Source organism: Eptesicus fuscus, chromosome 1 (assembly GCF_027574615.1).
Source record: "Eptesicus fuscus isolate TK198812 chromosome 1, DD_ASM_mEF_20220401, whole genome shotgun sequence".
In the NCBI taxonomy this organism is placed as follows: Eukaryota; Metazoa; Chordata; class Mammalia; order Chiroptera; family Vespertilionidae; genus Eptesicus; species Eptesicus fuscus.
This window is the reverse complement of record NC_072473.1, coordinates 72,690,441-72,762,529: the sequence shown is the minus strand read 5'-3', so window position 1 is coordinate 72,762,529 and position 72,089 is coordinate 72,690,441. Positions and strand designations below refer to the sequence as shown.

The 72,089-nt window shown below is 38.7% G+C and overlaps 1 protein-coding gene across 1 annotated transcript; it reads right to left on the bottom strand.

Moving 5' to 3' along the window:
• Nucleotides 1-17,131: 17,131 nt before the first annotated feature.
• On the bottom strand, nt 17,132-62,907 carry FAM199X (family with sequence similarity 199, X-linked). Its single transcript, XM_008159182.3, has 6 exons — nt 62,455-62,907; nt 51,100-51,319; nt 21,287-21,436; nt 20,876-21,037; nt 18,950-19,210; nt 17,132-17,533 (listed from the first exon to the last, which is right to left on the bottom strand). The coding sequence occupies exons 1-6, from the start codon at nt 62,649-62,651 to the stop codon at nt 17,363-17,365; spliced, it is 1,161 nt and encodes a 386-aa protein (XP_008157404.1). The 5' UTR covers nt 62,652-62,907; the 3' UTR covers nt 17,132-17,362.
• Nucleotides 62,908-72,089: the final 9,182 nt, after the last annotated feature.

Below are 72,089 nucleotides of genomic sequence, written 5' to 3'. Positions count from 1 at the left end.
CCTTATAAATTTTTAATACATTATATTAGAGGTAGTGGTGGTACTGTTTTACCCACAGCATCTACAGGAATTGCTGCAAATTTACTTCTGGGGGAAGAACCTTTCATTCCCAACATAAATTACCAATTCCATTAAATTAAACTTCAATTTTTAGAATCGATATAAACAGTGAAGTTGCTAAAACCATTAAAAAGGCCCAACTTCTTATTATTGATGAATGCACCATGGCATCCAGTCATGCTATAAATGCCATAGAGAGATTACTAAGAGAAATTATGAATTTGAATGTTGCATTTGGTGGGAAAGTTCTCCTTCTTGGAGGGGATTTTCTACAATGTCTCAGTATTGTGCCGCATGCTATGCAATCAGCCATAGTACAAACGAGTTTAAAGTACTGTGATGTTTGGGGATGTTTCAGAAAGTTGTCTCTTAAACATGAGATCAAAGAATTCTGCTTTTAGTGAATGGTTAGTAAAACTTGGAGATGGCAAAGTTGATAGCAGTTTTCATTTAGGAATGGATATTATTGAAATCCCCTGTGAAATGATTTGTAATGGATCTATTATTGAAGCTACCTTTGGAAATACTATATCTATAGATAATATTAAAAATATATCTAAACATGCAATTATTTTTCCAAAAAATGAGCATGTTCAAAAATTAAATGAAGAAATTTTGGATATACTTGGAGATTTTCACACATACTGTATTTGAGTGATGATTCCATTGACTCAACAGATGATGCTGAAAAGGAAAATTTTCCTATTGAATTTCTTAATACTATTACTCCTTTGGAAATGCCGTGTCATAAATTAAAATTGAAAGTGGGTGCAATCATCATGCTACTGAGAAATCTTAATAATAAATGGGGTTTTTGTAATGGTACTAGATTTATTATCAAAAGATTGCGACCTAACATTATCGAAGCTGAAGTATTAATAGGATCTGCAGAGGGAGAGGTTGTTCTGATTCCAAGAATTGATTTGTCCCCATCTGACACTGGCCTTCCATTTAAATTAATTCGAAGACAGCCAGCATTTGCGATGACTATTAATAAATCACAAGGAAAAACTATAGACAGAGTAGGAATATTCCTACCTGAACCTGTTTTCGCACATGGTCAGTTATATATTGCTTTCTCTCAAGTTCAAAGAGCATGTGATGTTAAAGTTGTAAATACTTCATCACAAGGGAAATTAGTCAAGCACTCTGAAAGTGTTTTCACTCTTAATGTGGTGTACAGGGAGATATTAGAATTAGTTTAATCAATATATTAGTCACTGTTTTTTATCAATGTTGTTTTTATATCATGTTTTTGTTGTTTTCATATCATGTTTTTGTTGTTTTTATATCATGTCTTTGTTGTTATATCATGTTGTTATTGTTTATTTATTAATAAATTTATATATTATTTTCATATACATTTTACTAATTTTCTTTCATCTCTGACACTTCTATTATAGAGAAAGGACAAATAGCAATATTAAAATATTTCCTCTAATTAATTCCCTTTCAATGTGCACAAATTTTGTGCACCAGGCCATTAGTAATGAATATTACTACTATGAACATCTATGTAAAAGATTTTGTATGTTTAAGTCTCGGGTATACATCTTGAGTGAAATTGCTGGGTCATATGGTAACTGCCCATTTAACCATTTGAGGAACTGTGAAACTATTTTTTAAAGTGGATATATCATTTTACATTCCCACTAGCAGTGCACCACTTTTCACATCTTCACCAACACTTTTTTATTATGACAATCCTAGTGTGTGTGAGCTAGTATCTCATTGTGGATTTGATTTGCATTTCCCTAATGAATAATACTGTTGATTAACTTTTTATGTCCTTATTGAGGATTTATAGATCATCTTTGTAGAAATGTTTATACAGATCCTTTGTCCACTTACCTCTTGTGCCTATACCATGGCCAGGAGAACAGCTTACCCTGGGTAGCCAGTGCATCTTTATCCTGAGCCCCAGAATGAACATACCTGGAGCAGATCAGAACTAATCATCAGCGATAAGCCAACCCCCATCAGACTCATAGCTTGAAGCATAGCTTCCCAATCCACCTTTCTAGATCAGACAACCCCTAATCTTTTTATATAAAAGTCAAGCCACCAGAATGACCAGAATGACTGGAACAACTGGAATGACTGGTTGCTATGACATGCACTGCGGCCGGCCAACTGGCCTGAACAGGGGTGGGGCCAGCCGGCCAACCTCCTGCGGCCCCTCCCATGGCTAGGCCGGCCCCCGATTGGCCTCCCCACCCCCATCAGGGGCAGGGCCATACAACCTCCTGTGTGCCCCCCCTGCTGGCCTGGCTCCGATCAGGCTGGCCAAACCCCACCAATGCATGAATTAGTGCACCAGGCTACTAGTTGACATATAAAAATAAATACTTATTATTGTGTCCCAATGATATTTTGTGCTTGGTTGTTATTCATTAATACTTGACTGATACTGGAGGGAAGGAAAACAGGTGACATTCTTAATTGCAAATGGCAACATCTATATAGAACTGGTGATAGCAATTTTTGCCTCCTACCTCCCCTCTGCTTCTTAAAATAAAACAAGAATATACTCTCTACCCCTAGAGACACCTCTAACAGATACCTAGGTACCTTTTGAATGATCTCATCTCAAACTTATTATTACACTGCTATTATGTCCTTTTAAGAAGTACCTGAAAATTAAAAGTAATTCTATAATAGATATTTTAAGTCATCTGAATATATAATAGTAATTTATTTTACTTTTTATAATCCTATCACTATTAGTACTTAATTATGTTTTCCTTCTGTCCATCCGCCCTTATGACTTACTACTCCCACTCTTACCACTAAGAGCTCTGGGACATTTCTACCAATCAAGAAAAATACAAAACTATTAAAGAATTTTAAAGTTTTTTTTTATTATTATTATTAGACTAGAGGCCCAGTGCATGAAATTCATGCATGGGTGCAGTCCCTAGGCCTGGCCAGCAATTGAAGTGTGAGCTTCTGATGTGGAAGGGCAGCACCTGGGCCCCTGGGCCCCTGTGTGCCCCCCTCCACCTGAGTCACAGTGCCCAAGTCCCCATGCGGAGATGCGGTGAGCGCGGCTAGATGCCGTGGGCCAGGGTGCAGCGTGGGCCTCTGAGCTGCCCAGTGGTGCCACACATAAGCCGGGCGGCAGTGTGCTCTCTTCCAGCTGGCCTCACAGACCGGCTCCTGCGTGAACAGACCTCAGGAGCCCGACCGGCCCCTGCAGTCCCAGCGGCTGTGGCCAGGCTCACCAGGAAGAGGCTGCATGGGTGTGGGGCAGGCTCTTTGCAGGCTCCTGGCACCTGAGTGTGGGGGCTTCCCCATCATGCAAGCCCTGGCATCCCGGGGGAGGGTAGCAGGGGGAGTGAGACTGAGCTCAGCAGACACCCCACATTCTCACTGCACCTCTGTCCCTATCACCCCCATCCCCAGGTAGCCGGCGAGAGGTTGCAGCATGTCACCAATGCCTGCCATGTTCCGCGCTGCCCCCTGGTGGTCAGCACACATCACAGTGAGTGGTCAAACTATGGGTCGAACGACCGCCCAAGGGGACAATTTGCATATTAGGCTTTTATTATATAGGATAATACTGGGTATTTACAGCAACACATTGCCAAATATCGTCCCCTTGCCAATGCATTAAATACATGGGAAACCTTAGGAGAGGAATGGAAAATAGTAAGACAAGCAAGCCTGGTAATTTAAAAAAATAAATTCACCAATGGAGTCTTTTTCAGTGGGAGGAGCTACTCTAAAACTCTCCTCACTGGTAGCTTTACTCATTAGTCTAAAATTAAAGTCCAATCAACCATGGAAAAGAAGAGCCATTTAACAGAGTGAGCAAACTGACATTGGCTACTGTATAGCAGGACACATACTACATAATTAAGTACACTTTCCATGAGCAGCTGATCTGGTATGTCTAACACTTTATCACTTGGCTAAGAGCTGGATGTCACCTACAAGCAAAGGATAAATGAAATAAATTGTGATATTATCTCCCTAAATACTTAGATGGTAAATGGGCATGGTACCTGGAATTCAGTAACAGTTAGGAGGAATTTACTGAGATAATTTCTTTTGGTCTGAAGATCACCTGTCTCCTGTAGCACAGACAAGTAAAGCTGAGTCTAACAGAAAATAGGCATGACAATCTCACTCTTTACATAGAGTTAACAAAATGGAAATACAATAAACACATATTATAAGACTTATAGCAAACAGTTCCCCAAAACACTTGCTTTTATACTGTCCCAAATCAGTTTAGTTTTCCAGTCTCTATTAGTACCAAAAATAGTTTTTAAAAATAAAAAACAATAAAACAAATATTAAAATATTTAACTTTTGAGATAATCTCAACAAATAAATGAGGACCAAAGCTAGGCCATTATCTCTGGTTGAGACTATCCAGTGCAAACTTTTGGGTTCCTCCATGAGTTGCTGAAACACAAAGTTTAAGCATTCAAAAATCAGTGTAATCACCATATTATCATCTAAATAAGAAAAACCATTTCATCATTTCAATCAATGCAGAAAAGGTATTTGACAAAATCCAACCTCCATTTCTAACTTACAAAAAAACCCTCTTAGCAATAGACATAAATTTACTTAATCTGTTAAAGGAAAACTATGAAAAATATACAGGTAATATTGTAATGGTAATACAGTGAATGTCTTCCACTTTAGAATGAGAACAAGGCAAGGAGGAAGTTGAGAGACTTGAAACTACATCTCAATTTTCTCTGTGAAGGAGGTAATAGTCTCCACCTATGTATGCCCAGTTTTCTCAGTCTATCACTCTCATATTATTCATAGATTTTGCAATAATCCACTAAGCATCACTGTGCCAAGCACTATAAGGATTTCTGCTCTGGTGAGGCAATAGTTTTCAAACTTTTGTATGCATCCAAATTACCTGGGAGTCTGTTGAAATGCATATTCCTAGGCCCTACCTCCAAAAAAAATTCTAATTCAGTAGGTCTGCAGTGAGGCCTGGGAGTTGGGGAATCCATTTAAAAAATACACTTTCCCTTAGTCCATGATACTGATGCAGGTGGTTTATGGATTCCATTGGATAAATACTGTAGAAAGGGTTATAAGACATTGTGAATATGGCAGCCTAATTTTGTTCTAAGGTCATTAAATAATAACCCTGTTTCCTAGTGCTCCAGCTACAGGGTCATCTGTTTATAGCATCCTAGGCCACAAAGACACATTCTTCTTCAAACTTTCTCTGCACCTGCCTCCCATGACACCATTCTATTCTAGGCTTCCTCTCTTTTCTCAGGCTGCCCACTTGACAGTTTGGATAAGGACTGGCTCTGTACTGAGACATGTGGAATTCCCAAATGAAGAGGTATTTTGTGGGCCACTCCCTGCTGAAATCATATTTGCTTGTGCTTCTCCACCTTCCTGGCCTGTGCCTTCTCTGAAGGAGCCAGATAAAGCAGTGCCTGCTATTCGGATCATCTTTCTTTTTTAGCAGGGCTATCTATGTAGAAAACCATGGATTGCATGGTTTTCTGTATATGTTATATGTAATGAAGACCATTTAAGTCAAAGACAATTGTATGCAGTGAAAAGATACACTAGTAAACTGGACTAAATTATACCTGTTTTCTATCCACATTGATTTGCTTTGTACATACCAAGTGCAGTTGAAAGAGCAGCATGGTGTCTGATAGGTCCTGAAAAGTAGCACTTGCTGTAATTAAAATTGAGCACTATTATCATTTACAGATTTATTCTGTTGAGAATAAATAAGAAGAAAAAGGCTAAAAGCTTTAAGCTGATACTGATCACTTTTGGTTTAATAATTCCATGTAGTCAAGTTATATTTTTCCCTTTGTATCTTACTCATTGTATCTTCTTGGGCAGCAAAATACAGGGTGAGGAAAAAGTAGGTTTACAGTTGTGAGTACATGAAACAGTTTATTGTTGTATTAATCATTCTGGAAACCAAGTCATTTCATGACACCTCTGCTTTAAACCTGTCAATGGATCCTTATAATAGACAACCAAGAGTCCCAACTTCCAGGCCTGTTATTCAAGGCCTGCTAGGAATTTGTTCTCACTTATTTATTCAGGCTTATCTTCTATTCTCCTTGCGTATCAGATGTCCCAAATTAGACCACTAGCCTTTTTCCAAATGAATTCACATTTTTACTTATCCTCACCTTCACTATTAATATTTCTCAGGACCAGTTTAAAGTTCCCCTGCCACATAACACACTAGAAAGTCTTCTCCTTTCTCTTTCATAGCACTTAATTATAATACAATTTTAGAAAGAAATGTTTTATTTGTATATCCTTTCTACTCAAATTTTAAGCTTCTTTATAGTGTGAACTATCTGCTTAATCTGTGATTTAAGCAAAAGTTGAGATTTAGCATGAAGCCACTGGAATAGATCTGTGCAGTGAAAATACAATGTGATCCACATATGTGATTTTAAATTCTCTGGTAGTCATATTAAAAAGTAAAAAGACACAGATAAAATAAATTGTAATCATATACTTTAACTCATATCAAAACATTAGCATTTCTACATGAATAATATAAAAATACTAGTGGCCCGGTGCATGAAATTCGTGCACGGGGGGGGGGGGGGTCCCTCAGCCCAGCCTGCACCCTCTCCAATCTCAGACCCCCTGGGGAATGTCCAACTGTCGGACATCCCTCTTACAATCTGGGACCGCTGGCTCCTAACCGCTCACCTGCCTACCTGCCTGCCTGTTTGCCCCTAACCGCTTCTGCCTGCCAGCCTGATCACCCCCTAACTGCTCCACTGCCAACCTGATCATGCCCAAGGTTTTTATTAGTATAGATATGACCCTTCACAGAAAATTTCACTAACCCTGCTTTACAATAAGGGCTTGACAATTGAATCATGGGGCCAGACACCAAGATTTCCTTTCTTTAAATAGTGGAGGGAATAATTATCTTGTCTTTAAGTTGCCCTGAACATCAAATGAGATAATGACTTAGAAAAGTATAAAAGCACCATTTAAAGACAATAAAGTGGTCCAATGAAAAACACTATTTTTATTCTCCCCCTTCCTTCCTTTGCAGTTTTTATTTAAACTTTGAAATTTATAAAAATTTCACTCCAATTTTCATTTCTTTACATTCAATATTATTTTGTATTGGTTTCAGGTTTTATATTAGTTACAGAATAGTGGTTAGACAATCATATACTTTACAAAGTGTTCCCTGATATTTCTAGTACCCACCTGGCATCATACCATCATTACAATACTACTGACTATATTCCCTATTTAAGTGACAATGGGTTTACAGGCTCCTTTCAGTCTTTCTTTTGTGTTGCTCATCCTTCCTTTTCTTTCTCACTTCTTCCCTCATTTTCTTTATATAGTATCTCAATTGGCCATCAAAGCTCAGTGAAGGCACTGGGACACGCTTCATCCATTTTACAGACCAGGAAACTGAGGCCAATTCCAGTTGGCTGTGGAACTTGACTCAGCACACAGGAAGCCCTCAGAGCCATGCTCTTTGCGCTTCCTAAGGGGCAGCGGCCCAGCAAACAGAACAAACCTTCCAGTCAGGCTTCCGAGCCTCTTTCTCAAGCACCTCTTCATTGCTGATGCTCCACATTCTTTCCTCTCCCCCCATTCTTTACTGCCCCCCTCTTCTCCGAAGCAGGTGGAAGGCTTCCCACTCACTGCCTAGGCATGCTCTGCCATGGGGCAGGGTGTAGCGAGCTTGCTTTTGGGTCAAGGCAGGAGCAGTAGTCACTGCCTCTGAAGTGTGAAGGCCGCCTGAGCGAGGCCCATTAGCCCGGGGAGCTTCTCTGAATCACATCAGTCAGTCCAGTATCCTGCAGTGCAGCACCCCTCCACTGAGGTGGCACCACCCCTCAACCCCCGCCTCAGGGGTGAGGGTCCTGGCCCTCTGCCAGGAGTCCTTCCATGCCCCTTGATCCCTGGCTGGGCCCACCCACGTCTTGGGGGCACTGCAGAACCTCTGTCTCTCTGCAGATGAGGCAGATCCCTGCCCTAGGTCTCCGCAAAGCTATGAATCTGTGGCCAGAGGCCTGGTCTGGGTCTCAGCAACCACATGCCTGCAATGTTCCCAGGGACCCTGGGAGCAGCTGGGCGAGTCCCGCCTCACCTCCCCGGGGTGCCGATCTCCCCAGGGACCCCTGGGAGAGGCTGGATGGGCCCGGCCACGCCCCCCTGGGTTGCCGATCTCCCCAGGGACCCCCGGGGGAGGCTGGATGGGCCCGGCCACGCCCCCCTGGGTTGCCGATCTCCCCAGGGACCCCCGGGAGAGGCGGCATGGGCCCGGCCACGCCCCCCCGCCAGGGTGCCCATCGCCCCAGGGACCCCCAGAACTAAGAGGACTGGGCGCCGCCATCTTGATCTTCTCAACGGCTGGATAGGCCACCTGGAGTCCCGCCCCCCAGCCTCCCACCGGCCCAATCATGGGCGTAGAGGAGGTGCGGTCAATTTGCATGTTTCTCTATTATAAGGTAGGATTATATAGGATTATTGAGATGTTTTTATTCTTTCATGCTGTTTTTGAAACCAGGTGTTTTTAAATTTACAGAACATCTCACTTTGGACTAACTACATTTCAAGTGCTCAATAGGCCCACGTGGCTAGTGGCTACCACATTGTACATGGAAGTTCAAGAATCTTACTGCAGGGCCTCAAATCCCCATTCTGTGGCTGTTAGCTATGTGTTCTGAACTAATTGCTTAACCTCTTTGTGCCTCTATGCAAGCATCTGTAAAATGGGAACAATATAGTACTTACCTCATAGGGTTGCAGTGAAAATAGATGAGAAAATATGAGTAATGAGCTTTACATGCAGCTTAGCACACAAGAAACAGCGCCATTACTAGTGGCATCTTTGTAGTTACTGCAGGGTCCAGAGAGCATCCAGGGTTGCCAAGTAATGCATGTTTATTGAATTTATCTAAATTCTGCTCAGAGTTCCTCAAATAGTGGAAGAATTCAAAGGTATTGCTTAAAAAAAAGTAACATGCAAGTATAAAGTGTGTTAAAGTGAAAAATCACAATGAAATATATTTGTATTTTTAATGTATTTAGTTTTCAGCCTCTCAGATTCTCGCCACTTCTCCCTGGCCCCAGGAAAAGGACTTCCTGTTATTCAGATAACTGGCTCTCAACCCTGGCTGCATATTGGAATAATATGGGGAGTTTTAAACTCTGCTTCCTGGGTTCACTCCCCAACAATTCTGATTTTTTTGATCCTGGGTGGGGCTTGTCCATTGTTAGTTTTAGAAGTGTCTAGATGACATGTAGCCAAAGTGATCCAGATCATCTTACTTTGAGCCATATTTCTGAGTGCTCCATAGACCACCTACATCAGAAATATTTGAGGCACTTGTTTAACCCTTTGCACTCGCTTGCTTTTTTCTCGATTCCTTTATTCTAATGCAAACAGTCGAGTCACACTCGACATCCGAGTGCAAAAGGTTAAAGGGCAGATTCCTAGACTCCACTGCAAGTGTCAGTCAACAATATCTGGGACTGTGAACCACCAGCTTACCTTTGTAACACGTTTCTCAGATGACTTTGCCTTTCTGGCATTCTTGCCACTTTCCCTCTACACACTGCTCCCCAGCCATTGTGTCATGGAACACTTCCAACTGCACATGCTCAGTTGGAGGATGGCCTATTGTCCTTAGTTTTTGGATAGAAAAGACCCTTTTCCTATTCAGTGAGGTGTCCCCATGTCCACACAACCCCCTTCCTCCCAAATGTGGTTTCTATGTGTTTAAAATTTGAATTCACTGCTCTGACCCCTCAGAGGCCTGGTTCTTCCTTATCTCCAATCTCATAGCAACAGGAGGGCTGACATCTGTTAGACATGGAGAGCATGAAATCAGGGAAGGCGTCACAAAGGAGGCTGCATTTGAAATGGGCTTTGAGAGATAGGACAGGATTTCCTCAGGCAGAGATTGAATAAAAAGGCAACAGTATGAGCAAAAATGTAACTTACTATGAGAGGTTCAAAGTGTGGGCTTTGGAATGAGAGGGACATAGGCAGGTTTACTCTCCAGTCCTGCCCCTTTTTAGCTCCATCCATGACTCCACGCCTCTCGCCCAGCACCCCTCTAGTCTTTTCTGCTGTATAATACTACTGTACTTTAACAGTTATACCTGCTCAGGTAGGTGGAAAGGCTTTTCATATATTACTTTGTTACTTTTTTCTTACTTTCTTGGCATTAAAAATAGCTCTCCTTTAATGAAACACATCTTGGTTCCCTCTTTTGTGAAACGCTGAAAACCAATGCCAAAGAATGTAAGCTGTGTGATGGCAAAGACTGTGCCTGTTTATTTACTGTGTATCCCCTCGTACTTAACAGTGTGCCTCGCATAAAGTAGGCATCCAGCAAATAATGTTGAATGAAGAAGCAGCATCTCAGTTTTCCTTGATGAGAATGATATAACAGGAAGTCATTTCATGGTATATTTTGTAAATAATGTATCACTTCTATTGTTGCATGACAATTTATGCCAAACTTTAGCAGCTTAAAACAATACACATTGATTATCTCAGTTTCTGTGGTTCAGGAGTCTGTACAAGACTTAGATGGGTGCTTGAGCTCAAGATCTCTCACCAGGTTGCAGTCATCTACAGGCTCCACTTTCTGGCTCACTTAGAATTAAAGGCAGGATTTAATTCCTCATGGGCTGTCATACCATGTCAGTTCCTTGCCAAGTGGGCCTCCACAGAGAATGTCACAGAATGGCAGCTTATTTTGTCAGAGTAACCGAGAAGACGAGAGTACAAGCAAGACAGCTGTCACAGTTTTTTGTAATTTAATGACAGAAGTGACATCCCATCACGTTTGCTATATTCTAACAGAAGTAAATCACTAGGTCCAGCCTATGCCCAAAGGAAGAGGACTAAACAAAGGCTTGAATCACCACAATCCTTGAGGGTCACATCAGAAGGTAAGTACTATAAATATAGTATTGAGTTGGTTTGAGTGTGGGGTAAAAAAAGAAATTCATAGAAGATGAAAGTAGGAAGTAGACTGGGGCCCATCAGAGCATCGAGGCTCTTGTGTTATAGATTGTCTGGACTTTGTTCTGACCCTCACTACTCAAAATGTCGTTCATGGATTAGCAGCATTCATAACACTTGAATAGCTGCTAAAACTACAGAATATTTTACTGTGACCCCTGACCTACTGAATAAAAATCTGCATTATAACAAGGTCACTATATAAACCATCTTTGATGATGGCGGTATAATGATGTGTCTCTATAGTAGTAGCCTCTTGCTGTATGTGGCTATTTGGTACTTGAAGTGCTGTTAACAGGACCAAAAAACTAAATTTTAAATTTTAATTTATTTAAATAGCCACATGTAGCTAGTAATTACCATAATGGACAACAGAGCTTTAAAATACCTTAAAAAAAAAACAAAAAAAAAAAACCCCACACACGTTTCAAGTAATATCTAACATTTATTAAACACTGAAGATTATGGAAAAGCATGAAAGCATGAATAAGACTGGCTTTATTACACAAGCTTAATTAACTCACCTTGGACTAATAAATGAAAGAATTTAATATCACAAAAGGAGTTTTGAGATTAAGGTTGATTTCAACCTCTAAAATTAAAAACAAAAGAAAAGCAGCTAAGACATTTTCTGAAGGAGCGAGCAACCAGACCTCCCTCTAGTGGCAAGAGAGAAAGTTGCTGCTGAAAAGCTGAATTGCTTGTGTATCTATAAATAAAACTGCTCACAGCCATTTCTTTTATATAATTATAACTTTCAAAGATTCTAGATCAATATATAAGTAAAATAGACCTGATTTTTTGTAAATAAAAGTTAGACCTAATTTTCACTTACTATGAATGCTAATCTCTATAGAAATCTGATCTCTCCAGAAGAAAATAATTTGCCAATGAAATTTGAGAAATTGAGGCTTTTACAAAACAAAAGTTTATGAAGCCTTAACCAAACTGTGAGCAAAAGAAATTGAGAGCAATTCTTCTCTCTTGGTAAGTGTTCTGGGATGGAATATGACAAGGAGTGGATTCAGCAGCACTGGGATTTGTAAAAACTCATGGTACATTAAAAATTAACATATTACAAGAGTTCTTAATAACCAAAACAACTCTTTTCATTCTGATATTGTTTCAAAAGACAATTCTGTCACATTGCCAGTTTTAATTACAACCATACATACTCATTGAGATTTAAATACTGAACTACTACTTTCAAGTACAAGAAGGAACTCAAAATTGAAATGACTTGTGTTACACCTATTGTTTTTCCCTCACAGCTTCAGGGGAAAAATTATGTCCACTGTAATAAGTACAGAATGTACAGAAGACAGTTATATACAAAAGTGCATGAATATAATAATAAATTTAGCAGAAACACAGGAAAAAATCCTGGATAACAATCTGATATATTACAGCATTTAGGACTACTTGAAGAGTCTCCAAACGAGTCAACTTCCTACTTGCTTTGGTTATGATATTGATGCTTTAGAACTAACCTTTGAAACCAAAAAAGGGAAAATTTTAACTATCTGTGAAATGCTTTACATATACTTGTGTTTATCCTTAATAGCTTTTGACAACAGTCTTATTAAACTCCCAACACAAAGATTCAGAATGCATAATACCTATATCTAAATTAGAGTACTTAAAAAGGAAATTAAATTGATCCACTACAGGAACAGACCTGGTCTGCTCTATTTCCTAAAGCCTGAGCTAGATAACGTACCCCCAAAGTTTCAACTTAAATCCAACTGGTCAACTACCATTAAAGAGAAGCAGCTCCACAAAACAAGCCATGGTTTCAGGCCACTGTTCCTTAGAACAATTCAGAATATGTAAATATTGACTTGTCATTTATACAGATTAAGTCTACAACTACCTTTATATAGTCAAAATGCCTATGTATAATTAAAGCAATTCTCCTCTTTTCCACTCGCATCCCTTACCACAAAAAAAGAACACATATTTCCATAGATTCCATTGACGAAAGATGCAACATCGAAACTTGACAATAAAGAAAACGTACTAAAATCTGAGAAGACCAAACCAGTTTTTCTGAGTTCAATATGAATGTTAATTAAAAATTAATTTACCATAATGTGAACTAGGTTAAAACAATAATAACCTTAATTTAAAATATAATTGTGAGGGGGGCTGAAAATAATTTTAATATTAGAAAAAATAAGAAAATGTTAGTGAATCAACTCAGATCTTCAGCTATACCATGCAACTTCCTTACTCTTAATACCCAGCTAATTAGAGGAATCTGAGTTCCTTCTATGCCTTTTGGAATAAGTAAATTATGCTCCAGATACTATGCTGACAGAGATGCCTATGTCTAAATACCTCTCAGATGCTTCTTACCCATTTAACATAATTTCATTATAAAGACAAAATTTATCTTACTTTGTCAGACTTAAATCCAAAATTACCAAAGTCCATGTATATACAAATACTTATTTTCTAACTAATAGTCCTTTTAAGGATTATTACCTCTAAGTTTAGATATGTTGAATGTCAGTGTGCTTACCATTGATACTATTATTTGAATGCAACTTAGAATTTTCCTAATAACCCTCTAAAACTATAAACTAACTTTAAGTAACTCCCAATTCCAAACAAATATTTTTCTTAGAGACAGGAGTGCTAAAAGGTGATTTGTTAAAGGGGAGAGGAGTGTTCCGGCTATTACACAAATAAATGCAAAGAATCCCTAAAGTTAACAAAAGAATAAACTTGCTATATAATCTCAGTTCTAGAAGTACTTTTGCATTAAAATTTATCTTTCCAGATACTAAAGAATTATCTGGTTTTAAAAAGTATTCTGGCTTATGACATTCTCCAGGGGGTGGGGTGGGGGGGGGGGAATAAAAGAATATATTAAGCTATGCTTTAGATAACTTTCAATGTTCTTCAATGACCTAGATGGGCCAAAACAAAGTTAGGCAAATTAAATTTAAAATCTGAAGTTTTTTATACACATTATTACCAATTGATTGGTTCAATTTAATGGCTTTGCTTGCTGATATCCAACAGCATGGGCATTTTATAAAGTTAATTACAACATTTAGATTATTTCTTAGTTTGGAAAAGCTTGATATTGACAAAAAAGTAGAGTTCACCTTTAAGGCACATGAGGCTATATAGAGTGAGCCATGAACAAAAATCTCTGCTAGAGAATCTGGAAACAAGACTCCCATATTTGTTAGTTACTAATAACTAACACTTTTAGCCTAAATATTAACACATTTGATAAATTTCACAATTTTTAAAGCTCATCAGAATCTGAATACCTTTATACTATAGGTTCTTTGAATTTTTCCTTTATGAGGGGATTTAGCACTTTTAAAAACTATAAAATGAGATGTCCACCAAATCCATAAATGATGTCAGTTTCTGTGATTAATTCATCAGCAATATTAACTTAATTAATAATAAGGACTGAGGAAATGGACAAAACCACCACAGCTTAACAAAAAATGAGACAAGTCTTATGAAAGCAAAAAGGTATTATTTTAATCTAAGTTCTTGTTGGGACAGAATGAACTAGCCCTTTACACTCTGCTATGTCTTAAACTACACCACCTTACTTTAATTCCGTTGAAAAACTGTAGAAAATGACATGACATTTAGTTTAACTCAAGATTCATACTTTAAAAAGCTGTGGTGGGAACTGACAGACTTCTATGATAACTCTTTTTTCCATTTTATTGAGATATAATTGACATACTTACAAGATCTCTAATAAAATGTTTCTGGGAAATCTGAGGGGATTTTATCATGTTCTCCGTTAACAAGGCTTAGTTAGGGCTTACAAAGAAAAAAAAAAAGAGTTGCGTTTCTTTTGAGTTGAACTTAGAGATATACCAGACTGAATAAATTGTTACTTAGTCCAAGAAAGAAGTATTTCAAACTCATATTATCTACATAAGGCATTAAAACAGAACAAGAATATAGCATGTTAACAAAGACTTTTTGTCTTATTCTCCTGGGTTTTTTTGAAGCGGGATGGAGAACACTGTAATCTCCCTCTTTAATCATAAAGCAAACCCAAGTTGTACTTTTTTCCTTTATTCACAGGAAGTATTTCAATCTCCTCCAAACCAACTTTATGAATTATCTTTAATTTATATTACTGCAAAGAGATTTCATCCAGATTTACACAAAATTTCATGGCACACTTTACCATAAACTCTCAAACCTTTATATACTTTTAAAATTGGCTTTGTGGTGCTTTGGTAAACTTATTTAATAGTGACCTACGTTAAATATGAGGTAATAAGACTATGTGATTGTTGGGAGAGTAGAGGAATTGGTCTTATTACATCACAACCCTATTTAGGATTTTCTTTTACTGGTCACTGTCAAGTAAACTGTTTCGAAGTATTTAACAGATAAATTCTGCTCTGTGGTCTCCAAAAAGAGCCGGTTTTCCTTGAAGAGTAGATAAAGAGAACAATCATTCTCTGGAATTTGCTTTTGCTAAGAGCAAATGGAGAATTCAGCTGTATTTATTCTTCTTTCCTTACTCTCCCTATACTTGAAAAGGAAAACACAAGGAGGTTGACCCTTCCACCTTCCTCAGAGTATTGGGTCTATCCCCAAGCTCTCGTTGGGCCCTCTAAGCTGATTAGGAGCACCAAAGAGGAGGTAAGAGGAAAGTCAGAAAGACTATTCCAACTGATAAAAATATATACATATACACTTTTTAAATTTTAGTAACATTTTAAAGTATGAATTTAATGGTCTTCAAAATATTACAGGCCTCAGCAAAGCTGCAATATATCAATTTTTACCCTCAGTTTCAATTCTTTAACCTTCAAGGAACCAAAATGAAATCAAATTTTCAAAATACATGACTGTAAGCAAAGGTTATGCCTTTATATTTAGATTAAAGAATTTTAAATTAAAAATTTAAGTCATTAATCTTTATCTTAACAAGTTACTTGGTATAATTAATAAGTTAAAAAAAGTAGAAATTCCCATCAACCTCTGACTCTAGTTTTACAGATATTGACTGCAACTCCTATAGTATCATGATTACCTTTCAAGTTATCTACAACAAAATAAAAATTATGAAGGTCAGAAAGCAGCTTGATTGTCAGTAGTATCAGTTTCCAACTTCTTTAATCCATATGAATGATTAAAGATGTGTGGTAGAAGAAAAGGAGTCACACTACTGCGAATGTTCATAACAAACTCTCCATAAAAGCATTAAAGAAACTCTATGATTTCATATTTAAAATTAGTTCTATTTTAACCACCAACAAGCTAAGGTTGTGTTTTTTTTTTCTATTATCTCACTGCTCTATGCATTTTAAAGATTTATAGGGAAGGTTAGCAGAACTGTAAGGGTTTCCTTTAGTTAATTTTGAACATTAACCTGTTCACATGCCAGAAGCTGTTGTACCAAATATTTAAAAATCAGAGCTGTGCTGGGGAAAAAAAAAAAGACCCACAAAAAGAACTTAAGAGATATTTTCTGCCTCTAAGACAGTTTCACAGCCTAAAACTTTAGAAAGCAGTAAAAGAGTAGAATGGGTTATTTTGTTCAATTGCTTTCTCATTTGAATATTAATGAACACAGCATCAAGTCTAAAATTCAGATGTTAGTAACACTATTTCCTCAGTAGTCATCACTTACAAAAAGGATTCTAAATGTACATAAAGTGAAAAGAAAAAAACAAACCTAACAGGAAAGATAGTAGGGCCTGGTTTTACACTTTTGAGTCAACAATGAATGAAAACAGATAGAAGTAAACCTAATGAAGGCACTATTGTATATAACAATCCACACTCCATCCCCAAAATCTCAAAGAAAGACTTCCACAAGAAATTGAGAATTATGCTATGGCCCTTTAGAAAAAGTATAAGGAAACTGAATTATGATCTCTACAATATACAGACATAATAAACTACTTGTCAGCAGTACCTTGAAATCTTCTAACCTTTAAAATTACTAATATTTGAACAAGCCTACTTAACCATCCTAAAGTTTAAATAGTCAAAACAACATTTACTAAATCAGTGGTTCTTAAAACTAGCATGCAGGATAGAATAACCTGGTGCCTGTTACAATACAATGCTGGGCCTCTCCCCCAGTGTTTCTGATTTGCTAGGTCTGGGGTGGGGCCCCATAGTATGCATTTCTAACAACTTCTCAAGTGATGCTGAAGACGATGATCCAGGGACCACCTGCTGAGAACCACTGGCCTAAATTATTAATGGTACATCAGCACAGCCCTAACCAAAAGCTTGGTCAAGATGCATGTAAACAAATATTGCTTAGAAAGAATGTTGATAACTTCACCCTTATTACATCAAAACATCTACATCTGCTTCGTGGTCTTCCTCAGTCACTTTCAAGGACAGCACTTCTTCATTAAGAAAGAGCCCACTGAGCCGCTCCTTCCGAGCCTGCCTCTGCTCTTTCAGCTGCCTCTTGCGTAAGGCCTTCTGCTGCAACTTCCGCTGCTTGGATCGCTTCTGTCAAAATAAAATTTTCTAAATCAGTAAAGTTTAGTTCTGGCATATCCACTTCAAAGTATTTTATGCATCAAATTCTTTATTCTCAGAATTTCTATAGATGTTCAAATTCCTCTGCAGTATGATCCTGGTTCCAGTAAGTGAGCCACTGGCTTAAACTTGAAAAATGCTTCTTCAAGAGTCTATTTTTATGTATTTGACCAGTGAACCTTCTGATAAGAAGGGGATGAAACTTGATCATTTTAACTAGTTATGGATAACCAATCATTTCAAAGATTTAGAAATCTAATTAAGGTACACTGGTGTCAGTGCAGAGTGAACACATAGTGAACAATACTGAACACATGTAGAGATGTAGAGAACATCTGTAATGCTTATGCTTTTAAGGTGTCTTTCATCCAAAAGCACTAGCAATTTTACTGTGACTGGAAAAGAATCATGTATTTTCCGTATTAGGCAAATGCCATCTTAAAAGTCCATTAGAAACCCATTGGATACTCTATTCCTTGTCACTGGAGAACTAATGCTAAAAAGGAATGACCACATATCCAGAGGAATCCCTTGGCAACCAACAAATCTGGCTGTTTCTGTTACTTTGGTAAAAGTCAGAGAAGGAATAACTGTGTATCTTCTAGTCACCATTGGGTTCCCAAAGAGTTATAAAGATTCCCTTATCATCCTTAAGGTGGCTCCAGACTGTCACCACTGTAAGAGCTGAACTCCCCTGCTAAGCATCACAGAACCACACATATATCTCCTATTTTGTATATGCCCAATAATATTACACAGATTTTTTTAACTGTAAAAACAGTAGAAAGAAATTAGAGAAAGCATTATTACATTTTTATAAAAGGGCTACGATGAAACATTTAAGACTAAAACATTAAAAAAACATTTAACATACACAAAAGACAGAATATTCTTGGGAGCTAATAGACAGTAACATCAGTGATATAGGGAGACCCACTCAGTAGTGAGTTATAGTCAATATTGCAATCCTGAGATTCACTCCTTGTTTCCACCAATTTATCTTACTTAAAAGAGACATAAAAATCAGATAAATCTGAGTGTTATGGCTGCGCGTCACAACAGTATTTCAAAGGACTCAACCTAGAGGGCTTTGTTCAATTGAACCAGCTGCTTGCCAATCCCACCTCCTCATGCAATCACTGCAGATTTTGGGGAAACATACAAACAGAAAGCCTTGGTATGATTATTTGATAGAACCTAATATTGTAAAAAAAAAAATAGATCTGCATATGCATAATAAACAAAAGAATGTAAGACAAAAAAATTGAAACCACAACCCCCAGGCATCAAGATAGCAGGATACATTTAACTCTTCAAGAAATTTATATGAGAGAGTACTAATGTTGATATTGAAAGATAAAGTTTTGTATTGATTAGATGTTTTACTTTTGAATCCCGAATCCGCTCTGCTGCACTTGCAGACAAGTTGCTGTCACTGTGTGCTCGACTCATGTTGGCACTGGAGTTTGAAGCAGAGTTTCCAACACTGGACCCGCTGCTGCTTGCAGAACTGACCATGCTGGCACTGCTGCTGCTGGCACTGGCACCGCTCACTCCACTGGTGCTTGCACAACTAAAGTTGCTTCTCTTCCAGGCCTCTCTTCCAGGCCGCTGGCGAGGGCTATGTTCCTTGATATAGTTTCTGACCTTGGAATACACAGATAAAAACTAGTTAGTGTAGTTACTTGACGTTCTACCCTCAAAACACTCGAGAAAAGAATGGAGTACTTAAGTTAAAAGACTGTCAAAAGTGTTATATATATACATAGGTAGAATATAAGGACAAAAAGAAACCTCTTGGCAATGTTCAAAATTTTAGAATACATATTATGGAGTTAGATTTTCAAAGCACATAAAATAAAGGGTGTCCCCAAAAACATGTATACACACTTTGAATGATTATAAAGTCCATGTTTATTAACATAGTTAATTTTCAAAATTTAAAAGAATCTACAGTAAAGTCTGTATACATTTTTGGGACATCCTATACATGTAATCAATAAATGGAAGGCTACTGGCATCCAGAATTTAGGATCATAACACTCAAGAGACAGAAACTAACAGTAAAATAAAATAGATGATATTTTTAAAATGTTATTATTAATTTTTTTTTGAGAGAGGGAGGAAGTGATAGAGATGGAAAAATGGAAACATCGATGAGAGAGTAACATCATTGATAGTCTGCCTCCTGCATGCCCCCTACTGGGGATAGAGCCCATAACCAGGGCATGTGGTCTGACCTGGAATCTACCTGGTGACGTGGTTCCTGGGTCAACGCTCAACCACTGAGCAACACCAGCAGGGCAGATGAAATTTTTAAAAAAGATTTCCACTAAAGATGATTTAAGTAAATTGCTGAGTATATATAATATTAGGGTGCTTCATAAATCTTAGCTAGGGGCACACAGTAGGTGCCTTCAAATGCAAGGCATCAATTTACGATACTAATGAAAAAGGGGATTGAATATAGAAAATTATAATGTTTGTTGAGAGAAATACTGAAATGAGAGAAATGTTTCATAAATAATGATAAATGTGAAAAAAGTAGAACATAAGTATTCATTTAGCTATGTGCCAGCGAAAAAGAGCAGTAAAGACTGTACTTGGAGATATCAGAAATGTGTATTTCAAAATAGCATAAGGAAAAATTAATTATGTTTTACCCTAGCCAAGCTCAATCACTCCATAAGACTCCTCAAATCCTTCAGTTCAGATGTTCATTCATGTATATCTCTTCATAATCATTATTTTCATTCTATCAATCAGTCATTTGTAAGCTGAATTAGAATAAATCTATAGTGTAACCACCCCTCATGTGGTGAAATTAAGTTTCAAAGCCTACACTATTAAAAAGCAGGTTCTAGATCCACACGATCCCAGAAAGGTCCTGCCAGGTGAGATGCACCTAAAACCTCTTAAAACCACCTGTTCTCACCCTGGCCAGTATAGCTCAGTTGGTTGGGTGTTGTCCTATACACCAAAAGGTTGCTGGTTTGATTCCCAGTCAAGGCACATGCCGGAGTTGTGGGCTTGAACCCTAGCAGGGGCTATACAGGAGATAGCTGATCGATGTTTCACTTTCACATCAATATTTCTCTCCATCTCCCTTCCTCTCTCTCTGAAAACCAATAAAAAAAATCTTTAAAAAAAACACGTGTTCTCAAATATTACCATAATTTTTATAATATTACATTTCACAGGAGTGATTTTTTACCTTAATTATCTATGCATTTACATATGATTATTCAAGTATACATGTTACAAAACAATGGTATTTTCAATAGCTGAACAATCTTTATTTTCTTTACATACCTGCTTCAGTTTTTCATCTGTGAGACAGTTAAGTTCAATAATAAACTCACTGTCTGTAGGGGAGATTTGAGCAGAAGGATCAATTATTTTAATAATATCAAGTTGCTCCCGAAGACCCATCTCAGTACTGACTTTACGACTCAGATACTCAATATATTCCACCTATGTAATGAAAAATTATAATAAACAAGATCAATGTCAAAACCTGATTGTCTAGTATGTCATTTATTATGTGTTTTAAATATCAAAGCACTTAATGTTATATTTGTTCCCTAGAAAACAATTAGTTATAGCTCAAATTCAGATTTACTATGCAATCCATATTTACCCTGTGACTTTAAACAGTCAATAAATTGATCTTCACATAGTCTCCACATACATGCTTTTAATTAAAAATGCCAAGATCTCTACCTGCTCATCATTTGTCATTGCACTCCAAGGAAGTTCATCTAAATTCCTGTGCTTGTTTTTCTTTTTAGGAAGCAGGCAAGGTGAACTTGGAATACTGGGTATGACATCAGAAAGTACATCACTCCCACTGGCAATGTCACTGCCCGGTAACTTTATAAAAATAAGAAGGGGGTAGGGAAAGCAAAATATTTTTAAAATGCATTTTAAATACCACAACATATTTTATCTTTATTGAAAATTACTTTAATCAAAGAGTCATGACAAATACAGAATCAGAAGACATTAATTCTGATTCACTCCTATTTTAGACAGTGCAGCAACATCAATATACTCTTTGTATATACTAGTAGTCACTTACTCAATGAGAGATATTTTCCAAAAGTTTAAAATCATAATCAAGACCTGTTAAAGTGCTAACTGAAGAGTCAATCATCATTAAGGTTTTTAATTCAGAATGTGAATGTAGGCTAGGGTCCACACAGCATAATGAAAAAGGAGCACTGGTCTCCATATCTCAGGATACCTGAGTGATCTGCCATTAAATAGCTCTTTGCCAGACACTGTGCTAGACATAGTGCCTATATAAAGACAAATAAATCATGGTCCTTGTCCTCAAGTCTGTATTAACAACCTCAAAACAATTAAAACGATTTAAAACATGCCCTTAATATAAAGCAAAACACTTTAAAAACCAGAAGTATTATAAAAGAAAAATTAGAGGGGGGAGGGAAAGGTCAGAGATAATGTGTAGGTAAAGGAAAAATGTGAGCAAGCCTAATACACAGAAAATCAAATCAATTTAAAGTGAGATGAACAGCAAAGTAAGTGCTATAATTTTGTATTGCCTATTAAAAGCCAGTTAAAATGACTTTTAAAAGGTTTATCCTATATAGTAAAGAGTTAATGTGCAAATTAACCCGCATGCTGTCACAAGATGGCTGCACCCACAGCAGAGGCAGGGTTCCCGTAATGAGCGATCAGCAGGGACCTGAGGCTGCGTGGCGCCAGGGCAGGAGACCTGAGGCTGCGCCCCCTGCCCAGCGGGGCTTGACTGGGGACCTCAGGCTGCGCCCAGTGACACCGCGCCCCCAACCCGGTGGGGCTTGACGGAGTCCTCAGGCCGCGCACCATGCCAGGCGGGGCTTGACGGGGTACCTCAGGCCACGCACCCCGCCCAATGGGGCTTGACGGGGGACCTCAAGTCATGCCCCCTGCCTTGGCGCCAGGCTGGGGGACCTCTAGCAGCACCTCCCGCCCCGCCACCAGGCCAGGGAACGTGAAGCCATGTCCACCGCCCCAGCGCCGGGGGACATGAGGCTGTGCTCCCCGCCCTGCGGGTCTTGACTCGGGTGGGGCCAGCCGGGTCTGGGTCTCCTGTGATTTCGAGGCATGCGCAGTGGGTGGGGACTTGACTCTGAGTCCTGCGGCATGCCCCAGACTCTGACAGGAGGGAGATTTTCATATACTATTTTACTAATTTTCTTTCATCTCTGACACTTCTATTATGGAGAAAGGGCAAATAGCAATATTAAAATATTTCCTCTAATTAATTCCCTTTTAATGTGCACGAATTTCATGCACCAGGCCACTAATTGATTTATAACTAATATACAAAGAACTGTAACATATTTAATGTATACAATTGATGAGTTTGGACATATGCATATATCCTGAAACCATCACACAATCAAGGTAATAAACATATATCCATTACCTCCAAAACTAAGCAAGGATTTAATTTTAAATAAATGTGTTTAAGTCATTCATCAAAAAGATAAAATATTTTTTTCTACAAGGAGTACATAACTTTCGAAGATAATGCTCCTGTTTTTACAAGATACAAACAGAACCTTCTTGTTATTGTCTGGTTCTATAGACTTTGCAATTATATCTGAACTCTGGATGAATACCAACCAGGTTTTTGAAGTTACCAAAAGAAAAATGCTATTCTTGACATGAAATTACTGTAATCGCATGCATTTGGTTTCCTATTGTACCCAAATCACTGTAATAGGTACAGGGGATTCAAATGAATGTAAGCCATGATCCTCACACAAGAACCTTATGTTTGTGAACATAATGCAATAACATAAACACACAATTATACACACAATTATACAACATAGCAAATTATGAATGTTAGGTTTGAGATGACATGTCACCAATGGAAAGATCTAGGAGTGAGTTGAAGTTGCAGGATTAAAGAGAGCTACAAGGGGGTTAAGCACTGGGGAATCAATCACATAGAAGAGGGGAATGAAGCCACAGAAATAGGGTTGATCACTATGCACAGTGACCTCGATTTTTATAAGGAAACTGTGGCTACTACTCTTAAAAAAACCACATTTTCACTTTGACAGTCATTGATAATCCAAGTGCATAAGTAACTTCCAACAATTAGTATGAAGTCCTTTAAAATCTCATTAACACTGCTTGAATTGCTCAGTCTTAGCCCTAATGATATCTATTCACTATCATACACACAAAGGCCATCACTTTTTCAGCCTTTAATGTAAAAAAAAAAATGTTTTACTATTATCCCTTTGAAAGACTTCATTAAAGATCTCCCCAGGGTTCCAAAACAAAAATGAGACACTCAGCAGATGAAAGGCTTCCCTACTTCAAGCTCCTTGGAACTCTCAAACTTTAAGAAAAATGTCCATCTAAATCTTTAGCAAATACATGCTAGATGCCAGATTATGTTAAGCACTTAAATCTGTGTCATTAACTCTGTTTATGTGTGTGCTGGGGTTCTTTGGCCATTTTTTAAGGAGAAGTAAAAAGATCCCAAACAAAATTCAAATCCCAGTTCCACGGCTCACTAGTCTCAGAATATTCCGTATAAGTTATGGTTAATGCCATCTATCTCAAGGACTGTTGAAAGTTTACACAAACCCTCAGAGAATACCATATACTACTGAAGTGGTCAAATTAAGTTTCACAAGCTAATCTCTCAGAATGGCAGAAGGGGTTAAAGGAAAAGGCATTAAGGTAAGGAGAGTAATTTAGTAAAAACAGATGGAAAAAACATAGGATGAGGTTAAGGACACCAATATGATTAAAACAGAAAATTGTGCTAGGGATCTGAAAGTTACTAGAAGAAACAGGAACTTGTATGATATGTAGAAGTAAGCAAACAACACTTTCTAAGTATAAGTAACTTGATGATGGAGGAGGTCAATGGGGGAAAAAGAGGGACATATGTAATACTTTCAACAATAAAGATTTATTTAAAAAAAGAAGTAACTTGGATGAAACTGCTCTAGAGGGAAGATGAGTCATAAAGCAATATGGAGATAAAATAAAGTGAGGAAAGACTGGAAATAAGAAGCTCTTATTTGACCTAGGCCTGGACTAAGATTAGCAAAAATGGAAAGAAAAATGAGAAAAGAAAATTTCAAATAAAAAATGACTTACAAGACTGTTTACAACTAAATGGACAAGGGTAATAGTCAGATGACCAATGTGAGACCAGAAGAGAATTGGCATATAACCCCTACAGGGTGATGTACTTAAACACCTCAATTTTTGGAGTGATAAACCTGAAGCAATGTTATAGATCTTCTAGTTTAACACCCTCATTTTACAAATAAGAAAAAGTGATGTTCAGAGTAGGACACAAGTCCATTGCTTTCAAATATGCAAGGATGTCTTGCCTTGCAGGTTTTTAGGATGAGAGAATGCAATTTGAGATATGAAGAGTGTGCAGTGATAATGAGAGAAGCAAGTACAAGTGTCCTTTGAAATGATAATAGTAATTTTCCACTACACTCTAAAACAGGTCACAAAGCAGTCTATTTTTGTCCACAGAAATGCTACAATTGAAAGTTTCATTACTGATCAAGGGCTCAGTATCAGGTAATAGGTGAGCATTAAATAATGTCATCCAAGTGGAAATGTGAAGTAATCAATTAGAGATATGAAAGCAGCAGATGTACCTGACAATGAATTGTATGAGCTACTATATATTTATTAGATTAGAAATTTTCCATTTTATACCTGGTAGTACGTTTCAGAATAAAAATGCTTAGTAATTCTCATCCTATATTTTCCATGGACAACAATATCTGATATATTTATATTATAATCAGAAATTGTGACACATAAGAAATCAAACTTCTGCCATTATTTATTGCAGTATGCAGCAAATTTTTTTCAGTAAGCTCATTTCTGTAATAACTGATACGTAATTTCAAATTGCACCTCTAGGTTTCAAGTGTGACAGCTTAATCACTCACTCTTTAAATTTTCTATTTTATTGCTCAACAACAAAATATTTTCTCAAGCTCTAAGACTAATCACATATGTCTTTAATAATGAAAGGACTGCAAGCAAACAATCAGCAAAGCAGAATGCTTTGAGGTTATTTCAAATGCTAAGATGCTACTTCATTCTAAGGTTAAAATCATGCCTTATTAAGTAGTTAGCATTATCTTCCCAGAATCTATGAATCATTTATATTTACTTTAGTAGTAACTAAAACATCTGTTAAAAGAAAGATTTAAACAGAGGCAGTTTTTAATCACAACAGAGGTAACACGAATTTATAAACTACAGTCAACAATTTTTAGTCTATATTAATCCTAACACATAATTTTTAATTATCTTACTGGATAATTTACTGCTCATAATTATGAAGTCCTACAAAAACAAGAGAACATTTTAAACCTTTCAGCATATTTAAATAGGAAAGATCCATGGCAACAGAGTACCCACACTCCAATTTTGTTAAGTGGAAAACACATTACTAAGGCAGGCCTGATTTTTGTTCCAGCGTTCTAGTCAGTCATGTACATTAACAGTGAGTGATTGAGGATAGTTCTCCACTCTAACTAACAAATTGAATAAAGAAGTTAGCAATTTAAAAATGCTTACCACTTTGCAACAATATAGGAACTCTAAATAAAGTCACATGAAATAAACAGAAAAATGTTTCTCTGAATTATCAGGACTCTACCTGACTACATTTTATTTAGAATCCTTATAGTCTAATCTATACTAATAAAAGCCAAGGTGGCCCTCACACCCTCACATCATCACAAGATGGCCACCCCCATGTTGTCACAAGATGGCCGGCAGGGGAGGGCAGTTGTGGGCGATCGGGCTGGCAGGGGAGGGCAGTTGGGGGAGACCTGGCCGGCAGGGGAGAACATCCCCCGAGGGGTCCCTGATTGGAGAGGGTGCAGGCTGGGCTGAGGGACACCCCCCCCCCCAAGTGCACGAATTTAATGCACCAGGCCTCTAGTTTTAAATACAAAGTGTGAGCTAAAAAAATGAAGACTAAAAAGTTACCCACACAAAGATGCTCACTTCTATGTTACCTTAAGAAAAAAAAAAATTAAACACATGCACACAGGGTAATGGCACATCTAGTACCAGGAATATTATGTAGTCATTAAAAAAAGTCATTATTAAGATCATGAGAAAGTTTATATGTTAAATGAGAAAATCTTATTACAATATTTTATGCAGAAGAAAAGAGAACACTTCCTAACTCATTTTACAAGGCCAACACCATCACAAGAAAACTACAGACCATTATCCCTTAAATACAGATGTAAAAATCCTCAACAAAATACTAGCAAATAACATCCAGCAGCATGTTAAAAGGTTTATAATACCATGACCAATTAGGATTAATTCCAGGAATACAAGTGTGAGTCAACATATAAAAATCACTCAATGTTGTATATCAGATTAATAGAATGAAGGAGAGAAACTGCAAGATCATTTCAATAGATGCAAAAAAAAAAAAAGCATTTGACAAAAATCTAATACCCTTTCAGATAAAAACAGTGAACAGGAACAAAAGAGAAATCCCTCAATATGTTAAAGGATATTTATGAAAAATCTATAATTAACATTATACTCAATGGTGAAAAAATGACTGAAAGCTTTTCCTCTAGATTGGAAAAAAGAAAAGGATGCCAGATTTGCCACTTCTATTCAACACTATACTAGAGATCTAGCCAGGGCAATTAAGCAAGAGAAAAAAGCCTATCCAGATTGGAAAGGAAGAAGAAAAACTACCTCTATTCAAAGATGACATGATCTAAAACAGGCGTCCTCAAACTACGGCCCTCGGGCGACATGCGGGTGTTTTTGCAGTTTTGTTTTTTTACTTCAAAATAAGATATGTGCAGTGTGCATAGGAATTTGTTCATAGTTTTTTTTTTTTAAAACTATAGTCTGTCCCTCCAACGGTCTGAGGGACAGTGAACTGGCCCCCTGTTTAAAAAGTTTGAGGACCTCTGATCTAAAATATAGAAAACCCTAAAGAAATCACAGAGACAAAATAAACTATTAAAGCTAACAAATGAGTTCAGCAAAGTTGCAGGATATAAAATAAAAATACAAAAATCAGTTGTATTTCTATACACTAAAAATGAACAATCTCAAAATTAAATAGAAAAAAATTCCATTTACAACTGCATCAAAAGAATGAAATATTTAGGAATAAACTAAATCAAGGAAGTACAAGTTTTGGACATGGAAAACTACAAAACAGCATTGTAACAAACTAACGAAGACATAAATAAGACATTCCATCCCATGTCCATAGACAGGAATATTTAATACTATTAAAATGGCAATACTCCCCAAATTGATCTACAGATTCAATGCAATGCCTATCAAAATTCTAACTGCCCTTTTTGCAGAAATGGACAACATAACGCTAACATTGATGGGGAATTGCAAAAGGGACCTCCAATAGTCAAAACAATGTTGCTAAAAAAGAACAAAGTGGGAGAACTCACATTTCCTGATTTCAAACCTTATACAAAACCAGGGTGATTAAACACAGTGAGATCTTGAGAAAGAAGAAGACAGTTGGAGGTGTCACAATACGTAATATCAAACTATACTACAAGGCCTTATAATCAAAACAGCCTGGTACTGGCATAAGAACAGGCATATACTAGTAGATCAATGGAACAGAACAGAGAGCCCAAAAATAAATCCACACCTTTATAATCAATTAACATTTGACAAAGGTGACAAGAGCATACAATAGAGTAGACAGACTTTTCCATAAATGGTGTTGGGAAAATTAGACAGGTTACATGCAAAAAATGAAACTAGACCAACTTACACCATATATAATAATAAACTCAAAATGGATAACAGACTTAAATGTAAATCCAGAAACCATGAAAATCACAGGCAGCAAAATCTCAGACATCTGTTGTAGCAATATCTTTGCCAATACATCTCCAAGGGCAAGGTAACAAAGGAAAAAATAAACAAAAGGGACTACATCAAAATAAAAAGCTTCTGTAGAGCAAAAGAAACCATCAACAAAATAAAAAGGGAACTCACTGTATGGGAGGAACATAAAGAGTGTCCTGTGGGAAGCTACTGCAGGCCAATACTGTCATGAGCATGCACCAAGGAATGCAGGAGGCCGATGGACCTTGAGCGTTAGCAGGGCTTACGCTAGGCACCAATTGTTCGTGTTGAGACTGTGGTGGCTCGAAGCAATTTCCTGACCTGATAGACTCCAAATAAATGTTTACTGGACCTTACCGATCTTTATTGACCTTTGAAACTGTGTGTCTGCTACGTGCCTGTCTGAGGGCAAGATGTGTATCTAAAACTGAATAAAAGTGGATTAGGCCAGGACTCAGTGAGTCTCTTCAAGAAAGAGGCTCCTTCTGGCCCCCACCCCTTAATAAATGATATTTTTATTAGAATTTTCATTTGTGCATCGGCCCCTCCTTCAGATCCTGAACCTTAGCGTGCAGGTCATGGCAATTGGCACCTGAACAGGGACTGAAGGAGAAGATTCACCTGAGCAAAAAACAAAGTGAAAAAGGAAAAGTGGAAACTCACCAGCACACAAAACTTATGCCAGCTTTGGAGTCCCAGATCGTAAGTGGACGGGGATGTTTCTAGAATCAGCCAGGTTATAATGGGGAAGAATTCGAGTAAAGGGGAAAAACATTATTGTAGAGTTTTAGCTTGCATGCTCAAAGATAAAGGAGTTAAAGTATCAGAAAATATTCTCTTAACAGTTTTTGCATATTATCACAGAATATAATCCTTGGTTCCCTGATGCTAGAACATTAGACCTTGATCTCTGGAAACAAGTAGGTAGGAATTTAAGGAAAAATCAGGCTCAAGGGAAACTAGTGCCCTTGTCATCTTTAACTATGTGGGCTCTTGTTCAAGTTGTATATTGCCCACTTCATATTGAGGATCAAAAGCCTACAGAATGCCAGGAGGATTTGCCACCGCCTCCCCTCCTCCTGAAGTAGAGGCTGTAAAGCCTGTAATAACTAAGGCCCCTGATCCTCCACCTCTGGTGTGGGAAGGCTCATCAACTAGAGAAAATAGTCCGTTTACAAAAGGACTCAATGTTTTGTCTGAAAATTACCATATGATGCCTTGGGACTGGCAGATTTTAGCTAAAATGACTTTAGATGCCAGTCAATGCTATGGAGAGCAGAATATGATAAGACCTGTAAACAACAGGCTGTGGGTGTTCCCTGGGAGCGCTCTGAGCTGCATTCTGGCTGCAAGTCCCAGGCAATGTAAAACATCTGAAAGATTCACGAACAGAACTCTGATTTATTAAGTCTTGTCTATGTGTTATGTGTGCTTGTCTGTTGATTGTTGTTTTATCTGTCTTTGTTATTTGGTTTAATTTGTTTATTGTTAGTCTATTAAGCATGCCTCTGATTTATCTTCATAGAAAAGAAACAGTACTAGGTGTACCAGTTAATAATGCGGATTTTGTAATCAAAGAAAACACGATGATTTCTAGAGAAACATCAAAAGTGCTTTATTCAAAGTAATGTCCATCCCTAGCTACACATTTCCCCATCTTTCAGGTAATTAGTGGATACAGTCCCAATAGAACTTTTCTTGTTTTGAGGCAAACCAGTCAGAGACCCAATTTTCCACTTCTTTGTACATTTTGAAGTGCTGCTCAGAAAGTGCATTTGCAATCAATCGGAACAAGTGGTAATCTGAAGGAGAAAGGTCTGGTGAATACGGTGGGTGGGTTAATACATCCCAGGCAAGATCTTTTAATGTGTCTTTAACTGGTTTTGAAGTGTGTGATGGTGCGTTATCATGAAGCAAAATTACTTTGCCGTGTCTTTTGGCCCATTCTGGTCATTTTACAGTCAAAGTATAGTTCAGATTGATAATTTGTTGTCAGTAGCGATCAGTATTAACAGTTTCACTTGGTTTTAGAAACTCATAATACACCATACCTTCCTGATCCCACCAAACGCAGAGCATTGTCTTCTTTCTGAAGAGATTTGGCCTTGCAGTTGATGTTGATGGTTGACCTGGATCAACCCATAATTTTGTGCATTTGGGATTCTCAAAATAAATCCACTTTTCATCGCCAGTCACAATTCAATGCAAAAGAAGACTTTCTTTCATGCTGTTGAAGCAACATTTTACTGTTGACTTTTCGGTTTTCCATTTGTCTTTCGTTCAGTTGATGTGGCACCCGTTTTCTTTCCTTTAAAATCTTTCCCATTGCTTGTAAATGATCGGAAATTGTTTGCTGAGCAACATTTAATCTTTCTGCAAGTTGTTTTTGAGTTTGATACGCATCTTCATCCACTAATGCTTGTAATTGTTGGTCTTTGAACTTTTTCAGTTGACCTGGACATTCTTTGTCTTTCACATAGAAATCACCACTTTTAAAGTGTTTAAACCAATGTTCACAAGTATCTTGAGATGGAGCATGTTCACCATAAGCTTCCCGAAGTATACAATAACTTTCAGCGGCACTTTTCTTCAAAATAATGAATTAAAACTTCCTGCAAATGCTCTTTTTTTTGGCACAAAATTTGACATTTTTAAATGTAAAAATATCTATGATGTTAACACCTTCAGCAAATTTGACATATGAAGTTTTAAAGCTTGCTGTCAATACAACAAAATAGCATACATATCAAATCGCATATATATCAACATATATGTACCTCCATCTATTGAAAAATAATCCGCATTATTAACCAGTACACCTGGTAGGTGGCCAGACTATTACTGAATTTCCCCAGAGCAAACAGGATGTGGGAATGGGGAAAGAGAGAATATGAATGGTACAAGTGGCTGATAGAACAGGTCCTGGAAAGATTCCCCTAGACCAGTGATGGGCAACCTTTGAGCTTGGTGTGTCAAACTTCGCCAAAAAAACGAGCATAACTTGGGTAGTGTGTCACTTTGAGGAAAAAACTAACTCCAAGACTCTAGTTGCAAATGTTTCATCCTCATGAGCAGCAAATGTTTCATCCTTGGCATGCGGCCGCGTGTCATCAGAAATGGCTACGTCATAGGTTCGCCATCACTGCCCTAGACAAAGGGAGGTAATTAAAAAAGGCACCAGCCCATTAATTACTAGGTCTCTTGCCCATGGCCTTTATTGTGATCCTATAAAATGGGCGCCCACTCTCAGAAGCATTCTTAAAAATCTCATTTTCGCCATGATTTTGTTTCCCAGTGTGTCATTTGACATTTAAATAGATGAGCCATTTCTCACAATTTGGGGACATGTCCGGGACTTCCATACCCATGAAGAGAAAAAGGCTAGCTTAAGAGAAGGTATGCCCCACCCAATTTTGGGTGGCCTCTTGGCTTAAGCCCCATCTCTTCACAAACGCTATAGAACAGGCCCCAGAAAGTTATTCTCTGAAAAACGGTAAAAATGACACAAGGAAAATATACAGGGTGGATTTGGGAAACAAGTTTAATGTTTCCATGATAATGGGAAGTTCTTGAATAATAATGGACCACATTCCAAGGTTGACTCCCAGGTCCCGGGGCACATCTGTTTTTATAAAGAAAAATAAAATAAAATAGTACTTTAACATTAAAGCCAATGAAAGCCAGTGAGATATCTCTGTTACAGAATTTGCCAAGGAAAATGCCATAGGTAATAATAATTGGCTTTAAAATCTCAAAGTTGTTAAAGCAAAATAAATATAACTAAAATGAAGGATATATGATAAAGCTTTTTCAGTGGTAATTATATATGCCCAAACACAGTTTTCCAAAGTCTTTGATAACTTAAAACTTTGGAGTTTGCTAAATTAAATAATAAAAATTATTAAATATCTAGGTATTTTGAAATGACAGAATACTGAAACATTAATTAATCTGAGTTTGCCTTGTATGAAAAATCTAGAGGATAGATTTGAATCTATTAATTGAATATGTCTGGTATTTTATTTGAAATCTCTCTTAAAATATGAATATATCACTAATCTGAAAAATGCTAAGTATTTAACTTGCCACCTAAAATTTGAGGCTTCTAAAAGTTAAAAGTTCAAATTAAGTTGGGAGAAATTATATGGTTATAATAACAGAATGCATGAAGTATGAAAACTCATTTTTGAGGAAAATAATTCTTGCGTTTTCTCTGAAAAAATTAATAGTTCAAAGTATATTATAGTCTTTATGTGTATGTGTATCTGTGTACTACATGTGGTAAAATTTCAACCAAGGATATAATATTTTATTGGCCTGGTTTAAAAAGAGGTTTAATTCTATAGTCTAAACCAAATTTTTAATATTAAAACCTGTTTAAATTTAATTGATGCCTTTTAGAATAATTACAAAGAGTCTATAATATAATATTTGGGCTATGTATATTTGATAGTCTCTCCAAGTTAAATTTCAAGACTTAAACGAGAGATAGCTTTGGGACAATTCAAGGGTCCTGGAATGATTCAAGGTTTTAGTCTCTTTTTTTAAAAAAAATTTTTTTTGAACTAAATTAGGCCAATCTAATATACTTGAAATCATGTAGGAAACGTTGTCAAATAAAAATTAATAACTGTGTTCTATTTATATACATGCATTTTAAATGTTATAGAGGTTTCAGCCTCTTAGCTTAGCAGGACAAGGTTGCTGAATACTTCTTAAGCAAAACCAGAATATTCAGCAGCGGAATTTCAAGACAGGAGCATACATATTGCCTCAGACCCCCACCCAGCCTGCTCTTCAGATTAGCTGGGGGGTGGGGTAGCATCTATACTCCATGGGTCAAATGTATAAGTTTGCTTACTTTGCTTTTTCAATAAAGGTGCCTACTTTAATTACCTAATAAGTTAGTTTTTCACAATATAATCAACGTCTCATATAAACTCATTTAGATAAGAAGCCAATATTTTATGAGCAATTAGTTCTAGTAAAGTTCAAACTAAAATTTGCATATATAGTCAAATGAGCACTAGCCAAAAGAATACTGTTTAAAATTAAAGTTAAGCTTTTTAAAAAGGAGAAAAAAGTGGAAAAAATATCTTCCACTACTACTTACAAAATAAACTAAAAATTTAATTCAAGCATTAAATCTCACCATTAATGAGACACAATAAGTAAAAAGAAAGTTACTTTTACTTGAGATGTATGCATTGCAATGTTGGACAGCATGTTTTTCTCCTACCTGCTATTCTGGAGGGCAACCAAGTTAGTTGTTCTGTTTAAAAATAAAAGTCTTTAATGTAATGACTTATGGCAAGCCCACAGGAAAAGCAGACTTTAGCAATGTTTACCCAATTAGAAAAGAAAATCCCTAAATAGGGCTTAAAGATTGCTCTGGAAAAGGTACAGAAAGAAATGCCCTTCAAATATCTAGGAACCATAATTGAAAATCAATGTATTAGGCCTCAAAAAATAAAATACAAAAAAAATTGCCTTAAGACCCTTAATGACTTTCAGAAATTATTAGGAGGCATTAATTGGTTAAAAGCTTATCTAAAAATCTCTAGGAGAGAAATAAAAAAATTATTCAATATACTTAAGGAATCCTGAGAAAAGCTTTTATTATGCAGGGACCTACAGAATCATTTTCTGATTTTGTGGCTCGCCTCACTTGAGCAGTGAGATGGCAAATACAGCATGAAACAGCAATTTGTAACCATCTAGAAAATATAAATGCCAAGTGGTTTGGAACCATCTAGTAAATCCTATCTTCCCTAAACCAAGAACACTTAATAGTAAATGATTTGCATTTTGCCTCCCTAAACAGAGGGTAAATAGCTTATGTCAATGTACTCAGGAAGACTGACAGCAGAAATCCAATCAGTGTCATTTGTGTCCACACCCAAGGAAAAATGAAGTTAGAAAATAAACCTTATTTCAAACTGATTTGAATTGGAAAATGGAAATAAATATTCAAGGAAACTTAGTTGTCACCTACTAAAACACAAATTACTACAGTTTTTATATTACACCCCTATTGTTATACAAAAAATACTAGACAGGAACCTATACCTGGAGCATTAACTGTTTTTACTGATAGTTCATCTAATGGTAAAGCTGCTTATCATGCAATGGATTCAGACCGAGTCATCCAGACTAGTCACACTTCTGTTCAAATAATTGAATTAGAAGCCATCAAGGCTGTACTGCAGGATTTCCAAAAGCCCCTTAATATTATTTCTGATTCTGCGTATGCTGCTGGCCTGGTAAACAGAATTGAAACTACTCAATTAAAATAGCTCAGTGACCAAAATCTATTTATACTATTTTAACAGGTGTAGCAAATTGTACAGCAAAGACAATATCCCTTTTATATTACTCACTAGAGGCCCGGTGTATGAAATTCACCTCAGCCCAGCCTGCCCCCTCTCACAGACTGGGAGCCCTCAGGGGATGTCCTACTGACTGCTTAAGCCCACTCCCCGTGGGGAATGGGCCTAAGCCGCAGTCTGGCCTCCCTCTGCGGGAGGTGACCAGGCTGATCAGGGGAAGGCACCAGCCCCATTACCCCACTCCTGCTGCCACTGCTGGCTGCCGCAGCCGCCAAGGTGTTTTCATCAACATGGACTCCAGTCCCTTCACCACTAAAAAATGACAACTTTCTTTAGGCATTTTCCAGATGTATCTTTCATAAGATATGACATTTCTTTCTTTTTTTTTTTTTTAATCCTCACCTGAGGATATGTTTCCATTGATTTTTAGAGAGCTTGGAAGAGAAAGGGAAAGACAGAGAGAAACATCAATGTGAGAGGGACATTTCGAATGGTTGCCTCCTGCATGAGCCCTGAACTGGGCCCCAGCCAGGGAGGAGCCTGCAACCTAGGTACATGCCCTTGATCAGAATTGAACCTGGACCCTGCGGTCGGCAGGCTGAGGCTCTATCCACTGAGCCAAACCGGCTAGGGCAGGATATGATATTTCTTAGCCCTTCCAGCAACAGACCTTAGTTTTTTCCTCCAGGAGTAGGGTGGAAAAACCCTAGATCACCTTCTTGGATTCTTATTAACCAAGTTACCAAGAACACTGCGAATGGCGGCGTACAGGGAGCTTAGCCAATGAGCAGTCAGAAAAGGTGTTTCCTCTGTATCTCACGCACAGAGGCCCCCCTGAGTTGTGTCTGCTGGGGTGGGGGCATGTTCCGAGACACATGGGGGCCACCAGGAGCACACCCCCAGCCCTGCGTTGTGTCCACTGGGCTGGGGGTGTGCTGACTGCCCAGACGCCCTCGCCCCCTCCATGGCCGGGGCACGGGACGCTATGGGCCCCGCCATCTTTGTGATGGAGTGATGATTAATTTGCATATTACCCTTTTATTAGATTAGCTATCAGGGCTCATACCACTCTGCCTGGTCCTTTAACAAAAGGAAATGCATATGCCAATCTGTTAGTTGCTTTATTACAACAGGTCACAAAATCTCACCAGCTTTTAGATCAGCCTGCCAAAATGTTGTCTAAACAATTCTCAGCAGGCAAAACAGATTATCAAGGAATGTCTCACTAGTATGTTACATCTGCTTTAAGGGCCTAATACAGGAATTAACCCTTGCGGATTGATAAGGGACCATATCTGGCAAATGGATGTAACACACTATACTCCTTTTGGACGCCTTGGGGCATTCCATGTCTCTGTAGATACCTTTTCAAAGGTCCTATGGGCCACTGCATCTATAGAAGAAATGGCAAAATAGGTCTTTAATCATTGCCTAGCTGTTTTTGCCATCATGAGAATTCCAAAAATTATTAAAAGTGATAAGGGACCTGCATACACAAGTTGTCATTTCAAACAATTCTGTAAAATATGGAAAATTCAGCACATAACAGGAACACCATACAATTCCCAAGGACAGGCAATTATAGAATGCCAACATCAATGGCTAAAATCCCAACTTGAAAAACAAAAAGGGGGAATAGTGATGCTGGAGCAATCTCCTGTAGTAGACTACACCAATCCTTAATTACCTTAAATTTTTTCACTTGTAATGCTAATGGCAAGACACCAATGGAATTACACCGGTGTCATAATAAGCCAAAGGAAAAAGGTTTGATCAAATGGAAGGATCCTGAGTCTAGTTTATGGAAAGGTCCCAATCCTTTATTAACCTTTGGTCGAGAGTATGCTTGTCTATTTCCAGAAAACTCTTCCAGGACCATGTGGATTCCTGCAAGGAACATCGGGCTCCAACATGGAGCCGCAGAAAGAACTAACCAAACTAATAAGGACCTTGTACCTGGAGCCTCAACCTGTACCTGTGGCCCCAGACAGATGACTACTCCAGCCACAGATAGCAGTAGCCCCAAGCAACACACTGAAGATAAAGAATGGGAGGAGAACAAGACAGATGACAAATAGTCTGGAGATGACCTGGGGGATGTCTGCAGATGCGGAATGTAGAGTCTTGGAAGGACTCGAGCCCTACAGACAACATACACTGTGCAAGTTATTGAGAAAACAAAAAGGGGGAGATGTGGAAAGCCACCACATGCCAATACTGTCAAGATCCTGCACCAAGGAGCGCGGGAGGCCAATGGACCTGCAGCATTAGCAGGGCTTATGCTAGGCACCGATTGTTTGTGTTGAGACTGCGGTGGCTCGAAGTAATTTCCTGACCTGATAGCCTCCAAGTAAATGTTTCCTGGACCTTACTGATCTTTACTGAACTTTGAGACTGTGTGTGTGCTACATGCCTGTCTGAGGGCAAGATGTGTATCTAAAACTGAATAAAAGTGGATTAGGCCAGGTCTCAGTGTGTCTCTTCAAGAAAGAGGCTCCACCTGGCACCCGCTCCTTAATAATTCATATTTTTCATTAGAATTTTAATTTGTGCATCGGCCCCTCCTTCAGATCCTGAACCTTGCCATGCAGGTTGTGGCAGTGACCCAAAAATCTGAATACACATTTTAACCTTTTGCACTCGGATGTCGAGTGTGACTTGACACAGTTAGCATTAGAATAAAGGAATCGAGAAAAAAAGCAAGCGAGTGCAAAGGGTTAATAACTGGTAGCTCAATTGATGTTTCTTTCTTTTCAGCCAGAATAAGCTGTGAACAAAGGGAATACATCCTAAAATGTTACTGGAAGTTCGAAAACGCAGTTGAAGTACAAGCACTGCCTTTATATTTATTCAAAGTATGTATACATTTTAATAGCTGATAGCTCACTTAATTTTCACTCCTTTTTAGGTTTGACTCATTTGAAATAATAGGTGAAGCCATACTAAGATTTGAACAAAGAAAATGAAACCCCTAGACTTTTAAGGGGCAGAGGGGTACATAAAAGATAAAGTTTATGGTACAAAAACATGTAACAGTGGAAGAACTGAGGATGCGCAAATACCAAACGAAATGCTTTGTGATGTTTGCTTCACATTATCAGCAGTGCCTGGACCAGAACAGTCATCAGTTTGAAAACAGGCATTGACAAAAAAATTATTCATTTCTGTAGATTCTTTTAAATTTTGAAAATCAACTGTATGTTAATAAACACTGACTTTGTAATCAAAATGTGTATACATTTTTTGGGGGACACCCTATATTTACCAATGATATATCTTATAAGGTGTTAATTTCCAAAATATATAAAGAACTTATTATACTATCAACAAAAGGAAGACAAGCAATCCAATTAAAAAATGGACAAAGGACCTAAATAGACACTTCTCCGAAGAGAACATACCGATGGCCAATAGACATATGAAAAAATGCTCACCGTCAGTAATCATCAGAGAGATGTAAATTAAAACCACAATGAGATATCACCTTATGCCTGTCTGAATGGTTATCCCATATAATAAAAGCCTACTATGCTAATTGTCCAGTCAGCCAGTTGGCCGTTCAACCAATCAAAGCATAATATGCTAATAGTATGCTAATGCTGCTCAATCGCTCGCTATGACATGCACTGACTAACAGGGACAGTCAACCAGTCGCTATGACGTGCACTGACCACTAACAATGAAATAGTAGCCTTAAATGACATCTTAAGATTTGATTGATATTTTCAGAGCATTTCACTGGAAAGCCATAGAATATGCATCCCTTTCAGGTGAACATGAAATATTTTTCAGGAAAGACCACATCTTAAGCAACAAAATAAGTTTCAATAAATTTAAGAAGGCTGAAATTATATCAAGCATCATGGTGTGAAACCAAAATTCAATTACAAGAAAAAAAATATAAAACTAAAAAATACACAAACACAAAGAGGCTAAATAACATGTTACTAAACAATTAATGGGTTAGTAATGAGATAAAAAAAAAAATAAAAAGATACCTTGAGACAAATGAAAATGAAAACACAACCCAAAAGGTATGGGATAAGTGAAAGCAGTCCTAAGAGGCAAATTTATAACATACAAGCCTACCTCAAGAAATAAGAATAATGTCAAATAAACAATTTAAATGTACACCTAAAGGAACTAGAGAAAGAACAAAAAGAGCCCAAAGTGAGTAGAAGGAAGGAAATAATAAAGGGCAAAGCAGAAATAAACAGAATAGAGTTAAAAAAATACAAAAGATCAACGAAAACAAGCGTTGGTTCTTTGAAAAGATAAACAGAAGTAATAAACTTTTAACCAGTAATAAACCTTCATCATGAAAAAGAGATAAGAGTACCAAAATAAATAAAATTAGAACTGAGAGAGAACAACTGACCTCTGCTCTTAATAATACGTGTTGTTGTTGTTTTCTGATATATCTCCTTGGGAAACAAAAGAAAAAATAAACAAATAGGACTATATCAAACTAAAAAAGTTTTTGCACAGGAAAGGGAACCATCAACAAAACAAAAAGACAACCTACTGAATGAAATAAGGTATTTGCCTATGATACATCCAATAAAAGGTTAATATCCAAAATTTATAAAGAATTCATACAACTCAACACCAAAAAACACACAAATAACTCAATTAAAAAGTGGGCAGGGGACCTGAAAAGAAATTTCTCTAAAGTGACAATACAGATGGCCAAAAGACATGAAAAGATGCTGAATGACACTAATCATTAAAAAAATACAAATTAAATATGTAATGAGCTATCATCTCATACCTGTCAGAAAGGCTTTCATAATAAATCAACAAACAATAGTAGTTGTTAAGGATATGGAGAAAAGAGACATGTCCTATTAGGCCCATGGGACCCCTGGAGAATACCAATGTTGCAGCCTTTTGCAGGTTTTCTTATTCTCTGGCATCCATAGATCTTACTAAAGCATCTTGGGTAGTCGCTTTCCCTCCAGGGAGCACACTCACACCTTTCTTCTTAGGCATGCATCTCCTAAACTCTAAGTGTCCCCAGGAGATTTGCAACCCAGAGAGCAATGGGCAGTGGCAAGTCATCCTGGGCTCACCTCAACCTGTCTCAAGGACCCCTTTTCTCTGACTTTCCAGTGAGCCAAAGCAGCAATAGTATATAGGCTCATTTCTTTCCTATAACATTTCCAGAGAGCCAAAGTAGCCCTGTTGCTTCTTCTATCCTATCCTTGTTTCAGTATTGCCAGCTTTAATAAACGTACTTTTTAAAAAAAATCATAGGTAACAAAAAAAAAAAAAAACCCACAAAAGAACAAATGATGCTGGGACAACTAGATATCTACATGCAGAAGAATGAATTTGGACCCATATCTTACACTATATACAAAAAGTAACTCAAAATAGATCAAAGACCTAAATATAAGAACTAAAACTGAGAAGGAAATAAGTAGATGAAAATCGATATAACCAATTTTTTTAAAATATGACATCATAAGGACAGTATTTAAAAAAAGGGAAATTGCACTTCATTAAAATTAAAAGTGAGTAGAGGTAAAATAGGGCAAAGGGGTATAAATGGTGGCAGAAAGAGACTTTACTTTGGTGAAGCACATAATTTAGCATGCAAATGATAAGTTATTGAGTTGTACACTTGAAACCTATATGGTTTTATTAGCCAATGTCAAAATTTAAAACTTTTGTGCATCAAAGGACACTTACAAAGTGAATAGACACTATCTAATGAAAAGACACCACACAGAATGTGAAATACTTTTGCAAGTCATATACAGAATAAGGGTCTAGTAGCCATATCATATAAAGAACTCCCACAATCTATACTAATAAAAGCCTAGGTGGCGTCTCGTCCTCACATCATCACAAGATGGCTGCCACAAGATGGCCGGCAGGGGAGGGCAGTTGTGGGCGATCAGGCCAGCAGAGGAGGGCAGTTGGGGGTGATCAGGCCGGCAGGGGAACGGTTAGGGGGCAATCAGGCTGGCAGGCAGAAGCCGTTAGGGGCAATCAGGGAGGCGAGTGGTTAGGAGCCAGCACTCCCAGATTGTGAGAGGGATGTCTGGCAGTCAAACATCCCACGAGGGGTCCCAGATTGGAGAGGATGCAGGCTGGGCAGAGGGACACACACACCCCCCACAGTGCACGAATTTCGTGCACCAGGCCTCTAATCCTATATAATAAAAGCCTAATATTCAAATTGTCCCCTCAACCAAGAGTTCAACCGGGAGTTTGACCGCTCGCTATGACATGCACTGACTACCAGAGGGAGGTGCGGAACATGGTGGGCGTCTGCAACACGGCGCTGACAGAGGGCAACAGTGGAAGTGTTGCTGGCCCCGATGGGCCCCAATGAGAGTGGAACCGCAGTGAGGTGGAGCAGGTGAGCGGGCAGTGCTAGGCCAAAGCTCTCTAGTTCACACTGAGAGCAGGGCCTCATCGCCCTGCAAATGGTGACCAGCAGCAGCGGCAGGAGCCCAATCGCCCTCCTGATTGTCCTGCAGACAGTGACCAGCAGCAGCGGAGGGGGTTGGGGCCCGCCGCCCAGCTGCCAGGCACTAAGGGAGCAGGGCAGGGGCACGATGACTCAGGCAGAGGGGGCTGCATGGGGGCCCAGGAGCCCAGGTGCTGCCCAGGTCCCAGAGGTCCGCTGGGAACTGTCCTTCCATGCCAGATGCTCGTGCTTCAATTGCCGGCAAGGCATAGGGACTGCACCCGTGCACAAATTTCATGCACCAGGCCTCTAATTCAACAGACGAATAATACAATTTATAAATGGAAAGGAGGATCCAAGATGGCGGCCGATGGGATGGCAGGCTGCAAGATAGTGTGTGAGTAAGAGAGCTAAAGGAGAGTGCATGGACATGCAGTGAGTGTCTATATTTGTGAGAGAGGGACAGTTATATTCCACAGCACTGTTGGGGACTGGTGGACAGGCTCCCTGGCTGGGCAGCCTCTACTACTGCTGAAACCTCTCCCAGAGAGGCCAGCTCAGCCACAGAGACCTCGCCATCTAAAAGGGGAGAGCAGCTGTGATCGGAAGCCCAGCCTTAGGTTATACTGGGGAGACCTCAGATACCTCCTGGGATCCTACAACCACAATGCCCAGGGACCACCTGCCTCAGCTGCAAACCCACGAACACTAAAACTCCAGCCTCCACGGCCGCGGTTGCCAAAAAAGTTTGTCCAGTGGGAGACAAGGTGGCGGCCAAATATGCGGATGGGTCCTGTGCCTTCTCACAGAGCTGATAGAAGGAACAGCTGAATTGAATAACATCCACCTGGAATTGGTGAAGTAAACACAGCTGGTGAGGCAATCCGTGGAAGGAAAGGTGAGAAATCACCTAGAGAGAGTCAGCACAAGAGACAGTGAGCAACATAACTAGACACACCGAGAGGAGTGAACATGGGGAGACAAACAGCCCCCATATGAAAGAAAAGGAGGAATCACTGGCAAAGAAAGTAAATGGAATGGAGGCAAGCAATATGTCAGAGAAAGAATTCAGAGCAATGGTCATGAGGACACTGAAAAGGAGGAAGACAAATTCAACAATATGTGTAAGAACCAAGAGGAAATGAAGAATGACATCACTGGAATAAAGAACACAATAGCATCAACAGTAGACTAAAAGAAGGGGAGGTCTATATCAGTGAGCTAGAAGACAAGGTAGGAGAAAATACCCAAGCAGAGCAGCAACTGGAAAAAAAAATAAAAAAAAAACAGGAGGAGAGCCTAAGGGAAATTTGAGACAACATGAAAGGAAACAATATCCACATAATAGGGGTGCTAGAAAGACAGGAAACTGAGCAAGGATTAGAAAACCTGTTTGAAGAAATAATGACAGAAAACTACCTTAATATAAGGAAGAAAAAATTCACACAAGTCCAAGAAGCCGACAGAGTCCTAAACAAGATGAATGCAAAAAAGCCGACACCAAGACACATCATAATTAAATTGGCAAACACCAACAACATACAAGAATCTTTACGGCTGCCAGAGAGAGAGAGAAAGTTACTTCAAAGGGATGTCCCATCAGACTATCAACTGATTTCCAAACAGAAACACATCAGGCTAGAAGGGAATGGAATGAAATATCCAAAGTCATGCAAAGCAAGGGTCTGAATCCAAGAATACTGTACCCAGCAAAGGCTATCAATCAAAGTTGAGGGTGAAATCAGGAGCTTCAACAAAAAAGGACTAAGGGAGTTTAATACCACCAAGCCAGAAATGCAAGAAATGCTAAAGGGTCTGCTGTAAAAATAAGATAAGGAAGGGAAGAAGGAAAACAGGCATAAAGAATAAAAATGGTGACAAACAAGTACCTATCAATAATAACTTTAAATGTAAATGGATAAAACACCTCAATCAAAATACATAGGGTAGCTGAATGGATAAGAAAACATGACCCATATATCTGCTGTCTACAGGAGACCCACCTCGGAACAAAGGACTCACACAGAATGATAGTGAAGGGATAAAAAAAGGTTTTTCAGGTGAATGGAAATGAAAAAAAAAAGCAGGGGTAGCAATATTTATGTCTGACAAATTAGACCTCAATGTAAAGGCCATAAGAAGAGATAAGGAAGGCCACTTCAAAATACTAAAGGGAGCAATTCATCAAGATATAACTCTGGTAAACATATAAGCACCCAATATAGGAGCACCCAAATACAGAAAAAAATCTTCTGGAAGATATCAAGGAAGAGATTGACAACAACACAGTCATAGTAAGGGACTTTAATACCCCACTAACACGAATGGACAAATCCTCTAAACAAAAAATCAGCAAAGAAACATCAGTCCTAAATGACTCACTAGATCAGATGGAATTAATTGACATATTCAGAACATTTCACCCCAAAGACACAGAATATATATTCTTCTCAAGTGCACATGGTTCATTTTCAAAAGTAGATCACATATTGGGACACAAGCAAAGTCTTTTCAAATTCAAGAAGATAGAAATCATATCAAGTATCTTCTCAGATCACAATGGCATCAAGTTAGAAATCAACTACAATAAAAAGAATGAAAAAAATCAAACACCTGGAGGCTAAATAGCATGCCATTAAACAATGATTGGGATAAAAAAGAGATCAAAGAAGAAATAAAAAACATCCTGGAAACAAATGACAATGAAAACACAACAATCCAAAATCAGTGAAAGTAGTCTTGAGAGGGAAGTTCATAGCTCTACAGGGCTACCTCAAAAAACAAGGAAAAATGGTAATAAATTATCTAACCCTACAACTCAAAGAGTTGGAAAGATAGCAACAAGTAAATCCCAGCCTAAGCAGAAGGAAGGAAATAATAAAGATCAGAGCAGAAATAAATGACATAGAGACTAAAAAAAAATACAAAAGATCAACAAAACCAAGAGCTGGTTCTTTCAAAGGATAAACAAGATTGATGAACCGCTAGCCAGGATCACCAAGAAGCAAAGAGAGAGGACCGAAATAAACACAATCAGAAATGAAAGAGTTGAAGTAACAACTAATCCCACAGAAACACAAATGATTATGAAAAAATACCATGGACAACTCTATTCCAACAAACCGGACAACCTAGACAAAATGGACATATTCTTAGAAAAATACAAACTCCCAAAACTCAATAAAGGAGAATCAAAAAACCTGAATAAGCCGATAACAACCGAAGAAATTGAAGCAGTGATCAAAACTATTCCAGCAAACAAAGGCGCTGGTCCGGATGGCTTTACAGGGGAGTTCTACCAAGCATTCAAAGAACTAAAACCTATCCTCCTCAGACTATTGCAAAAATTTCAAGAGGAAGGCACACTTCCAAGCTCTTTCTATGAAGCCAGCATTACCTTAATCCCAAAACCAGATAAAGACACCAAAAAAAGAGAACTACAGGCCAATATCCTTGATGAATATAGATGCTACAATCCTCAACAAAATTCTAGCAAATTGGATTCAGCATTACATTAGAAAGATCATACACCATGACGAAGTGGGATTTTATCCGGGGATGCAAGGATGGTACAATACCAACAAACCAATAAATGTGATACATCAGATAAACAAATTGAGGGACAAAAATCACAGAATCATATAAATCGATGCAGAAAAAGCATTTGACAAAATCCAACATCCTTTCTTGATAAAAATTCTCAGCAAAATGGGAAAAGAAGGGTCATATCTTAACATAATGAAAGCCTTATATTACAAACCTACAGCCAACATCATACTCAATGGGAAAAAACTAAACTCATTTCCCCTAAGAACGGGAACAACACAGGGATGTCCACTTTCACCACTCCTGTTCGATATAGTACTGGAAGTGCTAGCCAGAAAGATCAAACAAGAAGAAGAAATAAAAGGCATTCAAATTGGAAAAGAATGTCCAACAGTTCCTTATGTGTACATGTCAGCACTGACATTTCAGTTCTGGATGGTGGACCATAACCATTATTGCTTGTCTCATTTTCGGTTCTTATAGTGTATTTCTAATAGCACATGATTTCACTCATCTAGGGGAAATAATGAACAATATAGACTGATGAACAAGAACAGACCCAGAAACAAGGAGGCATAGATCAGACTGTCGGGTCTCAGAGGGAGGGTTTGGGAGGGTGGGGATAAAGGGGAGAGATCAACCAAAGGATTTGTATGCAAGCATATGAGCCTAACCAGCGGTTAAGGACAACAGGGGGGTGAGGGAATGTGTGGGGAGGGGGGTGGGATGGGAATGGGGGGATGAGGACAAATATGTGATACCTTAATCAATAAAGAAATTTTTTAAAAAAACAAATTGGAAAAGAAGAGGTATAACTGTCCTTATTCGCAGATGACATGATACTATACATAGAAAACCCTAAAGACTCCATCAAAAAACTACTAGCCCGAATAAATTAATTTAAAAATGTAGCAGGGTACAAAATTAACACCCAGAAATCTATGGCTTTTTTATGCATCAATAACGAACTTACCGAAAGAAAAAATTAAAAAACAATCCCATTTACCACTGCAACAAAATAAGTAAGATATTTAAGGAATAAACTTAACTAAGGAGGTAAAATACCTGTCCTCAGAAATCTTCAGGACATTGAAAACAGAAATAGAGGTAGACATAAACAAATGGAAGAACATACCATGTTCATGGATTGGTACAATAAAGATCATTAAAATGTCCTTATTACCCAAAGCAATCTATAGATTCAATGCAATCCCTATTAAAATATTTCAAAGATCTAGAAAAACTATCCAAACATTCAAAGATCTAGAAAAACTATCCAAAAATTCATCTGGAATAAAAAAAGACCCCACATAGCCACAGCAATCCTGAGAAAGAAGAACAAAGTTGGAGGGATCTCAATACCAGATATCAAGCTATATTACAAAGCCACAGTTCTCAAAACTGCTTGGTACTGGCACAAGAAGAGACATCTAGACCAATGGAACAGAACAGAGAACCCAGAAATCAACCCAAGCCATTATGCTCAATTAATATTTCACAAAGGAGGCAAGAGTATACAATGGAGTCAAGACAGTCTCTTCAATAAATGGTGCTGGGAAATTTGGTCAGATACATGCAAGACAATGAAACTAGATCACCAACTTACACCATATATAAAAACAAACTCAAAATGGCTAAAGGACTTGAATGTAAGACGGGAAACCCTAAAAATCCTACAAGACTACACAGGCAGCAAAATTGCAGACATGTGTCATAGCAATATATTTACAGACACAGATCCTAGGGCAAGAGACTAAGGAGCAAATAAACAAATGGGACTACATCAAAATAAAAAGCTTCTGCACAGCAAAAGAAACCATCAACAAAACAACAATAAAGCCCACTGCATGGTAGAACATATTTGCCAATGCTATTTTAGATAAGGGTTTAATCTCCAAAATTTACAGAGAACTCATACAACTTTACAAAAGGAAGATAAACAACCCAATAAAAAAAATGGGCAAAGGACCTAAATAGACACTTTTCGAAAGAGGACATACAGAAGGCCGAGAGACATATGAAAGAAAGTATGTTCAACATCACTAATAATCTGAAAGATGCAAATCAAAACAACAATGAGATACCATCTTACAGCTGTCAGAATGGCTATCATCAACAAATCAACAAAGGACAAGTGCTGGAGAGGATGTGGAGAAAAAGGAACCCTCGTGCACTGCTGGTGGGAATTCAGACTGGGGCAGCCACTGCGGAAGACAGTATGGAGTTTCCTCAAAAAGTTAAAAATGGAACTCCCATTTGACCCAGTATTCCCACTTCTAGGAATATATCCAAAGAAACCAGAAACACCAATCAGAAAGTATATATGTACACCTATGTTCATAGCAGCATAATTTACAACCTAAGTGCCCATCAGCCGATGAATGGATTAAAAAACTGTGGTCATCTACACAATGGAATACTATGCCACCATAAAAAAGAAGGAACTTTTACCATTTTCAACAGCATGGATGGAATGGGAGAGCATTATGCTAAGTGAAATAAGCCAGTTAGAGAAAGATAAATATCACATGATCTCACTCATATGTGGCATATAATGAGCAACATAATTTGATGAACAAAAATAGATCCAGAGACAAATGGCAGGGGAGATGAGTGCGGTTAGAGAGCAACCAAAGGACTTGTATGCATACAGATTAGCATAACCAATGGAAACAGACACTGGGGCCGTGGGGGCTTGCCCAGGGTGGGAATGGCTGGCGGTTGGGGGGGGGGGTCCATTGGAAAAAAGGAGACATATGTAAAACTTTAGAAAATAAAAAATAAATAAAATTTTTTTTAAAAAGGACAACAGATTTGAATAGACATTTTTCCAAAGATATACAAATGGCCAATAAGCATATGAACAGATGCTCAACATCATTAGTCATTAAGGAAATGCAAATCAAAACCACAATGAGATACCACTTTACAAATAGTAGTATGGCTATACCCAAAGACATACAATACCAAGTGCTGTCTCCAAAGATGTGGAGAAATTGGAACTTACATACGGTCATGTCATGTGACACATTGTGTTTCAGTCATCAACAAACCACATATATGAGGGTGGTCCTATCCTATCTAATAAAAGGGTAACATGCAAATCAACTGAACAGACGAACGACTGGTCGCTATGACACTCACTGAGTATCCTTAGCGCTGCTGCAGAGGCAGGAGAGGCTCCTGCCACCACCACTGTGCTTGCCAGCCATGAGCTTGGCTTCTGGCTGAGCGGCGCTCCCCCTGTGGGAGCACACTGACCACCAGGGGGCAGCTTCTGCATTGAGCATATGCCCCCTTGTGGTCAGTACGCATCATAGCGACCAGTTGTTCTGCTGTTTGGTTGATTTGCATACTAGCCTTTTATTATATAGAATTTTAGAGTACTTGCTACTTATTAAAAAAAGTTTGCTGTCGCAAAAAAAAGTTTGAGGCTCAGTGGTTGAGCATCAATCTATGAACCAGGAAGTCACGGTTCCATTTCCGGTCAGGGCACATGCCAGGGTTGTGGGCTTGATACCCAGTGGGGGGCATGCAGGAGGCAGCCATTCGATGATTCTCTCTCATCATTGATATTTCTCTCTCTCTCCCTCTCCCTTCATCTCTGAAATCAATAAAAATATATACACTGAATGGCCAGATTATTATGATCTCTGAACACATAATAATCTGGCCACTCAGTATATATATATATATACACACACACATATTAGAGGCCCGGTGCATGAATTCGTGCATGGGTGGGGTCTGGCCAGGGGGAGGGAACATGGGCAGTTGGCTGGCCTGCCTGCCAGTCAAACTGCTGGTCAAGGGGACAATTTGCATATTAGCCTTTTGTTATATAAGATATACACTAAGTGGCCAGATTATAATGTGTTCAGAGATCATAATAATCTGGCCATTCAGTATATTTTAAAAATAGGTTTGCTGTCAGTGTGTCATGTTACTCCGGCAGCAGCCTCATGCATCTTGTTTCTATCGTGCCTCTTGATTGCATTATTTTGTCTTTGCTGGATTGAATCTTGTGTTGTTTTATAAATTAACATGCTGTACATCCTAGGAGGAATAGGCTGTCCCACACAGCCTAGATGTGTAGTAGGCTATAAGATCTAGGTTTGTAAGTGCACTCTGTGATGTCCACACAACAAAATCACCTAACAATGCATTTCTTAAAATGTATTCTTGTCAAGTGGGGCATAACTGTATTACTGGTGGAAATGTAAAATGGTACAGCCACTTTGGAAAACATTTTGGCAGTTCCTCAAAAAGTTAAACATAGTCATCACATGACTCAGCAATTGCACTCCTAAGTGTATATCCAAGAGAATTAAAAATATACAACCATATAAAAACTCATATCTGAATGTTCACAGCAGCCCAAATATAGAAACAACTCAAATGTCCATCAGCTGATGAATAAACAAAATGTGGTGTATCCATACAATTAATGGAATATTCAGCCATAGAAAGAAATTGCAATGGGTTAAATGTTTGTGTGCCTCCCCTCAAACTCTGTATCTTGAAGCCGTAATCACAAATGTGATGCTATTTGAAGGTGGGGCTTTAGGAGGTAACTAGGTTTATATAATTCATGAGGGTGGAGCATCCATGATGGGAATGGTGACTTTATAAAGGGATAGAGAGATCACAGCTCACTTGTGCTCTCAAACTCTCTTTTCTCTCTCCCCTTACCACATGAAGATACAGAAAAAGGAAGCCATCTGCAAACCAGAAAGAGGGCTCTCACCAGAACCTGACTATGTTGGCATTCTGATCTCAATCTTCTAGCCTCCAGAACTGCAGAAATAAATGTTTGTTGTTTAAGCCACCCAGACTATGGTATTTGTTATAACAACTTGAGCTAAGACAGAAATGATGTACTGTTACATGCTATAATATGGACAAACCTTCAAAACACAGTAAAAGCATTCAGAGACAAAAGGCTACATATCTGAGTCCATTTATATGAAATATTCAGAAAGGCAAGTCCATAGAGAAAGTAGATTAGTGATTGCTAGGGGATGGGGCCTGGGGGATTTGGGACAATCTCCTAAGAGGTATGGATTTCATTTTGGGGTGATGGAAATGTCCTAGAATTGGTGGTGATGGCTGCAAAACATTATGAATATATTAAAAATTGCTGAATTACACATTGTAAAATTATTTAAATGGTGAGTTTTATCTCAAATTTTTAAGTTTAAAAAATTATATTTTTTATCCAAATCATACTTACAACTATATATAAAATAGAAGCCTTTGAAATTATATAAAACATAAAAATACAGTTGTGGATTTTTTCTGTCCTCTTCAAAAACTCTTAAATTTCAATGTAGCATTTTTTATAAGAAAGAAACTGAAATGAAATCTAAATATCCATTATTAGGAAATTTATTAAATTATTATGCAGCTACCAGGAAGATTGATATATGCTAGTTGAAAAAAGCACAGAGTCAAACAGTGGCTCAAGTACAATTTAATGCTATGCAAATGTACTTGTATCTGCATAAGCTCTTAAAAGTGCTAACCACAGCAGAATTGAAATTGGAAACTCTTAAGTTTTAATTTTATGTCATCCTATATTATTTTAATAAAAATTTGAGAAAAAGTAATATTTCATTCCTTTTTGGAATAACAACTTCAAGTATTTAGATGGCTTTCAAACACATTAAGCATTCAAGTTATCTGTTGAATATAACATGTGCAGTATGTAAGGAAAGTTTTTTTAAATGTTGTCTTTTACAATCAGAAAATGGATGTTGCAATAACACAATCTACATTTTCTGATAGATTGTACTCATGATCATAGGCAGCATTTCCAAACAATTTGCCACAAAGTCATTTTACAAAGAGAAAAAAAAACACTATCAGGAAAAAAGCAACTCTACATACAAAGAGAATGCAAAATGAGAAATTATATTTCTGATAACATGACTCAAAATTATGTATTTATGATAATAGTGGTTTGTGATCTTAGATATATAACATGACCCTGACTTAAGTATACTATGCCTATAAGGACATGAAAGCTATTATAATGTAGGAAGAGTAAATTTGCTAGATTCATGCATAGAAAGGTACTGATGATACATAATAATGGGAACATCTTACAAGTATTAAATTACTTGAAAATCTACAAAAGGATATTAGCAGCATAAGAAGCCTAAAAGGTACATCAGCAAAAATAAAGGATACATATTTCATCTAATTCTTAATGTTGTCAGAGAATTTCTATGATTGGATAAACACTGGAGAAATTTGCTTTGAGGTAGAGATAAAAATATCACAACAGAAATTCATACTTCTACTTAGGAAGTAATGATGGCAATTTAAGGGGAAAAAAAACCTACCTGCCATTCAAACTCACTGTCTGACCAATCCCAGTATGTGCTAATAGAAGAAGAGACATCACTGCAGACACTCCCCTCAGGAAATAAGTCAAAAGAAGTGAAGTCTTGCTCATCTAACAGGGAATAGCAATCATCTTGATCTCCAACAGAAACTGATGAAAACAGCTCCTCACTGCATTCTGAGCTGGCAACACTTGTTCCACAAGAAGTTAAGTTCCACCTTAAAAAAAGGAATAAAAGAAATCACAACAGGAATTACAGAATCTACCCAATTTAAAGATATTAATAATACATTTATGATATTCATGAGGAATGTGGGTATATTTTAGGTATGATAATGATACTGTGATTATTTTCAAAAGAGCCCTTATCTTTTAAGGCTACATCTATAATAATAAAAGCGTAATATGCAAATGGACTGAACAACCTAACAACCGAACAGCAGAACGACCCTCCGGACAACCACACTATGACACCCACTGGCCCCAGGCCAGCCAAGGCAGGTGCGATGCGATTGGTCAGGAGCCCAGCCATCACCCCATGATTGATCACATGATCGCCCTGCAGAGGGAGGCCCAGGCCACTGACCAGCAGGCTGTGGCGGGTGTGCAGGGCCTTCCTCTGTGGGGTGAGATCGATCACCCCAAAGAGGGAGGCCCCAGCCAACCACCGTAGCACCGCTGCGGGGTAACCTGGGCCTCCCTCTGTGGGGGCGATCCATTGTGGAGCCCTGGCTGGGTGGGCAGGGCCTCCCTCTTTGGGGCGATCCATCAAGGAGCCCCAGCCGGGTGGGCAGGGCCTACCTCTTTGGGGCGATTGATCACGGGGCTCCCGGACTGTGAGAGGGCACAGGCCAAGCTGAGGGACCCCCCGCCAAGTGCATGAATTTCATGCACTGGGCCTCTAGTATTAAAATATTTATGAATGAGATATGTCAGGGATTTGTCTCAACATAATAAGGGGTTGATAAATGAGTAGGGGTACTGATAAAGCGCACTGCCATATGTGAATAACTTACACTGGGTGATGGGTATATTGGGTACATTACGTTAGTCTCTCTAACTGTGTATCTGTCTGAAAATTTTTATAATACAATATTTTAAAAGAAAAAATGTATTTAAATTAGGGATAAAGTAAAACCTTCATCCATAAGCAAAACATATAACATACTGGTTATGAGTAAGCTCTGGAGTCAAACTGAGTTCAAATTCTTGCTCTGTCACTTGCCTGCTGTTTGATCTTAAGCAAAACACACCCTCTCCAAGCCTGTGTCCTTATTTTTTAAATGCAGCTATGGTGAAAAATGTTTATAAAGCGCTTAGCAGACATAAAAAGTGTTCAATAAATGGCAGCTATTATTATCATTAAAGGAAGAGAGAAGCCATTGCAGGGCAGAGAAAAGCACCAACAAAGTATACAGGTAGAAGCTCAAAAGTGTTTCTTACATGCTCGGCCAGCGTGGCTCAGTGGTTTAGAGTCAACCTAGGAACCAGGAGGTCACAGTTCAATTCCTGGTCAGGGCACATGCCTGGGTTGCAGGCTCGATCCCCAGTGGGGTGGGCATGCAGGAGACAGCCAATCCATGATTCTCTCTCATCATTGATGTTTCTATCTCTCTCCCTCTCCCTTCCTCTCTGAAATCAATAAAAATCTTTTTAAAAAGTATTTCTTATAACCAATAATACCCAGCAATAACTAATCTATATATATAAAAGCCTAAGTAACCACCCGACCACCCAACCGGTAGCTATGAGACGCAATGACCACCAGAGGGCAGATGCTCAAAGCAGGAGCTGCCGAGCTGCGGTGACTTGGCAGCTGTGGTTCTCAGGTGATGCATGCAGAACCAGAGAGGAGGGAGCCCGATTCTGGAGTGCATCACCTGAGAACCGCTCTCTCGCAATCTGGGACCCCTCAGGGGATGTCAGAGAGCTGGTTTCGCCCAATCCCCACAGGCCAGGCCAAGGGACCCCACCGATGCTCTAGTCCATAATATTTTGGTACTTTTTCTGCATGAATTTTTTTTTTCAGAGTCAGCATTCTGCATATATTTTAGTAACCAGCTTTCTTTCACTTAACATTATACAGTGAACATAGCCCCATGTATATTACCTGAAAACATTTTAAAGCCTATACAATATCCCATTGATTAAATGTATCATAGTTTATTTAATCTTATTCCTTCAATAATATCTACTTAAGTTGTTTCCAATTTTTTGGTATTACAATACTGAGATAAAACATTTTGTTTATAATTATTTATCCAAATATATAATCTCTCAGGATAGATTACTTGGAAGGAAAGTACTGAGTCACAGAATATAAACACTTTAAAGACCATAGCATACTTAGTTAAATACCTTTCTGAAAGGCTGCACTGATTTACACTCCCCAAAGCAGTATATAAAAGTGGTCATTTCACCACAACTTTAACAACACTGGAATTTTCATTTCTAAAATTTTTACCTGATGGGAGAAAAACATTTTTATATCAATTTTTAATTATTTGATTATTGGAAAGATCAAAATTAAAAATATTTATTAGCTATTTTGCTACAGCGTTTTTCTCTATGTTAATGTTTTCCTTATTGATTTTTTAAAGAGTTCTTTATGCATTAAGGATATTAACATTTCATTTGTAATATTTGTTGAAGGGTTATAATTTCTTTCTTTTTCTTTTTGGTCTTGAAATCTACAAATCTGTTTTCTTTTGTAAATTTCCAGTAGCTGTATACTAGTAATGATATAATCTTCATTGCTTTGGCAGTACCCTAGGGAATTAATTCTTAAAATAATGATTTAGTATATCAGATACTAATAAGGTACTGAAATAATGACTTCTGAAGAAAAGTCTGTTATTTACCTATAATTAGGTTGTTTCTCATTCATCAAATCCAGTTTTTTTCTTGAATTATATTTTTTAACTCCTCCCTCTTATTTTATATGACTAACCTTAATTCCAAAGTTATTAATTTACAAAATTCAGGCAATCCAGCAAATTCTATGGCACCTTTTCCATTGAGCTAAAGGTAAAGTATTTTATATCAGTGAAACAGACACAGAGATATATACACTCTAAACTATTATAGTTCAGTAAATATAAAAACAGATGTCAACAAACTTTTATAAGTAGGCAAATTATAAAATTCATCTAAGAATCCATGGATATACCTTCTAATATTGCCTAGTTTCATCACATGCTTGCTAGGTAGGAAGTATCCTCATTTTTAAAAAATCAACAAACCTAGTAGAATTCACCAAATTGCCCAGGTCACACAATAAGACGATATAAAAGCTGTGAATAGCAATCATAAGTTTTGTCCTGGACACAGTTAAACTATATCTAGATTTTGTCCTGAGCAAACTGTTTTTTTCTTTTGTGTCTTCAAATCACATATTACTTTTTCTGAACATTTATTCACTCACCCACTCAACATTTAGTCAGTATCTTCTACTGTGCCAAGTACTGTGTTATGTGCTAGGAAAAGCTGTTAGATAATTGTTTTTAATGAGAATCCCTTTCATCTTGAAAAACTTTGGTAAAAATGTATATTTTCCTCTATGAGCAAAAATAACTTTTTAAAAAACCTATTTAATAATTTTATGGTTAGATCACTGACAAGGGAGTCAGGAATTTTGCAGACTTTGTTCATTATTGGTTTTGTGTTCTTACTTTAGGATAAAATCAGTATGTTCCTCAGTTTTCCAGATCCATGACTTTATAACAGATATAAAAGGGTTCTGGGTATTCTTAGAAGCTTTTTCCTTTTCTTTTCTTTTTTAATTAACAGTGGCATGAAATCTGGCTCATACTTCACGCAAATCATTTACAAAACAGAAAAATGGTATGTTTTCCTATTAGAGATATTTTAATTCTATTATCTTCTAACTTGAAAATATTATTTTTATTACTAAAGGCAATGTGGATAAAAACAAAGTAGGAAGTATTTTTATCCACTACTTGTAGTAGTGTTAAATTGGCATAATTTTTCTGAAAAGCATTTGGTAGTGTATATATATGTCAAAAGCTTTAAAAAAATGTTCATTCCTTTGAGCATGTCTTCATGTGTCTCTTGGCCTTCTGTAGGTCCTATTTCAAAAAGTGTCTATTTAGATCCTCTGCCCATTTTTTGATTGGATTGTTTATCTTCCTTTTGTTGAGTTGTATGAGTTCCCTGTAAATGTTGGAGATTAAACCCTTATTGGAGATAACATTGGCAAATATGTTCTCCCATGAAGTGAGCTTTCTTGTTGTTTTGTTTATGGTTTCTTTTGCTGTGCAGAAGCCTTCTATTTTGATGTAGTCCCATTTGTTTATTTTCTCCTTAGTTTCCATTTCTCTAGGAGCTGTGTCGGTAAAGATATTGTTACGACAAATGTCTATTTTCCTGCCTATGGAGTCTTCTAAGATTTTTATGGTTTCCCGTCTTACATTTAAGTCCTTTAACCATTTTGAGTTTATTTTTTTGTATGGTGTAAGTTGGTGATCTAGTTTCATTTTTTTGCATGTATCTGACCAATTTTCCCAGCGCCATTTATTGAAGAGACTGTCTTGACTCCATTGTATGCTCTTGCCTCCTTTGTCAAATATTAATTGAGCATACTGGCTTGGGTCGATTTCTGAGTTCTCTGTTCAGTCCCATTGGTCTATATGTCTGTTCTTGTGCCAATACCAGGCAGTTTTGAGTACAGTGGCTTTGTAATACAGCTTGAAATCTGGTATTGAGATCCCTCCCACTTTATTCTTCTTTCTCAGGATTGCTGTGGCTAGTCAGGGTCTTTTTTAATTCCAGATGAATTTTTGGAGAGTTTGTTCTAGGTCTGTGAAATATGCTATTGGTATTTTAATGAAGATTGCATTGAATCTCTAAATTGCTTTGGGTAATATGGACATTTTAATGATGTTTATTCTATCAATCCATGAACACGGTATATTCTTCCATTTGTTTATGTCTTCCTATATTTCTTTTTTCAATTCCTGTAGTTTTCTAAGTACAGGTCTTTTATGTCCTTGGTTAAGTTTATTCCTAGGTATCTTAATTTTTTTGGTGCAATGGTAAATGGGATTTTTTTTTTAGTTTCTCTTTCTGTGAGTTCATTATCCTATATAATAAAAGCGTAATACGCAAATTGGCCAAACGGCGGATGCGCACTGACTACCAGGGGAAAGACGCTCAATGCAGGAGCTGCCCTCCGGTGATCAGTGTGCTCCCACAGGGGGAGCACCGCTCAGCCAGAAGCTGGGCTCACAGCTGGCGAGCACAGCGGCAGTGGCAGGAGCCTCTCCCACCTCCGCTGCAGGCCAGCAGTAAGGACCAAGGGGTTCCAGACTGCAAGACAGCCCCGGACTGCAAGAGGGATGTCTAAGTCGGCAGGTGGACATCTCCTGAGGGGTCCCAGACTGCGAGAGGGCACAGGCCTGGCTGAGGGACATCTCCCCCTCCCCAGTGCACGAATCTCATGCACCGGGCTTCTAGTTGGTGTATAAAAAAGCCATAGATTTCTGGGTGTTAATTTTGTATCCTATTACATTGCTGAATTCATTTACTAGTATTGTTTATTTGATGCTCAAAGTCACTAATCATCCAAGAGATGCAAATCAAAACAACAATGAGGTACCATCTCACACCTGTCAGAATGGCTATCATCAACAAATCAACAAATGACAAGTGCTGGAGAGGATGTGGAGAAACAGGAACCCTCGTGCACTGCTGGTGGGAATGCAGACTGGTGCAGCCACTGTGGAGAACAGTATGGAATTTCCTCAAAAATCTAAAAATGGAACTCCCATTTGACCCAGTGATACCACTTCTAGGAATATATCCCAAGAAATCAGAAACAGCAATCAGAAAGGATATATGCACCCCTATATTCACAGCAACACAATTTACTATAGCTAAGATTTGGAAACAGCCTAAGTGCCCATCAGCAGATGAGTGAATTAAAAAACTGTGGTACATCTACACAATGGAATACTACGCTGCTATAAAAAAGATGGAACTTTTACCATTTGCAACAGCATGGATGGATCTGGAGAGCTTTATGCTAAGTGAAATAAGCCAGTCAGAGAAAGATAAATATCACATGATCTCACTCATGTGTGGAATATGATGAATAATATAGACTGATGAACAAAAATGGATCCAGAGACAGAGAAGCACCGAAGGTACTATACTATCCAACCTCAGAGGGAAGGCAGGGAAGGGAGTGCGGGGGGGGGGGGGGGGGGGGGGGGGGAGGGATGAAAGAGATCAACCAAAGGACTTGTATGCATGCATATTAGCATAACCAATGGACAAGGACACTGGGGCGGTGGGGGCTTGTCCTGGGGGGGTGGGAGTGGCTGGGGAGGGGTTGATGGGGGAAAAAGGAGACATATGTAATACTTTAAACAATAATAAAATAAATTAGTTAAAAAAAGAAAGAAAAACCTGTTCATTTCTTTTCACTCAGTAATCTAGGAATCTATCCCCTTCCCCAAATAGAAATTTGGAAACAAGATGTATGTGCAAACATGTCTAAACAGTATTATAATAGCCAAAAAAGGGAAAATAAATTACTCCAAGCATGGGGAACAATTAAATAAGTGTTTTTCTAACCATTAGAAATCTTATTTTCTGACTATTTAGTGAAAAGGAAAACAGTCGCAGTATAAGTGCAAATAACCTGGTCACAAATTATATATTTGGCCTGATCCTGATTTTTAAAATTATATGTGTACATAAAAAGAACATTAAAAGTAACATCAAAATGTTAACAGTTATCTTTAGTGAAAGGTATCATAAATGATAGTTTTGTATATGCCCACAATTTTGTATCAGGAGCTTTCATAATAAACATATGTGTGATTCTTTTAGACTGTTTTGTCAGTTTCAAATCTGTAACCAATGATCACTGTATGCATCCACTCAGCAGTGAACCATTCAAATTTATAAAGCCTTTACATCTTATTCCACCAAGAGAAAGCTACCTAAAACTGAAAGCCTACCTATAACCATAAAATTATTCACAAAGGAGACTTTCTCCACGCTGTGATAGAAAAATGTGGAAAAGAATCCCAATAAAATGGGGTTTAACTCAACAACTAGGTTAGCTGCCCAAATTTTAATTTAAAAAACGATAACACCAAGAAAATTTATCTGCAAGGTTTTTTCACTAAGAATACACAACGGACTTTCAATGGCATTTTGGTAAAATTCAGAAAAGCAGGTAAACCATATACATATTCTTCTAAGCCCTTTCTCAGGTAGACCTAATCATTACCTCTCAGGATGAAAATCCAGCCAATGAGCACTGTGGAATAAGTCCTACTGTGAGACTGATGAAAGTCATTCAAAATCTATGTCATTAATTCCCAGGGTACAATCCCATAATATAATGAGTATTCATCACTGACTCCATGCCAGAATCCCCATAGAGCAACCCTGACCTGGGCTACTCCTCTGGAGCCCCAAGTCACAAGTTAGAGAAGATAGTACAACCCCCCTAACTCTCCTCTAAGTGACCTCAATTGCCTTAGGATCATTACACATACCTCCTACCCCCTCTACAGTCTTGAAAATAAAAACATTCCACGTCATTTTTAGGGCTATGTCTTCCATTTTGGCTTCTGAATTCATCTCATCCGTCTTCTGCCATACCACCCTCTTTTTTCTTTTCAATTTCTCTTTCCTATGAGCTGCTCCTAATGAGCTAAAATCTCTACTCCTGGAAAAGAAAAAGTAAACAAAGCCAAAAAAATCTTCACTTTATTCTTTCAAATATTACCAAATCTCCTCTTCTTCCTTTCCCTACATTTATTGAAAAGTTTCATCTTCTGTCTTTGTAACCCATAGTTCCACTCGTGTCACGCTACTGGAATTTCCATTCTGATTGCTCCCAAATCTACATTTCTGGCCTGGATAGTTCTCTAAAGCCTTAGCCCCATGTTTAACTTGTCCCAAGTCCCCAAACCAAATTCCTCTTGCCTCTCTCTGTTCATGGAATGTGGTTCTCCCACCTGCAACTCACAGCTCTTCTGCACCTCTATTTCTATATTGAGATAGGAAAACTATGGGTAATACAAAAAGTGCACAGTAGTGTTGGGGTTTTTCTGGTTACTGTGATTGAAAACAAGGCTCTAAAATCACATAAATGATAACTGCTTTATACAATAGTTCATTTCCTATCCTGCCAATAACATGTGAGGCACTGTCCTCCCACACGCTTTTCACAAATTCTCAATGTCAAAGTACTAATGTACTCCTGAAAGAGTAAGAAAATAACACAACGAATAGTTCATATTAAGCCCCTTTATCTCACAATTTAATTATAGGACCTACCAATAACATAATTTTTTTCAGTTTGCTAAATGACATCTTTTTTATGGTAGAGGTTGTGGTGGACAACTGCTAATACAAAATCCACAACTACATTGAAAAATGCTGTCCCCAAAACCAAAAACATGTCTTTAACATTACATATATATTTCATATCGACATTTCAATTTAAAAATATTTGTTTATTGCCCTAACCGGTTTGGCTCAGTGGATAGAGTGTCAGCCTACGGAATGAAGGGTCTCAGGTTCGAAGGAAGGGCAAGTAGGTTGGTTGTGGGCACATCCCCAGTAGGGGGCGCGCAGGAGGCAGCTGATCAATGTTTCTCTCTCATGGATGTTTCTAACTCTCTATCCCTCTCCCTTCCTCTCTGTAAAAAATCAATAAAATATATTAAAAATAAATAAATAAAAATATTTGTTTATTGAAATTTATTTTATACTCCCACAATTCCAGACAAACCCTACTTAGTCATAAAATCCTAACATACTACTAGAAAAGTGTGAATTCTTAGGAAAATGGCTGTGTTCATGTATTACTTTCCACTAAACTTATACCAGTGACACACCAACCTAAATAACAGGTGACTCTAACCTGAACACTACGAACATTCAACCTTAAGGATCATAAGTAATGGTGCCCAGAATCCAATAAATGAACAGGTATAGAAATGTCATCATCCTAAGGCCCTTATCAACAGCATTATTTAAACACTCTCCAGTTTTCTTATCAGGCAACAAAAAGCAAAATAAAGGTAAATCAATTGTCTACCCCCTGACATGCTTTCCACTTTCAATGATTTTTTTTTATAATGACTAAACTCAAAGCAGAATATCTGTACTCAACTACCCAGATATGTTTTTTGGATTGTTGCTCAAATTGGTGAATGATGTGATGTGAATTAAAAAAGTGACACATAAAACTTCAAAATAAAAGAACTCCCTAAACTTTACCCATATATATGATTTAGCTGTTTGCTTCTCCTTGAAAAGAAATGACTGGAAGCATATAGTCCTCTCAAACACCATCATGGGGAGGGGTAAGAAGGCAGAACATTCCAGAGGAGAAAAGATTTAAAAAGTAAGGTAGCCCAAGGAAGAAACAACATCTGCTGTAAGAATTGCTAATTCTGCTTTCCCTAATCTCTGCTGAAAAGAATACAGAGAAAGATACATTAAATCTCCTACTGCCATTCCAAGCCTTGCAAAAAGTGGGGGAGGAGAGGGGGGGGTTTTAAAAAGCAGGCAGTAACTAGGAAAAAAAAATACTTGACTTGGAAAAAGTAGGGCTGAACAGGAACTTCCCCCTCCATCTTCACTGCCCCATTCTGCAAAACAACCCTGCTTTTACCATGGTCTCTAAGAAAAGGGATAGAAAAACACGGAAAAAATGGGGAGGAGAAAGCTGTAGGGAATGTACTGTTCTCCTTGCTTCACTCCCCATCACCCCAGTCCATTTTGGCAGTGCTTGCCCTCAGCCTCTGTCCCTACACTCCCTTGTCCTCATTATCAGAGCAAGATAATTCTGAAATCATTTCACTTTTCCGTGTATTTAACTTGATCCAATGTTGCAAAATGCAAATATGTCCAAAAGTATTATTTCACACTATTTTCCAATGCCAAAAATCCTAAGCACACTAGATTTCATGAATATGTGACATTAATGTTAAAGTTACTGTATGGGTTAATAGGCTTTAGTGAGTTAGTCTAAGAAAGTATAACAACCATTTATTACACTGGAGCCATTAACTCTGTTCCAAGTTTTAGCACTGGCTCCAAAAGAGTGTCCCTGGTTTTGCCTAACTCAGTTTTATGACCTTGAACTCAGTCTTTTCTCTCTGGGCCTCAGTTTACCAGCATTTCCTTTTCAAATATGCTGTACTGATGTTCTGGATGATTGCTTAACTATAGCACCTTGCTTCCAGATGATACAACTTTCTTTTAGGTAAGAGTCATGTTTTATACCAGTACATTCCTTGTACCTGGTAGAAGCTCAGTAAATCTCTAGACTTAATTTAAGAGATGGCCAGGAACATACAAAAGACATTAAAATGTGAAAGGATTTGTTCATGCTCATATTATAAACTGCATCAGAAATCAGAACTAGACTCCTTAATTCAACTCCAGTATTTTCTATAGCTGAACTCCTCTCCTTTTTCTCCACACACCCTCCCAGGCCTTTGTATATATATATATCTCAAACATCCACCTATATCAAAGGTTGGGGCTACGTGTAAAACATTTTCAAATCCCCCACATTCCGTATAACACTTAAATGCTTGCTTGAGAGAATTCTCCAAAGTACTCCTTTCTAATAAAATTAGTTAAAGGACGCACCCCCTGAATAAATTTGTATTAAGCAAGCCTATCCAAAGCCTCGTTCCATCCTTCCACAAGGGGAGCAAATCAAGGCGTGTGCTACATGAAGAAATCTTCCAGATTTAAGCTTATACATTTTGGAAGGCCCTAAAGCGCGAAGGCAACGAGTTCGTAAAGGAGAGAGAGAAAAAAACTGTCTGGTTTCCTAGAGCTTCACTAAAAAAATGGGAGGGGAGGTGGAAATAATAGTTGTGAGACAGGTTAAAAATTGGGGAAAATAAGATAGCTTTAAAAGTGCCACCTTGCAAAAGATCCGGGGATTAATTTTGAGCCATCTGAAACCCACTTGTCAGAAATGGAAGGGGTTAAACGTTTGCGGGTGAAGGAAAACAGGGGGGCAGCTAAAAATCAAAGGTGGGGGTCTGGGATTCGCAGGGGACAGATGGGGGAGGGAGAGAGGAGGAGGAGTAGCTAAGATCAGAAGATGAATGGGGAACGAGAGTAAAATGCCGACCAAGGAAAATCAGGAGGGCAGGGGTGAAAAGAGGGAGGGGAAGCGAGAAGGGGCCCGGGAATGCACACTAATCGAAGAGAAAGATGGGGGAGGGGCGGATGTAAGCGCAGACCCTGGGCTGAGCGCGAGGCTCGGGGGCGACCCAGAGGTCCCAGACTTGAGGCAGGGATGTGGGCAATCAGCCCTGTCCCCAGCCGCGGTTCATACCTGTTAGTGTGGAAGCGGTGGAGCGGGTCGGTACGGTGGCAAGAAGACAGCTGGCAGCCGAAGTCACTGATGTCCAGGCAGCCCGGCTCCTCGCTCGGGCAGGTGCCCACCCCGCGAGGGGGTCCCAGAAGCGGGAAGGGTTCCTCGGGGGTCAGAAACTTCTCGTACGAAGCGGTGGCGGACGTCTCGTCGGACATGGCTGGAGATGGCCGAGTTCGGGCTACCTCTCTGATCCCGGGCTGCTCCCAGGTCCGCCCCTGCCCCCACTCTAAACTGTCCGCCTTCGCCGCCGCGCCCGGGTGTGCCCGCCGCAGTTCACCTGCAGGCTGAACGCCCGCCGCTGCCCCGGGAGTGCGGCGCTGCGCGAAGAGGCGGCTCCAGGCCACAACCCTGTGGCCCCCGAATAGGTTCCCCTTGTGGCTTCCGCAGCCGACTCAGTCGCCGGCGCCGCTGCTATCCAGCCCGGCCTCGTCAGCGCAGCGCCGCCGCCGCCGCCAGGCCCGCCCACTGCGCTCGCCGCCCCAGTCCGCCCAGCGCCGGCCGGGACTGGAAGGGCAGCCGGAAGCCGCTCCCCGCGCCCCCTGCTGGAGCGGAGGAGGAACGGAACCTCCTCGAGCCGCACCGCAGCCGCAGCCGCAGTCGCAGCTGCACTGCCCACCCCGCCCTCCCTGTGGCCAATCAGGGATTCCGGGCGCTAAAAGGCCCAGCAGTTCAGGCCAACCCCCTCCTCCGCTTGGCACCCGCAGCTACAGGCCTTCGAAAAGGGACTTGGCCAAGGTAACACTGTGGTTGTGTGAGAAAGAATCCTGATGCCCTGGTTCCCAGCATACTCGATCACCCTGTCCCAATTCAACAGTATTTATTGAGCTCCTGCAGATGTGTGCCCAGCACTGTGCAATGTGCTTTAGGGAAAATGAGCTAAGCAGAGAAAAATCGTCCCTGCCTGTATTTTCACCAAACCCTGAGAATTACAGGCAATGGCCTCCAGGGTACTCAGAGCTGCTGAACACGTAGAGCTCTTTTGTGCTCTGTGCTGTGGCTTGCATTATGTATTCAGCTTGGAGTGCCCTGCCATTTCTTCCTTGTTAATCCTTAAAGCCCCAGCTAAATCGTTACCTCCTCTGTGAAGTCTTCCCTGACTCTCAAAGGAGACAGGTATGCCAATGCTCCCCTAGAAAGGGCGCTTAACTTGTTAAATTCAAATCAACTTACTAGGTGTCACATACTGTTCTTTCTAACTTTTATCTGTATTCTAGACAAGGGGTTCCAGATCTTAGATGAATACATTTTTTAAAATATTCAGAGGAAAACACAAGATCGCTAATTTCTTATTTTGCCAACTGAACGCAATTTTCAAAATTATCTACTGCTTTGTAAAAAGAAGTGTGTTTCCATAGAAAATTATGTGAACCCTGAGATCTAAGAATGGTTCCTGATGGTGAACTGGGCTAAGGTTTTTTTTTTAAAAGCAGAGCCTCGCAGCCATTTCTGCACAGGGGCCTCCCACTCAAATTGTACTTCACAGAGAAGCCTCTGTGCTATACTGCCTGGCTCGGCACCCCTAAACTGCCTGCCTGCACTTTGTTTCTGCCAGCTGAACTAGTCCTTATAAAGGAGATCCTGGAATCCTATTTCAACCAATAGGACTGAGGCTTTCCCCATCCAATCGGAGCTTTGCAGCTTGACCAATCAGAGAAGCTCTATTCTGACCAATCAGGGACCAGAGGCGGGGACTTCTGTCTATATAAACCTGCTCCCCTGAGGATCCTAGAGTGCTTTCCCCTGAAGACTAAAGATGGTGATTGGATGGCTGAAGCTGAAGCACTCCAGCCTTCTCCCCGGCTCACACCCACCTGGAGCAGATCTATCTAGCTTTAGAGGCCGTGCTGTTTTCATAGCAGCCAAGGTGTAACGTTATGGAGGTGTTCCACTTCAGTGCTGTTTCACAGCCATGCTATGTTAATGTCAAGCTGTTCACACTAAATCAAGTTTCCTTCCCCACCACACCCCAAATTGGGGATTCTTGTTGGCATTTGAAATGGCACCAGAGGCCATCCATTTACAGTAAGGGCACACCTACTCTCTCAATAAATCATCAGATATACTTAATCTCGGGAAGGCTGATCATTTATTCTGATTGGACAGCTTCCCATGCAAATCATCAACCTAACAGAATAAACACAGTCTCTAATACCTCTCTCTCTTTTTAAATCTTTATTGTTGAAAGTATTACATATGTCCTCTTTTTCCCCCCATTGACCTCTTCCAGCTGGCCCCCTTCCCCAGGCCTTCACCATGGGTTATTCATATATGCAAACAAGTTCATTGGTTGATCTCTTCCATTCCACCCACCCTCCCCTGCTTCCTGCTGAGATTCCACAGTGTGTTTGATACTTCTATGTCTCTGGATCTATTTTTGTTCATCAGTTTGTGTTGTTCATTATATTCCACTTATAAGTGAGATCATGTGATACTTATCTTTCTCTAACTGGCTTATTTCGCTTAGCATACTGCTCTCCAGGTCCATCCATGCTGTTGAAAATGGTAAGAGTTCTTTCTTTTTTACAGCTGCGAAGTATTCTCTGTGTAAATGTACAACAGCTTTTTTATCCACTCATCTGCTGATGGGCACTTAGGCTGTTTCCAAATCATAGCTATTGTAAATTACGCTGCTATGAACATAGGGGTGCATATAAAATGTCTGGTTGGTGTTTCTGATTTCTTAGGATATGATATATTCCTAGAAGTGGGATCATTGGGTCAAATGGGAGTTCTACTTTTAATTTTTTGAGGAAACTCCATACTGTTTTCCGCAAAGGCTGCACCAGTCTGCATTCCCACCAGCAGTGTACTAGGGTTACCTCTTCTCCACATCCACTAACACTTGTCATTTGTTGATTTGTTGATGATAGCCATTCTGACAGGTGTGAGGTGGTAGCTCATGGTTCTTTTTATTTGTATCTCCTGGATGATTAGTGACTTTAAGCATTTTTTCATATGCCTCTTGGCCTTCTGTATGTCCACTTTGGAGAAGTGTCTATTTAGGTCCTTTGTCCATTTTTAATTGAATTGTTTGTCTTATTTTTGAGTTGTACAAGTTCCCTATATATTCTGGAAAGTAACCCCTTATCAGATGTATTATTGGCAAATATGTTCTCCCATGCAGTGGGCTCTCATGTTGTTTTGTTGATGATTTCTTTTGCTGTGCAGAAGGTTTTTATTTTCATGTAGTCCCATTTGTTTATTTCCTCTTTAGTTTCCATTGTCCTAGGAGATGTATTGGTAAACATGTTGCTACAAGAGATGTCTGAGATTTTCCTGCCTATAGTTTCTTCTAAGATTTTTATGGTTTCCCGTCTTATGTTTAAGTCCTGTATCCATTTTGAGTTTATTTTTGTGTATGGTGTAAGTTGGTGGTCTAGTTTCATTTTTTGCATGTATATGTCCAATTTTCCCAACCATTTATTGAAGAGATTGTCTTTACTCCTTTGTATGCTCTTGCTTCTTTTGTCAAATAGTAATTGAATGTAATGGTTTGAGTCCATTTCTGGGTACTCTGTTCTGTTTAGTACCTCTCTTTTTATAAGGTGAAAGGAAAAGGCTCTCCAGGCCCTCTGGAAAATCTCAAAAATAGCTTTAGGTGCCAAAGATATCCTGAACATCATTTCATTTTACATTTAGGGTTCAATCTTAGGACAGAAAAAATAATAAAAAATTGTCAGGATATGTGAACACTTAAAACAGGACAGTTGGTGACGAGAAACTCGCTATTTACAGAAAGAACACATTTAAAAATAAAAAGGTAACGTGATGATCAAGAACCATTGCTCTTTGGTGAGTGAAGAAGTTTTGTGTTGTTTTTATTTAAATTAAAGATATAATAAAGTCAACATGAAGCACAGAAAATTATTGTGATAAAACATGGAATCTTTTTTTTATCTAGGCAGATTTCACAGATTAACCCTTCATATTGCAGGTAAATGAAATAAACAGCAAACCATTGAGTGTCTTGTACTGTTCTAGGCCCTGGAAATACAAAATGAATGTGACATATGCTAAACCTTCCAGGAATTAATAGTCTTGGTAAAGAAACAGATAAAACAAAGTGGGTTGAGGGGCGGGATAGGCATTGTTGTTTGAATATCACATACCCTTTCTCCCAGTTATTTCTAAGTAACAAAACCTTATTTTTTTGTTGGGAGGTAGCTATGTACCCAGATGAAAAAATTAAATTCCCAGCCTTCCTTTCAGATAAGGGTGCCCTTGTGACTAAATATAGGACAATGCAATCAGAAAAAGACAAGTATTCCATGATCTCACTCATATGTGGAATCTCATTAACAAAATAAACTGGTGAACAGAATGGATCCAGAGACATGGAAGCATGGAAGGCAGTGTGGAATCTCGGAGAGAAGGTGGTGGAGGGTGGGTGGGTGGGAGGTAATCAACCAAAGACCTTGTATGCATCTATGCATGGCCCATGGATGCAGACAATGGGGTGGTGAGGGCCTGGGGTAAGGGGTAGAGGTGGGCTGGAGGGGGTTGATGGGGAAAAAGGGGGACATCCTATATAATAAAAGCCTAATATGCAAATCGACGGAATGGCGGAACAACCAGCAGATGCTCAACACAGGAGCTGCCCCCTGGTGGTCAGGGTGCTCCCACAGGGGAGCGCTGCTCAGCCAGAAGCCCTCTGCCGCAGACAGGCAGTAAGGAGTGAGGGGTCCCAGACTGTGAGAGCCCTGACTGTGAGAGGGATGTCTGACTGCTGGCAGGTGGACATCCCCCGAGGGGTCCTGGACTGTGAGAGGGTGCAGGCTGGGCTGAGGGACCCCTCTCCCCCCGGCAAAGTGCATGAATCTCGTGCACTGGGCCTCTAGTATGTAATACTTTCAACAATAAAGATTTAGATAAATAAATAAATAAATAAATAAATAAATAAATAAATAAATAACAATGGTATGTAGGTGGCAGTTGTTGGGTTGGGCTTCCTAGAAAGCTTCATAGTTTTGTCTGTGTGTATACATGCATGCACTGGTGTGGGGACGTAGGAGTAATGTTTCCTCTGGGGCCCTTTTATATTACCTTCTTACTCATTCTCCTCCAGGTATGGATGTGATGGCTAGAGCTCTAGCAATAATGTTACCCTGAGGAAAACTTGAGCTAGGAAGGCAGAGCTTGATCTTGCAAAACAGCAGAAAGATAAAAGGAGCCACCATAACATTGTTTAATTGCCTACCTTTGGATTTTTTGTATGTGATAGAAAAATAATGGGTTCTTAATGACAGCTAAACACAATTGCTAATCCATGCAACATATAATTATAATACAGTGAGATACAAGGTCTAAAAGAGGTATCTATAAAGACCTATGAGCACACATGGACAAAAAGGATGAATTCTGCCGGTGAGAAAGGAGATTGTGGAGGAATTTACAAAAGAAGTGACATTTAACCTGGGCTTTTAGAATATGAGTAGCTGTCTACTAAGCTTGGAAAGATGCATATTTTAATTGATTTCAGAGAGGAAGGGAGAGGGAGAGAGAGATAGAAACATCAATGATGAGAATCATTGATTGGCTGCCTTATGCATGCCCCCTACTGGGGATCAAGCCCGAAATCCCAGAATGTGACCAGAATCAAACCCAGGACCCTTCAGTCCGAAGACCGAGGCTCTATCCACTGAGCCAAATCAGTTAGGGCAAGATGTGTATTTTAGATGAAACCCTGTAGTACTGAAATTCTATATAATTTCTGTGGCAAAACTAGTGAATTTTGAAAAATAGATCATGGACTTAGAAAACATTTTTGATTAGCAATGGGTGATGTGACATTAGTCTTAGGAGATTATGAAAACTCTTAAGGGCTCATGGCCAAAATAAATTTTGAGAAATGTCAATCATGGGGACTATTATAATAAAATTTACATATTGCCCACATATAATTTCTTCTTATTTCTGAAAAGAAAATAAGGTATATGTTCCCCTGTGTAATTTTATCTATCCTAATGTTTAAGTACTTTAAAATTTTAAATGAATAGATTATTCACCATTCTTCAATTGTTCTTACCAAACCTTCATTTAACCATTGTTACAGATAAGTTAGGAAAGTCATTTCTCCTCTTCAGTATACATGTGTGTTAAGCAAATACGTATAGTATTCTTTCCTATGCTATACTGACAGTCTTGAATGCAACTAAATTACCGCACAAGAACTATAAATATTGTGATTTATTTGACTAATGTTAAAACGTTTTTTCAGAAATAACCAACATATCTCACATATATAGAAACATTTAATTAATGATATTTTCTTATGAAATAGAGAATTTTTATTTTATTTACATTGGGAAAATCAAAAGGCACCAATTAATAGACCCTCTGTAATCTGATTTTTTGGAGGGAATATATGATCAATATATTCTTCTAAATAACAGTTTTTAAATAATTAAAATAATAAATTATGATATATAAATAATTATTTGTAAATAAGTAAAAGTAATGAATAATTACAAAAGGAATGTATTCAAATACTATACTCAAAAATTGGTTTTCAGATATGTTTGGGTCCTATGTTTGAAGAATGAGGAAAGCAGGATAGGGCAGGGGGAAAAACACTAAGCTAGTTGGAGACCAGCTTTAGCCTGACCCAAGGAGTGCTAGAGTAGGACTTGCATGACAGAATTGGTCCACTGAGGCAAGGTGGCTGTCATTATGTGTCCTCAACATCAGTCAGGCATCTATTGCAGGTTGCAGGGCTGTGTGGGGAGTGGGAATGTTGTAGAGAACTAAAGCTCTTATTCTGTAGAGTGCAATTCTCCAGAGAAGAGAGTAGCTGTATTTTGCAGCTAGCATTCCCATCTGTTGAGGGGTGGGTCTATCTGCCTTGTAAAGGAGGCCTAAACAGGACACAGCAATGTATGCACACTACAGTAGAGAAGCACTATCAAGGGCATTAGGACCCCAGATCAGCCATTAAGAAACCAAAGCAGACTATAGAAAGCACTGCAGAACTTGAACACTTAAACTATGTGTGATTTGTTTTCTTAAAATATGTTATAAAAGCAACCAGGGATGTTGGGAACACATCTCCCTTTCTAATATTGGATTTAGGACTATCCTCTTTCCTCGCCTACTTTTTTTGCTAAGTATTAGCAGCTGGTGGTGGCTTCCATGACTTTTGCCCATCAGTGAAAGAACCAGGTTGGTTGGGAGAATTTAAGACAGATCCAGTATTTGGAATAGCGATAAGGGGCTTAGGGTGGAAGGAGCTGTAAAGGCAGGATCTTTTGTTTGTGTCTGAGCTCTGCACCCAAACCTCCCCTCCCCTTGTTTATCTCTACTGGCTGTAAAGGCACCCATGTCTTCTGTTTCTCCTCTTCCAACACTTTTGCTTTGCACAAGGATTTTTATCTTTCCTGGCCTCTGGAGCTGAACTTCTCACAGCTACCATTATGTTGAAATTTCTAAGTTTGACAGCTAGAAATACAGGGAAATTAAGTAAAATGTCTTCTTATGTTTATCTTTCCTTTTTCTTTTTTAGCTTATGCACTTTAAGTAAGATCAAGCCCAGACATGTATGCTATTGTTGGGTGTTGGGGGGGGGGGGTGGTGGTACAAGATGTTGATTCTTCTGCAATTCAAGCCCAGAGGTGTGCAGGATAGTGTATTCTGAAGTGCAAAGAGGGAGTGAAAACAATCAGGGAGCTACAAAAGTGATACAGGGGTGGGAACGAAGCAGTGCTTGCTTTACCGTCATCAGCTTTCTCCTGAAAACACCATTGGGGACTGCCTGAGGATAAATTAGGAAGTGGCAGTATGTGGTTGTGCAGCAAGAATAACAAGACCCTGGGTACTGTAGGCTCTGAGGGAAAGGAAGCTATTCTTTTTTATTTTAATCTTTGAAAGAGGAGATTTCCTTTGCTCTTGGGCTGAGGTAGAAATACCTGATTCTATGGACTGCTAATGTGGAAATTACTACCATTTTGACTTGGAGTTGGGATAGTATATTAAAGAGTCTCTTGGTGCTATTATAAAACAAGCAAAAAAATGTTAGCAAAATCTCTGATAATATACAAACTCTGCAGAATGATGGGGTGAGGTGAGGCCCCTGCTCCTTTATCTCTGGTGGCCTTAGGCAATATAGGCAGTAATGGGGCCTGTGTAGCACAGTGGGGCACAATAAAGGAGCTGGTTATTATGATTGCTATTTTACTCATCTCCATTGCTGCCAGCCTTCAAGGGAGACCCTTACTTTATTGCCTGCTGCCCTTCTGACTCTGAAGAGAACCCCGCTTTCCTGCATGGATAATGAGGCAACTCTTAGAGAAAAAGTCAGGTTTACAAAGTCTGTGCTCTTAACCATTGAGCAGGGAGAGAGGAACGGAAGTAAGAGGGGGTGAGGAGTACTGGGAACTGACAGACTGACAGACCTAGGGGCGAGAGTTGATGACGTTGGTGACGGAATGGGGAATATAACTATGTTGTGTAGGTATTGTTGACATTTGTGACTTTTCTGCTTGATGGGGGATGCAGCGAACAGATGAATGAAGAGTAAAGTCGGGGCGGGGTGTGAAAATATGTTGTCAGTTAGGCAGCAGCTCATATGAATCATACTGGATGGGATGATTTTATTGGGCCCTTAAGATTCTTTTAATTAAAACAATTTTTTTAATTGCACATAGTGAGGTGACACTGGTTAATGGAAAAGAATTGATGTCTGTTTTCTCAGTGATATTCGAGAAGGGCCAAGACATAGCTGCATTTAAGTCTTGGCTCTATTTGTTACTAGTTCTGTAACCATGAGCAAGTTATTGAGTTAACTGCTATCTCACTGATCTGAATTTTCTTAGATGCTTTAGAAAAACAAAGGGGACAGGAGGGAAGGGAAGGATAATACTTGTAATTACCACCAGTAATTGTGAAGATAAAACAACAACTACAAAAAAATAGGTTTAGAGCACTTGATGTATTATCTCTATATCTATCTAGTTCTATGTGTTTAGAACTACTGGTCTAAACACAACTTAACATAGTACCTGGTTCATAGGTGCTCAAATGGTAACCATTATTATCATTTCTTATTTATTATCTAAAAGGTCTTAGCTGAGAAGACAGCTCCATCAAAGTCAATAATTATAATTTGTTTCAATATACTGCTTAACTCTGTGACAGGCCATGTCCTAGGTACTTCTCACATGTAAACTTTTAAAAGCACACTGCATTTCAGGGAAAGGCCACTGACTGAGCTGCCATCCTCCAGCACCCTGTATCTGTTGGCTGAGCTGACACAAAAGAGTAACTTGGATTATATTTCAACCATTAGGACCGAGATCAGCCCTGTCCAATAAAAACTGTGCAACTATATCATCCTTTGCATCTTTACTGAAAAATCAGAGCAGCTCCATAACAACCAATCACAACGGGAAAACCAACCAAACAGGACAGTGCTATTCTGGTTAATCAGGCTGTGCGGACTTGGATTCTTTATTTGCATAGAAATGAACTGGTCAGCAACCAATTCGGGAACTTTGCAGCTGAAGAAGCCAAGGAATCACATGCGTAAATCACTTGCCTAAGATTCCACAATTGGATAGTGGTAGAGATTCAAACCCAGAAAGTCAGGTTTACAAAGTCTG

Bases quoted from the DNA above. Each gene is read 5' to 3' on its own strand.
- FAM199X (XM_008159182.3), bottom strand. From the start codon at position 62,651: ATGTCCGACGAGACGTCCGCCACCGCTTCGTACGAGAAGTTTCTGACC. The intron at 21,038-21,286 runs GTAGAGATCTTG...TTCATTACATAG, and splicing joins CAATGACAAATGATGAGCAG to GTGGAATATATTGAGTATCT. The intron at 19,211-20,875 runs GTATGTAAAGAA...GTGTATTCCAAG, and splicing joins CAGATGAAAAACTGAAGCAG to GTCAGAAACTATATCAAGGA.